Genomic DNA, 63,385 nt, shown 5'->3' on the forward strand with positions numbered 1-63,385 from the left:
TCAAAGCCAGCCTGGGCATGAAAGTCTGTGAGACTCTTATCTCCAATTAACCACCAGAAAAATTGAAGTGGTGCTATGATTCAACATGGTAGAATATTAGCCTTGAGTGAAAAGCTCAGGGATTACGCCCAGGCACTGAATTCAAGCCCCACAACCAATTCCCTCCCAATCCCCCCAAAAAAGAAGTTAGAAATTAATGCTATGTAATAAGTTCCCACTCCTAAATACCTGAAAAGTAAGAGGCGGAGGGAAAATAACAACCTTTAGGCTGGCTTGTGAAGGGTTTTGTTTGTTTAATACATCTGAAAAGAACGCATATACAAAGAATTGAAACATGAGAAAGCACTGGTTCAATACTAATGAATCTACACGAATTAGGATTTGAAGAAGGTGGAAAAGATTACCTAAACATTTTTAAAAATTGGAAACTGCAACTGAAATAGTCTGATAAAATCCCTATTAACACTTATAATAAATGAGTCTTAATAAGACTCTTGCCATTTTTATTAAACTGGAGAGCTTCAGCAGGTTGCTCAAGGGTTCCTCATATGCAAGACAGAAAAAAGGGATTACCCTGACTGGTCCCCATGTTGGCTAAGTGTTGCCCTTCTACCAGCCCCAGCTTCTCAAGAAGCAGGCCTGGCAGCCTCATCACCAGAAAGGAAGCCAGTCATCTCATAGGCGTCTGTCTTCCAGCACCCCTCTACCCCTCTCAGAGTTTTTCTCCATGGGCCAGTCATCAGCTGGCTTCCAAGAATACCACACACTACTGACTTGCAAATCAATACTAAGCATGTAAGACAATGACTGACAAGAAAAAAATATTATGTATGAAGTCAATTTGGTGTATTTCAAAAGGTGCAATACTCTTCTTCATTTATGAGTAAAAGAAGTTAGAAATCATTTCCCCCTCAAAAAAAAAAAAAAGGCAAACGAATTTCCTTGGAAGTCACAGTCACATATAGAGTGCATCCTAGAAAAGAGGAGGGCAAGACGGCTTCCACCCACGTTCATGAGCATCATCAAATACTGGATCTACTCAAGGGTGGAGGGAGGGAAAAAAAGGCAACTTTCAAAAAGGAGTATGTTATTAAATGAGGCATTTACTATACTCCTTCCTAAGAGCACCAGATGGGGAACACATTTTCTAAACTAGAGTTAGGAAGTGGAATGTGGAATTAATCCGTCCTCCTCCCTGAAGGGCTGTCACTGGTTAATGTTTAAAAAAACAAAATACTAAAAAATGAATCCCACACACACAACCCCCCCCCACCCCGGGGGGAAAAAAAAGCCTCTAAAATGTCCCAGATTACTGTCTAAAATGGAACCAGGGAGCAGCTTCAACAATTCAAAATTAGTCTGTTACAGTCGTCACAAGCATGCCTTGCTTTTAAACAAACAAACAAAAAAGGTTGGTTTTTTTTTTTTTTGAAACAACAAAAACTAGTACTGATCACTTTTTCTGACAATACACAATTATCAAAATTAACTAGTACTTGGAAGGCGAAGGGGGGGGCATACCTATGGGCCTTGTCTCACATGAGTGCATGTGGGTAGGTACAGGGCATTTGTCATTATTGCAGAAACGAATTTTAATTTTTAATTTTAGTTTGATTTAAACATTGCTTTTAGTATGATGCCGACACCAGCTGTGCAGAAAGGGCTCTGAAGAGATGTTCATAGCAGCACACACCTGCGGCTCTTCTTCGGTTCTGGAGGCTCCAGGGCAGCCAATATTGCTTCATCAAACACATTCTTTAGGCCTTTCTGAAAGGGGTAGAAAGAAGAAATGGGCAGTCTGATTTTCAATATAATACAGCTAGAGTTCAAGCTTAAAGCAGTCAAAACCCTGAGAGTGGGCAAAGGAACATTAAAAATAACCCTAAATCTTAACCTAATAATCTCAGATCACCAAGTTTTGTCTAGACAGGGTACCAGAGAAATTCAGCAATGTAGGAGCAGAGGAATAGATATTGATGAGTGAGACAATGGTTCTCTGAGATAGCTTTTTGCAGACCAATGTATATTACAAGAAGCAAATAAGCACAAATGTCACTTATTCATTCGATGTGAGTTTTGTAATGTGTTGCTGAAACCTTTTACATAGAAACAAGGGAAGCAGCTCTGCATTCAAATGAAACAGCTGGATGTCACACAGGACAGATGCATCCATATTATATGGAAGGCACAGGCAGAGGCAGCATGGGTATGGCAACTGAAAGAGATTCACTTTCAATTCTTTATCCCAACTGAGAATTCATGGAATCAAAGTAGGTACCTGATACATAATAAAGTTAGAATCAGAAAGTGCAGCAGGAATAAAGCTTCATCAGGCATTTATACAAACAATTGTATATTTTTTAATTTCAAAATTTAAAGGTGACCACAATTGTATGTTTCCCTCATAACAATAAAATCAGAAGCAGTAAAATATAAAGATGGCAACTTTACATTTCAACATTAACAAACCTTACGTCAACTGTTAAAATGGATGCTATTCTTAGAAGATAATAACAAAGAATTCATAAAGCAGTAAGCAGATACATCATTATCTTCCCCATCCCAGACTGACAAATAGTCCACTACAGCACAAACAGGCAAAGCAATAGCAACACAAAGTCTCACTGCACAAAGCAAAACCAGAAAAGAATCCTCCCCTCCCCATTACACTCTACTAGCAAGTCACCCTTTTTGTCATAGTTTGTCATGCAATTACAATTAACAATTCATCATGAGTAAAATGGTGTCTGTGTTGCTTTTTCCATCTAGAACTAATTATCTAGTGTTAAAACTTTTCTTGTTTTCTCCCAGAGGACATTTTTAATAACAAGCCATATTCCCTTTTGCAGTAGAATTCAAAACCAAAAGGCTCTGAGCATCAGGCAACTCAAGCAGCAGAAAGTTAAACAAGTCCAACTTGACTATCACAAAAAATATTCTGTAAGATATTGCATTAATAAGTTAAAAACTAATACAGAGGTTGTTCTAAGGTGGTAAGTAAAAAGACGCAGAGGCTTGCAAACAGGATTGTTTTATTCCTTTGTTTTTAAATGATCTTTCTACAGTGGTGGGACAGGAAGCAGCAGCAAAGAGGGAAAGGAGAAAACAGTTTAGAATATACAGCACTTCCTTTTGGGTTGAGTTTCCGGAGGCTCGAGGGCAGCTAGGATAGCCTCATCAAACACATTCTTCAGACCTCTCTACAAGACAGAGGGGAGGAGAGAGAATAGCAGCCAGGTTAGAGGATTAGAAGACTAGCAGATATAACAGCAGTCCGGATTAAGTGAGCTGAATTCACAGAAGCAATGTATTTTAAGAAAATTAAATGTCAAGATGCTAAGTCTAAAACTCAGTATTAGAAGAACAGCCAATTGAAGAGTTATCAACTCAAAAGAAGGTTAACTGAGAAAGCAGGTTTGGTTTGTTTTTTGTTGTTATTATTCAGTTATGCGTTTTGAACTCTGGGCCTGGGGGCTATCCCTAAGCTCTTCAGCTCAAGGCTATCACTCTACCACTTTAAGCCATAGCTCCATTTCCAATTTTCTGGGGGTTAATTGGACTTTCACAAACTTTCATGCCAGGAGAGGAAAATTTCGTATGTACAGCTGAGACCTGTGATAGACAATTAAGCCTTTCACGAGTTCTCAATATTTCTACAGATAAGAAGGGCACCATATGCTAGAAATAGATTTATTATAATTTCAGGCTTGTGTGAATTCAGCCCCTGAATAACTGAAGGACACAAATAGCAGACTAAGAGGCATGCCACATGTTTCTCAGTTCAGTGACATATCTGGATGAAATTAATCAGCGTTTCAGAGTAGAGCAGTTTCCCAAACAAAAAGGTTAAGACATTTAGGAGAATTTGCTGTACAACAGTAGCAACTGGGGAATTTAAAGAAGTGACTATAGAAACAGCATACACTTCAGTTATTCAGCAACGTTATTAGAATCAGTTACCACCACCCAAGTCATACAAAAACAAAGAATGGGGTCCTAGAATGAGTTTTTAGCAAGCAGTCCAATGCTTTAAGATGTCTGCATGATTATCAGAGCATAAAGCATGGAGTGAGAGTGAGAACAAAGAGAACTGTCACATCTACAGGCATTAAGATGGAAAAATGCACTTACACCTCAGCCAGAAACTCCAAAGTGACTGTGGCTCTGTAGCAGTGGTACCTTGGACCCAGGTCTATAGACTCACCTAAACCTGAAGCCACAGGTTTACCAACCAAAGAGGTTTCACATGTTCTTTACGTAATAATGTGATCACAAGTAAAAATGTAACCAAAGTCCCAGAACAGGTCCAAAAGTAAGTGCCAACCATGGACTACCCTAAACATTGTTCCCTCTTCACACCTTACTCCAACTGTGGCATCCCAGAGGAATGATACCCACACATTCCGTTAGATACAAAATAAATAAATAAATCAGTAATAAAGGCAAAGAAACTATGCACTGTTTGCTCACACCTGTAATCATACCAACTCAAGAAGTTGAGATCTGAAGATCACAGTTCAAAACCAGCTTGGACAGGAAAGTCCATGAGGCTCTTACCTTCAACAAAAAGCACTCAGGAGGCTGAGATCTGAGGATCGCAGTTCAAAGCCAGCCCAAGCACTAAAGTCTGTGAGACTTTTATCTCCAATCAATAATCCACCAGAAAACTGGAGGTGGAGCTGTGTCTCAAAGTGGTAGAACACTAGCCTTGAGCTAAAAGCCCAGGCCCAGAGCCCAGGCCCAGAGTTCAGGCCCCATGACCCACCAGCAAAAAAAAAAAAAAAAAAAAAAAAAAAAAATCATGCTTCACAGAAGCATCAGCTACCTAAAATAAGCTCTTTGTCAGTGACCTAAAATTAGGTCAACATAGCCTACTTGTCTCCATTTCCTCCAAAGCAGCCCTATCTCAATAACAGAGTACATTCAAAGATACATTCTTCTCCCTCCCAACATTGACACACTTTTCAGGAGGTGGTTCTAGAACATAGAGAAAAACGTCATTAAAGCATTGTTTTTTTTTGTTTTTCATCTCAATCTGTGCAATGTGAGAGAAGATGTGAACCATTCTGAATTTTTTTTTTTAATGCCAGTCCTGGGGAATAAACTTGGATCCTGGGCACTGTCCCTGAGCTGCTTCTGCTCAAAGCTAGTGCTCTACTACTTGAGCCACGCAGTACCACTTCTGGTTTTTTTCTGTCTATGTGGTACTGAGGAATCATCCCAGGGCTTCATGCAAGCTAGGCAAGCAGTTTACCAGGAAGTCACATTTCCAGAGCCCCATTCTGAACTTTTAGATATTTACTTTTACTATGAGGTAATAGGCTTTTGGGAATGTGTCTAAATATCTAAAGATTGCTGAGCACTGGTGGCTCACATCGATAATCCTAGCTATTCAGGAGGCTGAGACCTGAAGATCATGGCTCCAAGCCAGCCTAGGCAGAAGAGTCCCCAGAGACTCTTATCTCCAATTAACCACTCAAACTGTGGCTCAACTGGTAGAGCTCTATTCTTGGGCAAAAGACAGAGACAAGCTAAGCTGGTGGCTTAATCCTGTAATCCTCGCTACAGAGAAGGCTGAGATCTAGGATCTCAGTTCAAAGCCAGCCATCTGCGAGACTTATCTCCAACTAACCACCAGAAAACAGACTTATCTCCAACTAACCACCAGAAAACGCAAGTAGCACCTGGGCTCAACATGGTGGCGTACTAGTTTTGAGCTGAAGAACTCAAGAACAGTATCCAGGAAGAGTCCAAACCCCATGACTGATCAAAAAAAAAGTACTTAATCTTTGAAATTATCCTGTGGATTATCTAATTAAACACAGAAGTTTTATCTTTAATGGCCAGCCCAGTACAACTCCGTACTTACTAGGCACTGAGCCATATACAAAATACCTAGTGAAACATCAATGTATATATTTATATGTGCCACAGTATAAACAAAATCAAGAATAAAAGTGCCAGGCTGGGAGCATGGTCTAGTGGTAGAGTGCTTGCCTAGCATGCACAAACCCCTGGGTTCAATTCCTGAGTACCACATACACAGAAAAAGCCAGAGGTGATGCTATAGCTCAAGTGGTAGAGCGCTAGCCTTGAGGAAAGCCCAGTGCTCAGGCCCCAAGTTCAAGCCCCAGTACGGGCAAAAAGAAAATAAATAAAAAGTTGGTGGGCTGGGAATGTGACCTAGTGGTAAAGTGCTTGCCTAACTTGCATGAAGCCCTAGATCCGATGCCTCTGCACCACATACACAGAAAAAGCCAGAAGTGAGGCTGTGGCACAAGTGGTAGATTGCTAGCCTGGAGAAAGCTCTAGGACAGTGCCCAGACCCCGAATTCAAGCCCCAGGACTGCCCTCCTCCAAAAAAACCAGGTTGGGCTAGGCACAGTAGCTCACGCCTGTAATTCTAGCTTCTCAGGAGGCTGAGATCTGATCATCAAAGTTCAAAGCTAGCCAGGGCACAAAAGGACCTTAGACTCTTATCTCCAGTTAACCTCTACAAAACAGGAAGTGGGGCTTGGCTCAAGGATAGGGAGGTAGCCTTGAGCTGAAGAGCTCAGGGACAGTGCCCAGTCCAAGTTCAAGCCCCATGACCCACCAAAAAAAAAAAAAAGAAAGAAGTTGGAGTTATAGCTTAAGGTAGAGTACCAACCATGAACACCTAGGCCCAAGGACTGAAATAAACACAAACACATATACACTCAAAAAAAAACACCTGGAATAAAAAATGAGAACTACAGCAGAAAGAGCCAACACAGCTTTCTTTGATGCAATCTCAAGTACTGACTCATCCTGTCTCTGTTAATTACCCCAGAACAATGTAGTATTGATTGTCAAAATTGGGGGGGGGGGAGATATCTAAGAGTTGACTGGTCACTTGTCTCAAGCTTCACCCAGCAAAACTGCCAAAGTAAAGGTCCTCTACCTCTGTCTCTGAGCTCCAACTGGAATGCCCATGACATACAATCTCCTTCAAATCCACACCAGGAATGATGTTGGTGGAACTGCATTTGACAAAAATGCTTTGATGGGTGAATCTGCAGTTCCTAAAACTTATCTGGTCCCCTAAAGAGACATTTCCTTGTGTTGGTATCAGTTCTTTTCTCGGGGTTCAGTATAGCCCATCTGAACACTGCATCTTCTTTAGCCATTCCATAGACATTGTGTGACACGTTATTGTGTGAAATGTTGAATGCATGATCTGAGGGCTAATATTAGTAAAGACAGAAAAAAAGAACCTGCATTACCAAGAGCATATTACTATCAAGTGAACTTAGTGGTATCTGGCAAATTAAAGGCAATGAAATGTTAAAATAAAATAAATTTTTTAAGTCTCCGGGGCAGGGAATGTGGGGATGAGTTCATATCTTTACTTTCTAAGTCTATACACATGCCAACCTTTCATGTAAGGGTTTTGCTTTTGTTTTAAACATGGCCTTGCCCATGTCAAATCATTCAGTAAAGTACAATATGGGAGATTATCAATATAAGAGGTTTAGAAACTAACAGTGATTTCATAAATAGAGACCTCCAGCACATTTACAATGTGAAGCTGATCACATTCTTCCAGGGCAGATTTATGTACTGCTGACCACTGTAGAAATAATGTCCATATACCAATGTTCCTAGAAATATGCAGCAACCTAAAACCATTCCTTCCACACAGCTCTTACCTGCGTAAGTGCAGAACACTCCACATACTTGACAGCCTTCAAATCACGTGCCAACTTTTCAGCAGTCTCTGGAGTGATAGGCTTCTGTTTGTTCTTGGCAAGTTTCTCAATAGTGGAGGGGTCATCTCTGAGATCAATTTGGGTACCAACAAGCAGGAAAGGAGTCTTTGGACAGTGGTGAGTAATCTCAGGTACCCACTAAAGGAAAGTTATTTTAAAAATATCAGTATTAATAATAATACACAAAGGTCTAAAGCTCTATTTACAATAGGCCAAAAGAAATTCAATAACTATCTTTTATAGGGGAAGGATATATAACTAATTTACCTTTTCTTTCACATTTTCAAATGAAGACGGAGAAACCACTGAAAAACAGACTAGAAATACATCTGTTTGTGGATAACTCAGTGGTCGTAATCTGTCGTAATCTTCTTGCCCTAAGGAATAAAGTTAGAGAGAAGTCATCAACTGAATCTTACTATCTTCAGAGCACTCAAATGAAGTAAGCCAATAGATTAAACAGCTTAACAGCACACTGAGCATGAACCATAGAACAGTATTTCTAATAATATGTATGGCTTAGGGCTGGGAATGTGACTTGGTGGTAGAGTGCTTGCCTGGCTTGCATGAAGTCCTTGGTTCGATTCCTCAGTACCACATAAACAATAAAGACTGGAAGTGATGCTGTGGCTCAAAGGTACAGTGCTAGCCTTGAGCAAAAGAAGCTCAGGGACAGTGCCCAAGCCCTGAGTTCAAGGCCAAGACTGGCAAAAAAAATAATAATAATGTTTTTTTGTTTTTGTTTTTTTTGTTTGTTTTGCCAGTTCTGGACTTGAGCTCAGGGCCTGAGCATTATTCTTGGACTTTCTCAAGGCTACAGCTCTACCACTTGAGCCTCAGCACTATCTCTGGCTTTTTTCTGTTTATGTGGTACCAAGGAGTCGAACCTGGGTCTTCGTGCATGCTAGGCAAGCACTCTACCACTAGGCCAAACTCCCAGCCCCAATAATAATAAATTTTTAAAACATATGGCTTAGCTAGTAGTTATATACTATTTAGATAATATTTTCCCTCGGCTAACTTTTCTTATGTATGTCAAAAAAAAAAATTCCTTATTGAGCCAGTTGTTTACACCTGGTATCCTAGCTACTCAGAAGGCTGAATCGAAGATGGAGATTCAAAGCTGGCCAGGACAAAAAAGCCTCCAAGTCTCTTATCTCTAATTAACTACCAAAAAAGCCATAAGTGGAACTGTGGCTCAAGTGATAAAGTGCTAGCCTTAAGCAAAAAACTCAAAGACAGTGCCCCAAGTTCCAGCCCTAGGACTGGCACAAACAAAAACCTTTTGCTACTATACCTGGGCTCACAACTATAATAAATAAAAGCAAATACTTTTACTGGCACCTAAAAGACCAGGTGCCAGTGGCTCACACATGTAATCCTAGTAAGAGCTGAGGATCAAGGTTGGAAGCCAATCCAGGCAGGAAAGTCCATGCAACTCCAATTAAACATCAAAAAACTGTAAATGAAGCTGTGGCTCAAGCCATAAAACGGCTATCATTGAGCAAAACATCTTAGGGACAGAGCTTGTTCAAGCCCCAAATATACTGCTTAGCAATAAAAAGAAACAACAATTGATACACCTGACAAGGCTGGCTCCTGAAAATATTATGTATGGTACCTGAAAATAGTTAAACATAAAATATTCAGATGCAATCCTAGAACCAGCAGATCTGTAATTGGCCAGGTCATGGGAGGAAAGGACTGACTGCAAAAAAGGCACAAGAACACTTAGAAGAAAGTGGCACTGTGGCTCAAGGGGAGTGGCTTTGAGCTGAAGAGTTCAGGAGTGGGTCTTGGCTCTAGGTTAGGGCGGTAGCATTGAGCTGAAAAACTCTGGGACAGTGCCCAGTTCCAGTTCAAGCTCTATGACACACATAGAAAGAGACTCTGGCACCCAAGGCCAGAGTTTAAGTCACACAATTGGGAGGGAAATTAAGATTATAAAATATTTCTATCTTTATTATTGTAAAGGACTAAAATTATTAGTCAAGCTTAATACTTAATATAAATGAATTTTACTGTATTATTCATCAGGACAGCTTTTAAAGTATCTATTAAAAATGCAAAGACTTATAAAAATGAGCATTACAAATTCAAAAATAAAATTTTAAATCAATTTTCAACTACAAGTAGCCATACACTGGTTTTTCTTTGCATACAGATTGCCTCCAAAGGACATATAGAACAGCAGGGGGAAATATCCCTCAACTATTATAGGCTATTATTTTTTCTATTTTTTTAGGCTTCTTCTAACATACTACCTAGGATATACAAAGCCATGGGTTCAATTCTAAGTAGGGTTTGAACTTGTGTTCACCCTAACGGCACTCAACCACTTGAGCCACACCTCTAAACTTCTGGTCTTGGGCTTGAAACTCAGGGCCTGGTGTTGTCCCCGAGCTTTATGCACAAGGCTAGCACTCAACCACTCTTAATTGGAGATCAATCGAGGTCCTTAGTAAGGTAATAAAAATAAGACAGAGGGACAGGAGTGTGGCCTAGTGGTAGAGTATTTGCCTAACATGCACAAAGCTCTGGGTTTAATTCCTCGGTTTAATTCCTGGGTTTAATTCACATACACTGAAAAAAAGCCAAAAGTGGTTCTGTGGCTCAAGTGGTAGAGTTCTAGGCTTGAGGAAAGCCCAAGGACAGTGCTCAGGCCCAGAGTTCAAGCCCCAGGCCTGGCAAAAAAATAAAATAAAATAAGACAGGCATCAATGGCTCAAGCCTATAACCCTAGCTACTCAGGAGGCTGAGATCTGAGGAACATGATTCAAAGCCAGTAGCAGAAGATTCTTATATCCTATCAACTATCAAAAGAAACTGGAAAGCCGGGCATATGGTGGTTCATATTTGTAATCCTAGCTACTGGGGAGGCTGAGATCTGAGGATCCAGGTTCAAAGCCAGCCTGGGCACAAAAGGACCTGAGACTCTTATCTCCAATTATCCTCTAGAAAAGGAAAGTGGGTCTTGGCTCTAGGTTAGGGCGATAGCATTGAGCTGAAAAACTCCAGGACAGTGCCCAGTTCGAGTTCAAGCCCCATGACACACGAACGAACGAACGAACGAACGAACGAACGAAGAAAGAGAGAGAGAGAAAGAGAGAGAGAGAAAGAAAGGAAAGAGAAAAAGAGAGAAAGAAAAAGAGAGAAAGAAAGAAGAAACGAGAGAAAAAAGAAAGAAAAAGAGGAAGAAAGAGGGGGAGGGAGGGAAGGAAGGAAGGAACAACAAATTAGAAGTGGAGTTGTAACTCAACTGGTAGAGCACTAGCCTTGAGCCAAAAGCTTAGGAATAGTGCCCAGGCTCTAGGACCAGCACCAAAATTATTATTAGTAGTAGTAGTAGTAGTATTTAAGAAAAGGTAAATGAATTGCTAAAATGCTAATTTCCCAAGATGACCAAAAAGATACACAACCAGCAACTATTACAGTTACAAGTCAAATCAAAACATTACAAAAGAAATTAAGTTTTTACCTGCAGTATCAAAAAGTCCAAGAGTATAAGGCTCTCCACCAATCATAACCGTGACTGCATAGTTGTCAAAAACCTAAAAATTCAAAATTCAAAAAATAAATACATTGTTAATGTGTAAAGGGATAGCTCAGAAAGGGATGAGGCCATTTCTAAGCAATTACTTGTTTCTTAAGACTTGACCTTAGCACATCCTTCTTATATAGCCGATGCAGCCAACTAAGCCTTTTCATGAGCTGAATGGGTGCTGGGAAGAGGGACCAAGGATTTGTCCTGGGATGTCTGCCCTATGACAGCAGACTAGATAGAGCCACAAAACCATTAGAGGTATTACAACAGTGGATCTTCAAGCTACAGAAAATGATACTTAACGTACCACATACATAGAAAACAGAAATGATGCTATAGAGCTGTAGCCTTGAGAAAGCCCAAGGGCAGTACTGGTTCAAGCCCCAGGTCTGGCCAAAAAAAAGAAAAGAAAATTATATTTAAGTAAGAAACTTTTATCTCAATGTTCAATCTGTATTTCTTCATAAACCATTTCCATTTTTCTTTGTTTTGTTTTGTTTTGCCAGTATTGGGCCTTGAACTCAGAGACTTGAGCACTATCCGTGGGCTTTTCCTCAAGGCTAGTCAAGGCTAGTGCTCTACTACTTGAGCCACAACACCACTTCTGGCTTTTCTAGGTATGTGGTACCGAGGATTTGAACCTGGGTCTTCGGGCATGCAAGGCAAGCACCCTATCATTAGGCCAAACTCCCAGCCGAACCATTTCCTTTTAATCTAGAATTAAAATCTCATAGATTCTTGATGAGATTTTTCCCCCCTTCCAGGGTCCCAGAAAGAGCCTTCTTGCAAACAATCCCATATGAGAAAAAGAAGGTACTCCAGTAAAGTGTCCAAGAAAATGCTTACAGATTATCTGTTAAGAATTCTGTGATAGGGGGCCGGGAGTTTGGCCTAGTGGTAGAGTGCTTGCCTAGCATGCATGACGACCTGGGTTCAATTCCTCAGTACCACATACATAGAAAAAAGCCGGAAATGGTGCTGAGGCTCAAGCGGTAGAGCTCTAGCCTTGAGAAAGTCCAAGGACAGTGCTCAGGCCCTGAGCTCAAGCCCAGGACTGGCAAAAAAAAAAAAAAAAGAATTCTGTGATAGGGCCTGGAGTTTGGCCTAGTGGTAGAGTGCTTGCCTAGCAGGCATGAAGACCCAGGTTCAATTCCTCGGTATCACATGTTAGGTCTGCCTTGAAGAAATGACTTCTTCCCTTGGCTCTCTCCCCTTGCACCCTGGATAACCCCGCCCAGCACCTGTAACCCTGGCAACTGGCATGCCTGGGGGCAGTGGGAGGTCCTCCAGTTTGAGATATTTCCCCATCCTCTGAGATCACATCCACTTCCAGTGTGGCTATACCCCTCCCCCTATATAATTTCTCACTTCCTGCCACAAGCTCTCTTGCATGCCTGACTCCATCTTGGGTGGCAGGAGTCTGCTCTTTCCTCACACAATAAACCCTCTTTCTTTTCCTGAACTGTGTGGAGTTTCCTTTCAGCAGACCTTACACCACATACATAGAAAAAAGCCAGAAGTGGTGCTGAGGGTCAAGGACAGTGCTCAGACCCTGAGCTCAAGCCCAGGACTGGCCAAAAAAAAAAAAAATTCCATGATAGCCACGTTTGGAGGCTCAGGCCTGTAATCCTAGCTACTTAGAAAGCTGAGATCTGAGGATTTCCATTTAAAGCCAGCACGGAAACTAAAGTTCATGAGATTCTTATCTCCTATTAACCACTAGGAAACCGGAAGTGGCCCTAAGGTCAAGGGGTAATGCAGCAGCCTTGAACTGAAGAGCTCAGGGACAATGCCCAGGCCCAGTGATAGGGTGGTAGCCTAGAGCTGAAGGACTCAGGGACAGCACCCAGTCCCAGAGTTCAAGCCCCACGACCGACCCCCCCCCCCAAAAAAAGAAAAGAAATAAAACAAGAAGAAACATGCTCAAGCTCGCAAACTGCAAGGTTTTTTTGTTTGTTTGTTTTTTGATGGGTCATGGGGCTTGAACTTGGCCTAGGTGCTGTCCAGAGCTCTTCAGCTCAAGGCTACCACCCTACCCTTGAGCCAAGCCCCACTTCCAGGGGTTAATTGGAGATAAGAGTCTCAGGTCCTTCAGTGCTCCTGCACAACTATCCGAACTACTCAGGAGATTGAGATCTGAGGATCTTGGTTCAAAGCCAGCCCAGGCAAGCAAATCCATGAGACTCATCTCTAACTACTAAAAAAGCTGGAAATGGACCTGTGGCTCAAGGGGTAGAGTACTACTAGTAGTCTTGTGGGGGGAGGGGGGAGAGAAGCAGGACTAGAACTTGGAGGGGGGAAAAAAAAAGCAGAAGTAGAGCCCCAATCTAGTAGTATAATACCAGTCTTGAGTGAAAAAAGTAAGGAGGGGGGCCGGGAGTTTGGCCTAGTGGTAGAGTGCTTGCCTAGCATGCACAAAGACCCGGGTTCCATTCCTTGGTACCACATACATAGAAAAAAAGCCAAAAGTGGTGTTGAGGCTCAAGTGGTAGAGTTCTAACCTTAAGAAAGTCCAAGGACAGTGCTCAGGCCCTGAGCTCAAGCCCATGACTGGCAAAAAAAAAAAAAAGTAAGGAGGACAGTGCCAGGTTCTGAGTTCAAGCCCCAGTACTGGCATCTGGCACGCATACATGTGTATTCTTCTCTGCTTGGCCTAACCGGTTTTTTGTTGTTGTTTGTTTTTTGGTGGGTCATGGGTCTTGAACTCAGCCTGGGAGCCGTCCTTGAGCTCTTCAGCTCAAGGCTACTGATCTACCCTAGAGCCAAGCCGCACTTCCCTTTTCTAGAGGTTAATTGGAGATGAGTCTCAGGTCCTTTAGTGCCCAGGCTGGCTTTGAACCTGGATCCTCAAATCTCAGCATCCTAAACAGCTGGGATTACAGGCATGAGCCATGGAGTTCAGCTTCCTAACCTTATCTTTTAGAGATCTACGTACATACATATGTACGTACGTACACACACACACAGCACAACTTCCATAAAATATCCAATATTAAGCCATAAAATACAAAGGAGCAAATTATTTAAATACTAAAGTATACGATCTACATAACAACTAATGTTCCTTGCAACTTCAATATCTCATATGTATCATGTCCCCAAATAGGCCAACTCAACAATAATTTTTTTTTTTGTATCCAATTATACCTTTAACCCCTCCACCACCACCAGCACCACCACCAATAAATCTTCCTATATTCCTGGACTCCTGGGGCTGCCCATTGTTCCTTCCCTGGAACACTATTTTTTTTTTCCTGCCATTTCCAGGGCTTAAACTCAAGGCGTAGACCCTGTCCTTGAGCACTTTTGCTCAAGGCTAGCAGTCACCAGAGCCACAGAACCACTTCCGGCTTTTTCTGTATATGTGGTACTGAGGAATCAAAACCAGGACTTCGTGCATGATAGGCAAGCACTCTACCATTAGGCCACACTCTCGGCCCCTAGAACATACTTCCAATTGAACATAACTGTCAACCTTTATAGCCTGTGTTTACTTGCCTGATAAAACTATATTTCTCGGGGCCGGGAGTTTGGCCTAGTGGTTAAAGTGCTTGCCTAGCATGCATGAAGACCCAGCTTCGATTCCTCGGTACCACATACATAGAAAAAAGCCGGAAGTGGTGCTGGGGCTCAAGTGGTAGAGCTCTAGCCTTGAGAAAGTCCAAGGGCAGTGCTCAGGCCCTGAGCTCAAGCCCAGGACTGGCAAAAAAAAAAAAAAAAACTATATTTCTCTGGGGTAACCTAAAGTATTCATACACTTCCTTCCCCCTTCCAAAGAGCACTAGTCCCACATTAATCAAGTGGGACTACAATGGCTCACTCTCTTCAGGCCATCTCACTACTCTCAGTACTGAATAGACATGTTGTACACTTATCATAATTAATTCCATTGGGCTGATCAAGGGCTAAGACTCCCACAAGCTGTGTTCTGAAAACAAAATAGGTCTTCTCTTTACTGTTCCTGCGTCCTCTTTTGGAGCTCCATTACTGCTACAGTTTCAGATATGGCCTATCAACAAGCAAAGTATACTAGGTAAATGAGGCACACTGCTTTCTCTGAAGTTACAAAACACCTTGCATCCCAGGAGACATCAGGGGGAAAAAAAATTCTTTCATTCTAAGATGTACAGCATCATTCTCCAAACTGAGACCACCACTTTTTAGAATTTATTTACTGGAGAAGTTCTGACTTCCAGAACTTCTTACAAATCCTTGTTATCACCCCTTCCTGATTTTCCACTGATTTCTCAGCTGTTTAAAGTGAATATAATTGGTCCTTATCTTTGAACACAGGAAACAAAGGCAGACAGAAAATTTTCAGTACACACAGAGAAACTTTTCAAAGGTTATCAAATTCTACATTCACTAATAAGAGAAATATTTATACTTACAGTTGGTACATATTCAGATGGAAACTTATTTGTTGTGTAAGATATCAGGAGACATGTTTTACCAACAGCACCATCACCCACAACAACACATTTAATTGTCTGCATGGCAGAAATAGATTTGTATCCACTTTAAAATAATCCAAAGTTGATGGTGACCTACAAATGAAGATTTAAGATATTTATTTTGTGTGTGTACATACACATATATGCAGTTTCTTCTAACTAGCAAAAAGTTTCACTAACAGCTTATAACAGGATTAGAAATAACTACTTTGGCTGAAAGGGTCTAAAAGGAGAAATGCTGACACTCAAAAGTCACAAAAACAAGAATCAAATTTTCTAAGTTTCTGATTACTGGTTGTTTCAATTTCTTAAAAGCCCCAAGTGAGCCATGTGAGGTGGCTCACACCTGTAATCTTAGCTACTCAGGAGGCTGAGATCTGAGGGTCCCAGTTCAAAAAAGCCAGCCTGGGCACTAAAGTCCTTGAGACTCCAATTAACCACCAGAAAACTGGAAGTGGTACTATGGCTCAAGAGGTAGAGCAGTAGCCTTGAACTGACAAGCTCAGGGACAGGCCCAGGCCCAAAGTTCAAGTCCCATGACTGACCAAAAAAAAAAAAAAGCCTCAAGTGAGGTAGTACATTTCTTTTTGCAACAAAAGCCTATGCAGCATGGCAAGTGATATTGTGAAAATTTCTCTTCATATGTGCACAATACACACACACACACACACACACACACACACACACACACACACACACACACGCACGCACCTGTACATGAAACATCACAAAGAGCTGCTTCAGAGTTTCAGATATGGTCTATAAACAAGCAAAGTATACTACTACCACTCCATCCCAAAATATGAGCAACCTGAAGAACTGGCTTCAAAAGCTGTGGGACCATCAAGTTTCTTAGTTCACTAGTTCAATATTCCTGGTATGAAGAGTCCAAAACCTATGTTTTTATCATAAAAATGTCAAGCTAATATATAAATCATGTTGATCTCTAATAAACAAATACAATTACTTTAGTTTCACACTACAGTCCTCCATTCTAAGAAGCCAAAGCTATCAAGTACAAATGCATCTAAGATTACTGTATTTCATCAACATCGAGGCACTTCTGTCATATTGAAACATCTTTAAACTCAGAATTTCTTAGTAAGGTTATCTTGGAGTAATTATTGGCCTTTTTCTTTTGACAGCACTGGGGTGCTCAGGACCATGCTTGCTAGGCAGATATTATACCGTTTGAATCACACAGCCAGTCTTTTTATCTTTCCAAAAGGGTCTCGGGGCTTATACTTTTTTTTTTTTTTTTTGCCAGTCCTGGGCTTGCGCTCAGGGCCTGAGCACTGTCCTTGGACTTTCTCAAGGATAGAGCTCTACCCCTTGAGCCTCAGCACCACTTCCAGCTTTTTTCTATGTATATGGAACCGAGGAATCGAACCCGGGTCTTCGTGCATGCTAGGCAAGCACTCTACCACTAGGCCAAACTCCCGGCCCCGGGGCTTATACTTTTTGACCATAACAGCTTACAAGCACAATCCTCCCACCTGTGCCTTGCACAGGGCTGGGATTAGAGACATATATGATTTTATCTGGCTTATTTGTTGAGATATGATCTCACTTTTTGCCTGAGCTGGCTTTGAACTGTCAATTCCAGACCTCGTGCACCTAGATAGCTAAAATTACCAGTCTGAGTTTCTGTGCCCAACCCATTAGCAACCATTTCCCACAAAACCTTGAGACAGGCACTTTGAGGTGGCTCACACTTGTAATACTAGCTACTCAGGAGGCTGAAATCTAAGGACTGCAATTCAAAGCCAGCCCAGGCAAGAAAGTCCATGAGATTCTTCTCTCCAATAAACTACTCAGAAAAGGCTTGGCAAAGTCACTGTAGCTCAAGTGGTGGAGAACTAGCCCTGACCACAAAAAGGCTCAGGGACTGTGCCCAACCCTGAGTTCAAGTGCAGGACTGGCAGAGAGAGAGGGAGGGAAAGAGGGAAAGAAGGTATTAAGTAGAGTTGGAAGTTTGGCCTAGTGGCAGAGTGTTTGTCTAGCATGCACAAAGACACAAGTTCCATTCCTCAGTACCACATACACAGAAAAAGACGGAAGTGGTGCTATGGTTCAAGTGGTAAAACTCTTAAGTCTTGAGAAAACCCTTGGATAGTGCTCAGGCCCTGAGTTCAAGCCCAGGAAGGGCAAAAAAAAAAAAAAGGAGGAGGTAAAAGAATTAGGGTTAAAAAAAAAAAATCTTACCATCAATTATACTTCAAGAGTTAATTCTGGAAGGTGTGTTTGTGTGTGTGTATACCTATGCTTTCCTGAAAGGGTTTCAATATCTTCTACCTAGAACTGCCATTTTACGACACAAAAATAGAACTATTTAGTTCACCTAAATACAGATAATAGGTATGCTGCCATGCCTATGTGTTCTTACAGACTTCTTCACAACATTTAATCATAGTGATTTATAAATGTTCTCCAACAATTATATTCAAACCTACTGCAATTCACAAAACTCTGCATTCTATCTATTCCATCTTACATAATACTTCTTTTGCACTGAGAACAAAGACTGGTACCACTTTGTGAGCTGTTAAATGAATACAAAAATTGTATCACAATTGCTAATGCCTATCGTGGAGGCCCTAAGTTCAAACCTCAATAGTCAAGGGCAGGAGAAAAACTGTGTAACAAAAAAATGTGAAACTACATAAGGGATTAATTAGGGATGGTCAGAGGAAATATATACTAATACTCAACAAAATTATCTGAATTAGGGGTCAGGAGCTGAACCTAGCATTAACTGTTTGCCGCCTAGCATGCAGGAAGCCCTGAGTTTGATTCCTTAGTACTGCATACATAGAAAAAAAGCTGGACGTGGTGCTGTGGCTCAAGTGGTAGAGTGCTAGCCTTGAGAAAGCCAAAGGAAAGTACCCAGGCCCTGAGTTCAAGCCCCAGGACTGTCCCCCCCGCCCCCGCCCCCGCAAAAAAAAATCTGGATTAGGAATGATGAATTAATTCAATGGGAGACTTCTTGTCAAGTATATACATACCATAGGTTTGATCCCCAGTACAATAATATATAATAATATATAATTTTATCTGGGCACAGGCTCACACTTGTACTTCTAGCCGCTAAGGAGGCTGAGATATGAGGATCATGGTTCAAAGCCAACCTAGACAAGAAAGTCCATGAGACTCTCATCTGCTATTAAGGACCAGAAACCAGAAGTAACAATGTGGCTCAAAGTGGTAGAGTACTAGTTTTGAGCAAAAGAGCTCAAGATCAAACAGCACCCATGTCATAAGTTTGAACCCCATGACCAACTGAAAAAAATTTATTTTTAACTCTCTGGATATTTCTTTATACAACCTCCTCTGCTTTTTCCTTGTCTTTTCCTTAGTAAGAACTAAAAGAAACATTCATATAATATAGGGTTTGAAATTAAAAATTCTAGGCCGGGCGTGGTGACTCACACCTGTAATCCTAGCTACTCAGGAGGCTGAGATCTGAGGATTGTAGTTCAAAGCCAGCCTGGGCACTAAAGACCGTTAGACTCTTAGGTCCAATTAATCACTAAAAAACTAAAAAAGGGCAGTAGCCATCAGCTGAAGAGCTCAGGGACAGTGCCCAGGCCCAGAGGTCAAGCCCCATGACCCACAAAAAAATAAATAAAAATTCTGAACCTTGGGACCGGGAGTTTGGCCTAGTGGTAGAGTGCTTGCCTAGGATACACGAAGACCCAGGTTCGATTCCTCAGTCCCACATACATAGAAAAAAGCCAGAAGTGGTGCTGTGGCTCAAGTGGTAGAGCTCTGACTTTGAGAAAGCCCAAGGACAATGCTCATGCCCTGAGCCGAAGCCCAGGACTGGCAAAAAAAAAAAAAAAAAATCTGATCTTTATACATTGTGTTCATGTATAGAAATATCACAATGAAATCTCTTTGTACAACTAATGTACTATAAAAACAATTATAACTGAAGTAAAAAGGGCTGAAAGTCTGGCTCAAATAACAGTGTCTGAAGTTCAGTCTCTAGCACCACCACTCCCAAAAAGTAAAAAAAAAAAAAAAAAAAAAAAATTTCGGGTACTAATAGCTTTTGTCTGTAATCCTAGCCACTCAAGAAGCTGAGATCAGAGGGTAGAGGTGCAAAGACAGCCAAAATAGGAAAGTCTATGAGATTCTTATCTCCAATTAATCAACAAAAAGTTAAAAATGGAGCTGTGGCTCCAGTGGTAGAATACTAGGTTTGAGCAAAACATTATGAACAACACACATACATACATACATACATCTAAATCCCTAATCCTTAGCCTAAATCAGTTTACCCTAAAATTGTTGTCAAATAATATATGCTAAGAAACCAATCACTAGTAGCTCACATCTGTAATCCTAGATACTTAGGAGGCTGAGATACAAAGTCAAGTCTGTGAGACTGTGAGACTCTCATCTCCAATGAACCACTAGTGTGGGCTAGGAGCATGGCCCAGTGACAAAGTATTTGCCTAGCATGTAGAGCAACTAGCTTCAAGAAAGCTCAAGGCCAGTGCCCAGGCCCTGTTTGAACTCAGGGCCTGAGCACTGTCCTTGGGCTTTTTCTCAAGGCTAGCACTCTGCCACTTGAGCCACAGCATCATTTCTGGCTTTTTCTATGGATGTGGTACCAAAGAACAGAACCTGGGTCTTCACACATGCTAGGCAAGCACTCTACCACTAGGCCAAACTCTGGGCCCATAGACTGGCAAAAAAATTTAAGGGCCAGGAATGTGGCCTAGTAGTAGAGTACCTAGCATGCACGAAGCCCTAGATTCAATTCCTTGGTACCACATACATCACAAAAGCCAGAACTGGTGCTGTGGCTCAGGAGGTAGAGCACTAGCCTTGAGAAAGCTCAGATAATGCCCAGGCCCTAAGTTCAAGCTCTAAGACAAAAACAAAACAAACAAAACAAAAAACAAAAAAACAGTAGTGGTACTGTGGCTTAAAGTAGCCTTGAAAAAAAAAGCTCAGGGACAGCACCTATATGAAGGCTCCTAAGTGGCAGAATGGGAATTTAAACCCAAGTCATCTGACTCTCAAGTCTGCTCTGAACAGTTACATCATACTTCCTCTACTTAAGAAACAGCACAGTTATGCTCAGGCTGGTGGCTGACACCTATAATCCTAACTACTCAGGAGGCTGAGATCTAAGGGTCATAGTTCAATGCCAGCCTAGGCAGTAAAGAGCCTGAGACTCTTATCTCCAATTAACCACTAAAACCAGAAGTGGTGCTGTGTGTGGCTCAAGAGGCAGGGCAGTAGCCTTGAGCTGAGGAGCTCAAGGACAACACCCAGGCCCAGAGTTCAAGCCCCATGACCAACAAAAAAAACAAAAAAAAAAACAAAAAAAAAAGAAAAGAAAAAAAAGATGTTAATACAAATAAGTGTGATCATTGTATCTATAGACATGTTTTATTACATAGATTAATATGTATCTATGACATACAAACCCTCAGCCTAATTTTAATTATGTTCTAAAATCTAAGTGCCAGTGATTGTATATAGATTCCCTTCTTGAATATTTGTTTGTTAAAACACGTCATTTGAAATATGATATAAAAATATGATATAAAAATCAATGTTAATAGATTCTTTAATAAAAAAATACAAATAAGTGTGATCATTGTCATTATACTGGCAACTACAGGTGAGTTGCCAACAACCGAAAGAGGAAGTCAAGGGGGGGAAAAAGAAGCAAAAAAGAGGAGTTAAGTTCACTTCCTCTTCATCTTTCAGAAAACTATTAAATATTATTGGAAGGGAAGAGGCAAAAAGAGAAACTAAGAGTTTGTTCTTCCTTTTTCTCTTTCTCTAAAAATCTTCCCCTTCCCTTTTTTTTAAGGGGCTAAGTTGTGGGACTTCAACTAAGCATTGTCCCTGAACTCTTTTGCTCAAGGCTAGTCAGCGCTCTACCACTTTAAGCCACAGATCTATTTTCAGTTTTCTGGTAATTAGATGGAGATAAACATCTTCTTAAGACTTTCCTGCCTGGGTTTGGTCTGAACCATGAACTTCAAAACTCAAGACTCCTGTGTAGCGAGGATTACAGGTATGGGGCACTGGTGCCCAGGAAATCTTCCATTTTTTAGGCTTCCTAACCTGACAACTCAACAATTTGTTGGAAACTAATTGTGGGTACCCTGCTAGACTAGATTGTGCGGTCTCACTGGCTCTAACAATATTCCTGGTTAACTTATTTCAATCTTCATGTGGCTCTACTTTTCCTTGTCTAAATATGAAGACTGCAATAAGCAAACTTCATAAATGACTGCATGTATTACTTATTATATATAAAATGCTAACTTCAACAACTTGAAGGAAAATTATGCCAGAAATGTTAGTATATCCAATGTTCACCTCCAGTTAAAATAATATGGAACTGCTAAAGCATGAAAACAACTGTATTACACCATCCAGAATAGCAGGGGAAAGTTATTTCACACCCATAAGTAAATATTACACCCCTTTAATTGTGATCTTCATTTGCCTCACTTAGAATTTGGATTAGGCAATTTACAGATGAAAATAGATTGTTCTGCCTGCCATAAGGAAAAAGCTATGAACTACCATGTATCAGCTGGGAGTGTAGCCTACAGATAGTTTGCCCAGCATGCAAAAAGCCCTGGGTTCAATTCTTTGGTACCATATACACAGAGAAAGATGGCAAAATAATAATAATCACAATAATTATATCATTTTCTAAATCCTTGTGCCAATCTTTGAGCTTTCTGGCTTGACTATTTAAGCCACAGTTTCACTTCTGGCTTTTTTGGTAATTTATTGGAGATTAAGAATCTCACAGGTGGGGCCGGGAGTTTGGCCTAGTGGTTAAAGTGCTTGCTTAGCATGCACGAAGACCCAGGTTGAATTCCTCAGTACCACATACATAGAAAAAAGCCAGAAGTGGTGCTAATGCTCAAGTGGTAGAGCTCTAGCCTTGAGAAAGTCCAAGGACAGGGTTCATGCCCTGAGCTCAAGCCCAGGACTGGCAAAAAAAAAAAAAAAAAGAATCTCACAGGTTAGCCAGGTACTGATGGCTCAAGCCTAATCTTAGCTGCCTAGGTTTAATTCTGAGAATCACAATTCAAAGCCAGCCCAGGAAGAAAAATTGGTGAGACCTTTATCTTCAGTTAACCACCAGAAGCCCTGAAGTTGGAACTGTGGTAAAGTGCTAGCCTAGAGCACAAAAACTCAGGGACAGAGCCCAGGCCTTGAGTTCAAGCCCCATGACTGGGACAAATAAAAAGTCTCACATTCTTTCCTGCCCAGGCTGGCTTCAAATGGCAATCATCAGCCTACTTAGCCTCATGAGTAGCTAGGATTACAGATATGAGCCACAATACCAGATAGATAGATAGATAGATAGATAGCTCCACCCCCAAGTCCTAGGTCTTGAATTAAGGGTCTGAGCATTGTCCTTAAGCTTTTTCAAGGCTAGTGATCTACTACTTAAGTAACGGCACCACTTCTGGCTTTTTCTGTGTATATGGTACAAAGAAAGCAAACACAGGGGGCTTCATGCATGCTAGGTAAGCACTCTATGACCAGCCCAAACTCCCAGCCCGCCCCCCCCCCGCAGCTAATATTTTGAAGATCAAATTACCCTTTAACAATTTCAAAGTTAAAGCCCACAGAGCTTTTGACCTAGATCTAAAGAACCTATTTGAACTGCCTGTGTACTATCCTTATTATTGGCTGACTCCCAACTAAATTCTGCCACAACCAACTCCTGGGAAAAGGGCGTATACTAAGAAAGGGGAGGAACTCAACTACAGATGTGCTGTGATTCTCAAGCCCCAAGGTTCATTTCAGGCAAGTGTAGCATATGAAAAATATGAGCTGAGCACGGTAGCTAGAACCTGTAATCCTAGCTACTCAGAAAGCTGAGATTTGAGGATCTCGGTTCAAAGCCAGCCCAGGCACTAAAGTCCAGTGAGACTCTTATACCTAATTATCTAGAAAACAGGAAGTGGCACTGTGGCTCAAGGGGTAGGGTGGTAGCCTTGAGCTGAAGAGCTCAGGGACAGCATCCAGGCCCCAGAATTCAAGTCCCACTACTGACCCCAAAAAAAAGAGAGACTATGTATTCTCTAACAAATGTCTTGCAAAAAAAATTATTTCCATATTACCACACTCCTTTATGAAACTATGCTGTTAAATACTTCAGTAATGTGTTACGATAGAATACAAAAGCAAGTGCTTTGGAAGCAAGTATTTTGGAAAATTCACTGTGGTATCTAGTCTTCTCTAGTTTCTAGCACAGGGCTCAAAACAAAAAGAGTATAAGGGGGGGGGAGAGGGAGGAAGAGGGCTACATTATTTTCATGCATTTGTCCCTAAAGTAACCCATTTTCATCTTTAGGATGCAGAGAATAAGAGGCACTATACAGAAAACTAGTGACTGAATGTCAGGGTTTTTAGTCCTTGGTCCCTCCCAACCCACAGAAGGGATGGAGAGAACACGCCCCAACCAGGATGAGCTGAGAAAGGAGAGGGCCGACTGATCACCCACACCCAGCCCTCCCTCGACAGAGGACAATCAGACGCGTCAGGGAGACCTGTCAAGGCAGGAGCTCATTTATTGAGGAAGTATATTCAGCTAATATAGGATGCAGGAGCCTATCAGCACAAAGGTGGGCAGGATGGAGGAGGTCCACATGTTTACTCTCACTATAGGTCTCAGCAGAGAGTGATAAAGCAGTAACACATTTGTACCCAATGGTAATCAAGTCTCAGCAGAAAGTGATTCACAATACCAACAATATAGCTCAAAGTTAGGCATGGCGTTCATACATGACAGCTCATTTCTTTGTATGGTTATCTTACTCAGTGATGCAGATTCATGGACCAGCCTGACCCTACACTCAGCTCCCAACAAATAATGTTTGTATGTATGTAACATATTTTAACCAATTCGACAAAACTAGGTCCACTGCAAGATACTGGAAAAAAAAAAAAAAACGAGGGGGGGGGGACGTGGGGGGGAGGGGTACTGGCCCAGCTACTTGAGAGGCAGAGAGGTAAATGGATCACAATCCCAGGTTGGCCCCAGCAAAAGCTTGAGAACATATCTGAAAAAGACTAGGGTAGGGGACTATCAAGTACAAAGGCTTGACTTCAATCCCTAGTACTGTTAAACACTAATTAACTACTTAACAGATCAGTAATATTTTTCTCTTATGTGTGTGGACATGAACACCAATACAGGAATTAACTTTAGAGCCTTGCATTCTAGCTCTCCTTGCATGCTCACTGAAGGTACTGTACTACATGAGCCTCACTTCTACTGATATTTTGTTTGTTAACTGGAGGAGTATCACAGACTTTCTTGATCATCTAGGTCTCAGTCTCATTCTCAGCTAGAAATACAGGCATGAGCCTGTAAAAATCAGTGCCCAGCTTCCACTCATTTTTGAGACTATGATATATACAAACCTTTGCATTAGTACATGTAAAGTATAGCCAAAACCTATCAACTGGCTGATTCAGCAATAGAGTTTAATAATTATTATTATCATATAATTAGTTTCCTTGTTTTTATGTGTCCTGGTTTTAGAGATCAAACTTAGGGCACATACCCCACTTTGTGAAGGAACAGAGCTCATGTTCACTTGAGTGACAAGCCTAGTAGGTACATAAACAATAAACAAATAATCACTACCTCCACATATTCTTCCTTCATGACAGTACTGGCAATGAATGTCTTTATATACAATGTTTCCCATTCTGGCCTCCTAATTAAGGAATGGCATCTGGGCATGCACCTTTGGAGGCACTCAAGTTCCAAGCTAGCTTGTGCAACACTGGTCAAAGGCCAGTCTGGACTACATAGTGAGACCCTGTCTCAAAACACCAAAAAGCAAACAAATGGAGGAGGTATGGCAACATAAATATTAGACATAAAATCCATCCCTCTTAGTTTCATATAAAAAACCCAGATAAGGGGGCCAGGAGTTTGGCCTAGTGGTAGAGTGCTTGCCTAGCATGCACGAAGACCAGGGTTCAATTCCTCAGTACCATATACACATAAAAAAGCCAGAAGTGGTGCTGAGGCTCACGTGGTAGAGCTCTAGCCTTGAGAAAGTCCAAGGACAGGGTTCATGCCCTGAGCTCAAGCCCATCACTGGCAAAAAAAAAAAAAAAAAAAAACAGATAAGGAAATGGCACAGCGGCTCAAGGGTGAGCAATAGCCTTCAGCTGAAGAGCTTAGGGACTGCGCCCAGGCCCAGAGTTCAACTCGCAAGACAAGAAAAAAAAAAAAGATAACAAAAGAATATTTAGCTTCTTCCAGATCCCTCATGTGAGTTTACCACAGCTCTGAGGTCTAGACATTCTAGGGGGGAACAGTACTGAAACTATTAAGATAAGCAGCTATCCATCTTAACCAGACAATCCAATTAGCTGCTAGCTTCAGGCCACTTAAATTATCCAATAAGATTTAGTACTTAGTCAAAGTATCCTCTCTATACACATCATCTCTGAAAATAGGATTTCTGTCCTTAGAACTCATCCTACCTCTACTCTAACTTTCCACCCCAAAATTTTACCTCTTTACAGATTCTCTAACTATGGTAGCTGTCAATACCACAAGCAGGGCACTAGCAGCTCATACTTGCAATACTAGCTATTTAGGAGGCTAAGATCTGAAGATCTCAGTTGAAAGCCAGCTATGAGACTCCATTTTCACCAAAGGCTGGAACTGGAGCTACAGTCAAGTGGTAGAGCACTAGCATTGAGCACAAAGGCTCAGGGACAGTGCTCAGACCCTAAGTTCAAGCAACCAACCAACACCCTCCCTCCCCGACACACACACACACCAGCCCACAATTTTTTGAACTAATACGGTCTGAATATGTTTCTCTTCAAAATTCCTGGTAAAATCCTAATCCCTGCAGTAATCACATTAGAACGTGAGGTCTTTCCCTCACCCCATCAGTCATGGGGCTTGTACTCTGGGCCTGGGTGCTATCCCTGAACTCTTCATGCCAAGGCTAGTGTTCTACCACTTGGAGCCACAGTGCCACTTCCAGTTTTCTGGTGGTTAATTGGAGTCTCTCTGGGGCAGCACAGTGGCTCATGCCTGTAACCCTAGCTACTCAGAAGGCTGAGATCTGTGGATCAAGGTTCAAAGCCAACTCGGGCACAAAAGGACCTGAGACTTGTACCTCAATTAACCTCTAGAAAATGGGAAAAGGGGTTGGCCCAAGGGTAGGGTGGTAGCCTTGAGCTGAAGAGCTCAGGAACAGTGCCCAGGCTGAGTTCAAGCCCCATGAAAAGAATCTCTCAGCAAGGCACCAATGGCTCACACCTGTAATCATAGTTACTCAGGAGGCTGAGATCTGAGGATCACAATTCAAAGCCAGTCAGGGCACTAAAGTCTGTGAGACTCCAATTTACTGAGGCCTCAAATCTCAGCCTCTTGAGTAGCTAGGATTATAAACATAAGCCACCAGCACCCAGCTAGAAGTGAATTCTTAACAGATGGACGGGATTAGAATAGATGGCATCAGTAAGATGCATCTGGCTGGGCCACAGTAGCTCAGGTCCATAATCCTAGGAGGCTGAGATCTGAGGATCTCAGTTCAAAGCAAGCCGGGGCATTAAAGTCCCTGAGACTCTTATCTCCAATTAACCACCAGAAAACAGAAGTGGTGCTGTGGCTCAAAGGGTAGGGCAGTAGCCTTGAGCTGAAGAATTCAGGGACAATGCCCAGGCCCAGAGTTCAAGAACCATAACCAACAAACCCAAAAAGCAAGCAAAGAAGATGCTATCTAATATGAAGTCATCTCCCACCATAAAACAAATCTGTAAGAACCTTGAACATTTCAGCTTCCAGAACTATGAGAAATAAACTCCTGTAAGGAAGAGTGACAGAAAGGTAAGACTGATTGGGATACAGTTATACAAACGTTAAAATATCACATAAACCTCTCTCCTGTGCAAATTTGTTGTTCTAGTTCATGATATTTTGCTATTAGCAGCCCAAATCTATGAAGACAGCTCCCAAGACAAGGCTTTTCTTGGTTCTCAAAGTTTTTGGTTCTCATTTAGGTCTCCATGCTATAGAGCTATACAGGTCTCTCTCCAGGCCCTGCTCTGCCTTCAGGTCTTTAGCAGTTACTTTTAGTCAGGTACAATGTACTCACCAATATTTCTTGTCTGATACATACAATGTAATGTAATCCTAGCTACTCAGGTGGCTGAGACTTGAGGATCAAGTATTTTTGTTTTTTTGTGGGTCATGGGGCTTTAACTCAGCCTGGACACTGTCCCTGAGCTCTTCAGCTCAAGACTAGCACCCAACCCCTAGGGCAGTATTCTTAAGTTCTTTAGCTCAAGGCTACCACCCCCTACCCTTGAGCCAAGCCCTATTTCCCATTTTCTAGAGGTTAATTGGAGATAAAAGTTTCAGGTCCATTTGTGCCTGGGCTGGCTTTGAACCTTGATCCTCAGATCTCAGCCTCCAGAGTAGCTAGGATTACAGGCATGAGCCACCGAGCCCCACGCCCACAACCCGGTTAGATCAAGGTTTGAAGTCAGGACAGGAAAATCCATCAATTAAATAGCAAAAAAGTCAAAACTAGAAATGTGTCTCAGGTGCTAAGGCACTAGCTGTGAGCCAAAACATGCTGATGCTCAGCCGGGTGCTGGTGGCTCATATCTGTAATCCTGGCTACTCAGGAGGCTAAGATCTGAGGATCATGGTTCAAAGCCAGCCCAGGCACCAAAAAATGTAACTCTTATGTCCAATTAATCACTAAAAAACAGGAAGTGGGGCTGTGGCTCAAGGGGTAGGGTAGTAGCCTTGAGCTGAAGAGCTCAGGAACAGTTCCAAGGCCCAGAATTCAAGCCCCTCAACCAACAACAACAAAAAAAATCTGAGAAAGTTGTGGGGGAGAAAGGGAAGAGGGGGAAAGGGGGAGAGGGGGGAAGGAAGGAGGGAGGAAGGGAGGGCGGGCGGGCTATGGCTCAAAGTGATAGAACGCTATCCTCAAGCAAAAGAGGTCAGGGGCAGAGCCCAGGCCCTGGGTACAAACCCCATAACCAATGGGGGGGGGGGGGCAGAGACACAGAGGAAAATGAGAACAAAAGATACATTTGTAAGAATAAATACCAACTTTTCCTCCCAAAAAAGTAGGAGGTAAGCTGGTGGGTCAGTGGTGGCTCACGCCTGTAATCCTAGCTACTCTGGAGGCTGAGATCTGAAGATCAAAGTTCAAAGCCAGCCAGGGAATAAAAGGACCTGATACTCTCATCTCCAATTAACCTCTACAAAATGGGAAATGAGGCTTGGCTCAAGAGTAGGGTGGTAGTATTGAACTGAAGAGCTCAGGGACAATGCCCAGGCCAAGAGTTCAAGCCCCATGATCCACAAAAAAAAAAAAAAAAAAAAAAGTAGGAGGTAAAGATTTGTTTTTAGGCAAGTGAAGGTGTGGCTCAAGTGGTAGAATATCAGCCTTGAGTGAAAAAGCTAAGTAAAGACATAAAGCCTTCCATTTAAGCCCTGGAGTGAGCACAAAAAGCAAAAAGAAGAAAATAACTGGTGTCAGGGCAAAATAAACTTACAAATTATGCATTTCTCTGGGCAAACAGTCTTTATTGTACTAATAGCATATATGCAATGCCAACCAATAGGACAAGTCTTTACAGAGGTCCATATTCTTCAATGTAATAACACTTGCCTACCAGGCAAGGAAAAGGCTGAAGAAAAGCTACAGTCTGCTCAGGAAGTGAAGAATGAGATACCTGAGAAGAAAGTTACCTTTAGACAACAGTCTTTCTCCCCTGAAGAGGAACCCACAAAGCTTATACCAAGATTCTGGGATGGCAAAGAGCTGGAAGGCTGAGAAGTCCAAAGCAGTTTGTTGTTGCTTATAGTGCTTTAAATCAAACCAGACAGGGCCTTGCATTTGCTGAGCAAACACTCTACCAATCACCAGCCCCAAAATGAACTTTTGAATCTTCAATCTACTGTCACATTTTTATACTGAATTAATCTTTGACCAATAATTAAAACAGTACTGTATTTCAAGAAAAAAGAGGTCAGTCATTGGCAGAGGATGGAGTGATCGGGGTTCCAAAAAAGATGGACTCTGAGTGTGGGAACCTGAGCAAGGTGTGGCACAGGTTCCCCCTTAAAGCAGGTGTACCTTCCCCTACTACTTCAGCAAGGGCATCCCCAACATGCTGTGCCACACCACCAAGAACAGAATCCTGTGGGTACCCCCTCAATTTGTAGTAGTTTATCTTATCTACACATGGAGGAACCAGGAGTTTGAGAGGTCCAAGAGAAAAAATCCAGATACCTATGAAAAGCACAAATGAGCAGTTCGCTGGCCATAAATGTTTCCTGCCTCTGAAAACCCTTCACTGGGCAAGGAGTCTGTATTGCAGTGTCTTGAAAATACAATAAAACTCAACTCCATCCAGTTAGCCAGCAAAAAGCCAGAAGTGGGGCTGTGATTCAAATGGTAAAACCTTAGCCCTGAGAAAGAAAGTTTAAGGGACAGCACTGCAGATCCCACCTAAGACTCTTAAGATCAACCTTGCTATACAAAGTTATACCTTTCCCCAGCCCATCTCTCACAAATAACTAGTAATACTGAATTAATACACAAAATTATTTTTCTATTCATGGTTTTGACTTAAAAAGAAACAAAGACAACTTTTAAGAACTGTATACGGGGCTGAGAATGTCGCTTAGTAGTAGACTGCTTGCCTAACATGCATGAAGCTCTGGTTCAATTCCTCAGTTCCACATAAACAGAAAAGGCCAGAAGTGGCACTGTGGCTCAAGTGGTAGAGCACTAACCTTGAGCAAAAGAAGCTCAGGGCCAGCCAGGCGCTGTGGATCACACCTGTAATCCTACTCAGGAAGCTGAGATCTGAGGATTTCAGTTCAAAGCCAGCTCCTGCACTAAAGACTGAGACTCTTTATCTCTAATTAACCATTAGAAAAACAGTAGTGCTGTGGCTCAAGAGCTACAGTGGTAGCCCTGGGCTAAAGAGCTCAGGGACAAGGTCCAGGCCAGGTGCTGGGGTAGGGCAGTAGCCTTTAGCTGAAAGAGCTCAGGGACAGCAACCAGGGCCAGAGTCCAAGATAAAAAGAAAAAAATAAAAGGAAGCTCAGGGATACTGCCTAGGCACTGAATTCAACCCCAGGATGGGGGGGGGGGAAGGGGAGAGAGAGGGGGGAGAGGGAGGGAAGAAGGTGGGGGAGGGAGGGAGAGAAGGAGGGAGGGAGGGAGGGAGGGAGGGAGGGAGGGAGAGAGAGAGAGAGAGAGAGAGAGAGAGAGAGAGAGAGAGAGAGAGAGAGAGGGGGGGGGAGGGAGGGAGAGAACGAGCACTGTATACTTTCATTTCCATGTACTACAATGCAAATGGGAGTGATGGGCCTTGATGGGCCTGAAAAATGGAATCTGAGTTTTTCAGCATGGAAGAGGGGGATTGAGGATAATATGTATAACAAGGAACAAAAAGCAAAAATCATAATGAATTTATAGCTGGGCACCAGTGGGTCATGCTTATAATCCTAGACTATTGAGGCTGAGATTTGAGTACTATGTCATAGCAGGGAAGTTTGTGAGATTTTCACCTCCAATTAACCAACAAAAAGCTAGAAGTAGGGGCCGGGAGTTTGGCCTAGTGGTAGAGTGCTTGCCTAGCATGCACGAAGACCCAGGTTCGATTCCTCCGTACCACATATGTAGCAAAAAGCCAGAAGTGGTGCTGTGGCTCAAGTGGTAGAGCCATAGCCTTGAGAAAATCCAGGGACAGTGCTCAGGTCCTGAGCTCATGCCCAGGACTGGCAAAAAAAAAAAAAAAAAAAAAGCTAGAAGTAGAGCTATAGCTCAAGTGGTAGCTAGCCTTGAGGAAAAAAGAAAAAACAAACAACTAAGGGAGTTGTTTAAACTCAGGTTCTGAGTTTAAGCTCTAGGACTGGCACGGATGGGCTGGCATACTCTCTCTCTCTCTCTCTCTCTCTCTCTCTCTCTCTCTCTCTTCTCTCTCTCTGGCTAGAGATATACCTTGGTGGTATAGCCTATAATATGAAAGGTTGTGAGCTTGATTTTCAGCATAGCAAATAATAAAACTCTGTTAATCATAACTCTATAATAAAATCTGGAAAAAGTAGATGGTTTGATTCTATTTCAAAAAGGTTTTTTCAGGGGCCAGGAGTTTGGCCTAGTGGTGGAGTGGTGAATGCCTAGCATTCACAAAGAACCTGGTCAGTTCCTTGGTACCACATACACAGAAAAAGCCGGAAGTGGCACTGTGGCTCAATAGTAGAGCACTAGCCTTGAGAAAGCCCAAGACAGTGCTCAGGCCCTGAGTTCAAGCCCAGGACTGACATAAGAAGGAAAGAAAGAAGGAAGGAAGGAAGGAAGAAAGGAAGGATAGAAAGAAAGGGAAAAAGAAAAAAGAAAAGGTTTATTCAATGGCTCATACCTGTAATCCTAGCTACTCAGGAGGCTGAGACCTAAGGATCACAGTTCAAAGCCAGCCCAAGCACTAAAAAGTCTGTGAGACTCTTATCTCCAATTAGCCACCAGAAAACCGGAAGTGGTGTTGTGGCTCAAGAGATAGGGCAGTAGCCTTGAGCCGTACAGCTCAGGGACATTCATGCCCAGGCCCAGAGTTCAAGTCCCATGACCCACCAAAAAAAAAAAAAAAAAAAAAAATCTTAGTTCTTCTCAGTTAGCACTGAGTTAGTGAACCAATGATTGCTGTAGTAATAAGCCACTGGAACCTGTGAGATATTCATCATTCTAGAAGAAATTTCATTCTATTAATCTTCCCACTATCTGCTTTGAAAGAGATTTAAAAATAAACCAAAAATACTACAAATAGCATGAAATCTCCAACCAATACAACAAATGGATTATAACCGAGATCTTGCTTGTGCTTTCTTCTACTACATGTATCCTCTCATCCTATTCCTAACACTAATTCAGTATTCTTTGACTCTACCTCCACTTCTTCCTCTGGTTTCATCTGTTCTTCACTGAATTGCTCTCAGACAACTCTTCTCTTTCCACAAAGAGTAACAAATAGTGATAATGAAGGTGGCTTTGTATCCAACAATAGACATTTTCAGATTGCCACTTAGGATAGAGAATGAGTACTAGTGTGCCTGAGATATTATCTCCTCATTCTCCTGGAATCATGGGTCCGTAGAGCCTCTATACCAGCCTCTCCTCGTACTCCAGGACAGCAGACAGTATTTCTCAGTGAGTGCGTAGCTTAACCGGGTTGAAAAATCATTACCCTATATCACATACTGCAAGAAGATAGTGATGATAAAATTCTAATACATCTAACAGTTTAAAGAAAAACAGCAAGCAAGTCACAAATGATGATGTATACTTCCAATTCCCACACCCAGAGGGCTAAGGCAGAAGGATCTTGAGTTCAAGGATAGCCTAGGCTATAGACAGAGAGAAACTGGCCACAGATATTCAAGGGAGAGATCAAGAGAATATAGTTCAAGGCCACCCCAGGAAGAAAAAGTTGTTAGCCGAAATCCTATAGCAAAGAAAAAAGATTGGGGCTGGGAATGTGGCTTAGTGGTAAAGTACTTGCCTAACATGCATGAAGCCCTGGGTTTGATTCCTCAATACCACATAAACAGAAAAGGCCAGAAATGGTACTGTGGCTCAAGTGGTACAGTGTTAGTATTGAGCAAATGAAACTCATGGAGAGTGCCCAGGCCCTGAGTTCAAGCACCAGGAGAGGAAAAAGAAAAGAAAAACAAATTGGCATGGTGATTCATGCCTACCAACTCGGCTACAGAGATATAAATAGAAGGATCAAAGTACAGGACAAGCAAAGTAAAAATCACAAGACTCTACCTGAAAAATAACTAAAGCCAAATACATAGGCCATGGCCCAAGTGACATAGTGCCAGCTTAAGCAAAGCATGAAGATCTCGGTTCAAATCCCAGTACCCCCACAAAAAAGACAGGAGGTGGGGAAAAGGAGTCAGGGAGGAGGGAAAGTGGGAGAAAATGAGGGAAGGGAAGTTGGAGTGGGAGAAAATGAGATTCGGGAAGCAGGGTGCAGTGGCTCAGGCCTGTAATCATAGCTCCTCAGGAGGCTGAGATCTGAGGCTCAAGGTTCTCAGCCAGCCTGGGCACTAAAATCCTTGAGACTCTTATCTCCAATTAATCACTGAAAAACAGGAAATGGTGCTGTGGCTCAAGGGGTAGAGCAGTAGCCTTGAGCTGAGGAGTTCAGGGACAATAGCCAGGCCCAGAGTTCAAGCCCTATGACCCACCAGAAAAAGAAAAAGAAAAAAGGAAGGGGAAACACTGTTCAACAAGAAATGTACTTACTCATTGCCCTGTGCCCCATTTACATAATACATCACCTTTACAATAAAAGAAAACAGAAATTAAAAGGGAGTTTAATCCTTGAAAAATAGAATTTTCTTTCAAGATGGGAACTTGAAAAGACTAGTTTTTAGTTAATCCCCCCCACACCCACAAAAACACTGAAAATAGTTTACATTAGTAATAAAACAAGCCAGGCGTAGTGGCTGTAATGCTAACTACTCAGAAGGCTGAGATGTGAGGATCAAGGATCAAAGCCAGCCCGGGCAAGACTCTCATCTCCAATTAGCCCAAGACTAGCACTCTTAGGGGAGGAACACAAAGGCACAATGCCTACGTGTCTCTTAATATATAAAATTGTATTTATCAAAATGAACGCCAGGAAATGGAAGTATTTCTTTTCTTTTTCCCCTGCCTGGGCCTTGAGCTCAGGCTTGAGCACTGTCCTTGGGCTTTCTCAAGGCTAGAACTCTACCACATTGAGCTGCAGCACCACTTCTGGCTTTTTTCTATGTATGCGGTACCAAGAAATCAAAACTGGGTCTTCATCCATGTTAGGCAAGCATTCTACCACTAGGCCAAACTCCTGGCCCATACTTCTTTTTTTTCTTGTTGTTTCTTTATGTTTTTTTTTGGGGGGGGAGGGTACATAAATGGAAAGAAAAAGAGTGAACCAATACAGCAGTGGTACTTAGTAGACACTGTTGAAACTGAAGTATACAACCTGTGGGCAGGAGCAGGAGGGAACTGGGAAAGAGCAAAGGAAGAGGTGACATTGTCCAAAAAGAAATGTCCTCATTACCTGACTTATGAAAGAGTAACCCCACTGCATTTCACCTTTATAGTAACAATTTATTCATAAAAAAGAAACAGCTGGGCACAATGGCTCACGCCTATAATCCTCACTACTTAGGAGGCTAAGACCTGAGTATGGCAGTTCAAAGTCATTCAGGGCATTAAAGTCCATGAAACTCTTATCCCAATTAACCACCAGAAAACCAGAAGTGGTGCTGTGACTCAAGGGACAGCACCCAGGCCCAGAGTCCAAGTCCCACAATTGACAAAAAACAAAAAACAAACAAAACAAAAAGCATTGTTTCTAAAGTATCTTAAGACATTACTCTAGTAAGCCTTGAAAAACAATACTTCAAACTTTTATAGGCTGAGGATACAGCTCAGTGGCAGAATATTTGCCTCAATCTCCAGTACCATATCACTAAACAACAAAAAAAAAAGCAAACCACAACAACAAAAAATACTACCACATAAAAATAATATGGGGGCGGGGCGAGATGACTCAAGCCTATAATCCTAGCTACTCAGGAGGCTGAGATCTGAGAATTAAGGTTCAAAGCCAGCCTGGGCACAAAAGGACCTGAGACTCTTATCTCCAATTAACCTCAAAAAAATAGGAAGTAGGGCTTGGCTCAAGGGTAGGGCGGTAACCTTGAGCTGAAGAGCTCAGGGAAAGCACCCAGGCCCCACAAACCACCAAAAAAAGGTGAGGGAGAGGGGACTTGGAAAAATACAAATTCTAGTCTGGTAAGCGTGAGATACAGCCTGAAATTTCTAATGCACACCCAGGTAATATCAATGCTGTTAGGAGAAAAAAACCACACACTGCCTAATTGATGTCCATACTTTTATGAGTTTTTGCTTTCATGTGTATGCCAGTAGTGAGGCTTGAACTCAGGGCCTCATGCTCTTGCTTAGCTCTTTTGCCTCAAGCCTGGGACTCTGCCACAACAGTTCTTTGCTGGTTACTTGGAGAACAGTCTCACAGATTTTTCTGCCTTGGATAACCAAACCTTCATCCTCAGATCTCAGCCAAGAAATTAGGATTACAGGCAAGAGCCACAGCACCTGGTGATATCTTTGCATTTATGATTATGGTAAAAGTCAAAATGTAAAGGAGATAATCCCTACTATATTTAAATATTTTTATGAACTCCTAAGATTAGTTGTCAGAAGAAGTGATTCCTAAAAGGTTATCCATGGTTTAACCACAGTTTCTCAAGGGTGAGTGGTGAGTCTAAAAGGTTTGTAACAGGCAAAAACCTATACCAGACAATATAGTTAAGTACTACACATGTGTCAACTGACTTCCTTCTTCTACACAGTGAAATAGGCACCACTGCTTAGCCTTATTCTACAGGAGCTAAATGGAAATCACAAAGACACTATCTAGCTGAGCACAATCTCAGGACCCAGGTTCAAAGCCAGACCAGGCACTAAAGTCTGTGAGACTTATCTCCAATTAACCACTAGAAAACCAGAAGTGTCACTGTGGCTCCGTGATATCCTTGAGCTGAAGAGCTCAGTGACAACACCTACGCCCAGAGTCCAAGCCCCACAACCAATCAAAAAAAAAAAAATAGTTTGGACTATAGACAAAGTAGAAACTCTTAAGAGGCAAACCATAATGTGATCAAAAATATGATACTGTATAGGGAAAAAAGGGACAAAAATATGCCACTGATAGCCAGGCGCAGTGGTTCACACCTGTAATACTAGCTACTCAGGAGGCTGAGACCTGAGGATCATGGTTCAAAGCCAGCACAGGCACTAAAGAATAGGCACTAAAAAATGAGACAATTAGGGGCCGGGAGTTTGGCCTAGTGGTAGAGTGCTTGCCTAGCATGCACAAGACCTGGGTTCAATTCCTCGGTACCACATACATAGAAAAAAAAAAGCTGGAAGTGGTGCTGAGGCTCAAGTGGTAGAGCTCTAACCTTGAGAAAGTCCAAGGACAGTGCTCAGGCACTGAGCTCAAGCCCAGGACTGTCAAAAAAAAAAAAAAGAGAGAGAGAGAGAGACAATCACTAGAAAACGGGGAATGGGGCTGTGGCTCAGGGGTTAGGGACAGCACACAGGCCCAGAGTTCAAGCCTCATGACCCACCACCCCAAAAAAATGTTACTGATAAAAGAAATAAAGGAAGATAACACAGTCTGAGTACTTCTTAAGAAAGAGAGCTTGGTACCGTAGATTTTCTAAGTGATGGAAAATTGTCCAAATAGGCAGTTGTAGAAGTCACTGGACCAACAATATGGACAGAGTCAAGCAAGAGGAGATTAGTAATCATCATTTCAAAAAGTGTAAATACTGGGGCTGGGAGTATGGCCTACTGGTAGAGTACTTGCCCAGCATGCATGAAGAGCCAGGTTCAATTCCTTGGTACCACATACATAGGAAAAAAGCTGGAAACGGTGCTGTAGCTCAAGTGGTAGAGCGCTGGTCTTGAGAAAGCTCAAGTACAGTGCCCAAGCCCTGCCTGGCACAAGCCTCAGGACTGGCAAAAAAGAAAGTCAAACAGCATAAAGGCCCATGGGATATGCACAGAAGGAAAATGTTGAAATTTCAAACATCAAGTACACAAATATTTGACAAGTATTTATTAGAACCTAAGATTTGTTTGGCAGTATCCTAGGTGTTAGGGGTAAAGGGGTGACCATGCTAGGCCAAATATCTGACTTCCTGGAACCCAAAGGGGAAACTGACAACAAATATTTTACAAATAGAACACAGAACAGACATTGTACTAAAAGGTTAGACTAGATGGAGTACTTAAGAGAAGGATACATGAGAGTTATTTATGAGCCAGGTGCAGTGGCTCATGACTGTAATACTAACTACTCAGGAGGCTGAGATCTGAGAATCGTGGTTCCAAGCCAATCTGGGCACTAAAGTCTGAGACTCTTCCCTCCAATTAGCCACTAGAAAACTGGAAGTGGCACTGTGGCTCAAGAGGTAGGTAGCCTTGAGGTTTTTAAGCTCAGGAACAATGCCCAGGCCCAGCAGTAGCCTTGAGCTGAAGAGCTCAGGGACAGCTCCCAGGTCCAGAGTTCAAAGCTCCACAACTGACCCCCAAAAAACAAAAAAAAGTGCTTTATAAGACAAATGAACAAAATATTAATTTTCCCTCTCCTTCAGAGGAGGTCCTGTAGCCTAAAGTGATTTAAGTTGCGAAGGAAGGAAGGAAGGAAGGAAGGAAGGAAGGGAGGGAGGGAGGGAGGGAGGGAGGGAGGGAGGGAAGGAGGGAGGGAGGGAGGGACCCTGCAATAGAAATCATTCTAAACATACTTCTTTTTCTTTCCTTTTAGTTTATTCTCTTTCTCACTAAGCACCCAAACTGGCCTGGAACTCATTGTCCTCCTGCCTCAGCCTGCTGAGTATGCTGGGATTACTGCCATGAGCCACTGTCCCTAGCTCAAATGTATCTAAAAATAAAAGTAAAAGCCAGGCACCAGTGGCTCACTTGAAAATCTATGGGCTCAAGAGGCTGAGATCTGAGGATTGCAATTCACAGCCAGCCAGGGCACAAAAGTGTTAGAAACACTTACCTCCAATTACCACCAAAAAGCTAGAAATGGAGGCATGGAAGTGGTATACCACTAGACGAGCAAAAAAGCTCAGGGACAGCTCTCATTTCCTAAGTTTCCCTAGGAATGAGACTTTAAATAAATAAATGTAAATTTACCTCTACTTTAAAAAAATAGTTAAGGAAATAGATTATACTTGCCTTGAGCTAAAGAGCTCAAGGGCAATGCCCAGGCCCTGAGTTCAAGCCCTACGACTGACTTAAAAAAAAAATTTAAGCAGGGTAACAGTGTCTCACACCTGTAATCCTAGCTGCTCAAAGGCTGAGATCTGAGGATCACAGTTCAAAGGTAGCCCAGGCAGGAAAGTCTGTGAGACTCATCTCCAATTAACTACCAAAAAATGGAAGTAATGCTGTGGCTCAACATGATAGAGTACCAGCCTTGAGCTGAAGAGCTGAGGGATAGCACCAGGCTCAGAGTTCAAACTCCATGACAAAGTTTATTTATAGTACTCCTCAGAGAAGCAAAATAAATTATACTACAAAACTACAACGTTTTCCAAATCTGACAGCTATGGGGTCAAAAATTTTATTAGTAAACTTTTTTTTGGGGGGGTGGGGGTGGGGGTGTTGGTGCAGCAGTCCTGGGGCTTGCTTGAACTCAGGGCCTGGGTACTTTCCCTGAGCTTCTATTACTCAAAGCTAGAATTCTACCACCTGAGCCACATCATCATTTTCGGTTTTTTTCTGTTTATGTAGTACTAAAGAATCAAATGCTGGGGGAGTTGGGAATTTGACCTAGTGGTAGAGTGCTTGCCTAGCATACATGAAGACCTGGATTCAATTCCTCTTGTATCACATACATAGAAAAAGCCAGAAGTGGTGGTGTGGCTCAAGTGCTAGAGCTCTAGCCTTGAGGAAGCCCAAGGACAGTACTCAAGCCCTGAGTTCAAGCCCTGGGACTGGCCAAAAAAAAAAGAATCAAACTTAGGGCTTCATGCACCTAAGGCAAGCAATCCACCACTAAGCCACATTCCCAACCCCATTAGTAGACCTATCTTAAAAATAACTAGCAATGCTTTTCTGACCTATCATGAAATCTTAAGATTAGCAAAAACTTTAAGAGTTGGTCCTAGTGGGTCTGTTAATTACAGGTATACTACTCTATGTTGTAACTCCTGGTCAGAATTCCTAATATCAAATTTTCTAAGTACAAATATTAGTCCTAGGGGCTATGAGAATATGGCTTAGGTAAAGTGCTTAGCCTAGCATGCATGAAGTCCTGTGTTCCATTCCTACACCTTACGGAAGGCTAATTTGACTACCACAAAACATGAGCAACTGTAAAATACCTGTCCCAATATGAGCTATCTTTATGACAGTACATTCATTATATACAACTCGATCTCATCCGTTTTACAGTGTTAGTACCTTTCTTTCTAGGCTTGGACCCTAGTCAAAGACAAAATTTTGAATGCATTAGACATTCAAAGGAACAAAATGTTATCTTAAAAGCCTAAAAATATTAAGCTTTTTCGACTAAAAATCCGAAAGTAGATTTTAGTGACAAAACTGAAAACAGTACATTAGGTTGCAACTCTTACTAGCAAAGAATAAACAGAATAGCACAGCTTTGCCACGAAATCGCTTGAATCAACTTGTGCAGAATGCCTATATCAAGGAAGCCACACAGGAAAAGTCAATCAGGGAATGTCATTTGGATCAAAGAATTGCTCCCACATATAAGTTCAGTGAATATACAATCAAAGTACACCTTCAAACTGAATGCCTACATAAAGCCCTGGCAGAAACCTAACCCCGGGATTTTAAACTTTTCTATACTGGAGGTGCATCGAAGGCGGCAACATTTTTTTTTAAATCATCTCTGCAAACAATGTGTTGGGAAGTTGGCAGGCAAAGTGACCCACGAAGCCTGTATGATGCGGTCTTAGTTTGGTAAGTCTCTGACTTGTAGGAGTTAAAACTCTCACCCCTTACATTGCCATGACGTAATGCTCCACACTGCATGTCTCTCGGACTTAAAGGGGAGGGGAAAGAAAAAAGAAAAAAAGGAAACGAACAAAGAAAAATATCCTCCTAGTAAGAGAAATTACACTAGCGGCCATACCGTGGCCTCCAGGCGCAGGTTCGATAACTACCCGAGAGGGAACCGCAGCCAGGAGGCCCGGACAGTTTGGAGGGAGACGAGGGTGGCCACACTGGGAAGTCGACACCGTTCGGGGACCGGGGATCTGGAGCCGCGGAGTGCGGGCGGCCATGGGGCCGAGGTGGAGGCGCCGGGCCGGCCCCGGGCAGCGGCGCCCGCCCCCGCCCCACCGAGGCCGCAATTCCGCTCCCCTCCCCCGCCCGCCGCAAAATGTCTGCGGCGACGGCGCCGGGCGAAGCAGGAAGTTCGAGCCCAGGAGCAAGAGGCTGAAGTCAGCCTCCGAGCCCCGGGGACTCGGCCCAGCCCGCCACGGGGTCCGCCAGCTGCTCCGTGGGCTCCCGGTACCCAAGCCCCGGCCCGGCCGTCCCGGAGCCCGCGGCCGGACGGGGGGAGGGGAGCCGGCGGCGCCAGGATGGGTGTGACCCCTTCCTTCCGCTGCCGCCCGGTGACAGCCAGGCCTGGCCGCGCCCTCGGCTGGCACCCGGAGTCGCGACCGCGCTCCTCGGGCCGGCGGGCGGCCCGGCACACCCCCCCCCAACGCTGCCCCGCCGCGAGCCCGCCTCAGCCTCCTCAGAACCCGGAACGGCGCGAGCCGAGCCGCGGTCGGACGCGAGCTCGGCGTGTCCTCCGCCCGCCTCAGTGCTCTCAAGCCCTGAGACCCCGGGGACGAGAGCGCCCTCGAGGACCAAAACAAGCAGAGGACCGCGCGGCGGGAAAGGCAACCGTGAGGATAGCCGCTCCCGCGGGGAGCCTCGGGCCCCGCACTCACCTCAGCTTCTCCGCCGGGGCGTTGGCAGCACTGCGCGGGGTCTCTTCGCCTCCCGGACAGGGGCACGCACCTGACGTCAGCACGCAAGAGACGCACGGTTGGGTGCCCGCGGGAGTGGGTGGGGCCATGAAAAAGAGCAGACTGGGGTAGGGCGGAGATCAATTCTGGCTCCGCCCACAGGCCGCGCACGCGCCGAACTGCACGCCTGGCACCCTCCAGTTTGCTCTCGGCCTCAGGTTCCTGTGGCTCCATTTTAATTGACTATCGACCAGGTTATGCATAGAACTGTCATGAACTTTTATCTATTTATTATCTTAAGTAGCTGCGCAAAGGAGTTGCGGTTTAGCAATGCCGTTTATTAATAGTGTATCTTGATCAGTGTCACTGCTTTCAGGATTCTCATCTATCCCTTCCGTCCCATCCTTTCCCTCGCTTTGCTTAGCATTTTGTAGGATATACGTTGAATTCTTGACTGCATTCTCTTCTCTTCATTAGTCTGCCCATCTACCCTTGACGCCACCCCCACCCCACCAGTTTTCTGGTTGTTTTGTTTGGTTGCTTGCTTGCTTGGGTTGTTTGGTTTTGCCGGTGTTGTGCCCTGAGACGGGGGTCCCCAAAGAAAACCACTGAGATTGAGGCGTCCGAAATGCAAAAGCAAGGTTTATTGCGGGTTACAAACCAGGCAGGGAACACGGAAGGAGTTCCCAGTCAGGGTCTACACAGTCTTTTTAAAGTCTTTTTAAATCACAGATTTACAGCCATGGGGGGGTCAGGTGAAATAAGGCAGGGATTAAGGAACTCCCTGGGCTAATGGCCCATTTAACTGTCAGAGAGTAGTTTTATGTCTTAGAAAACAAATGCCATCGCTTGAATTTACCTGAGTTTTGGTTAATTTTAACACAGACAGGTCAGTTCCTGGGACTTAATGGCACCACAATTCTGTTTCTTTAATTTATGTGCGCTTTTGGGTCACTCATAGTTTATATAAATAGCAAGATGGTTACTACCTAGGAATGGGGGTGCTTTTTTTTGGCTCCTCATCAGTACTCAGGACCTGGGTAGCACTCTACCACTTGAGCCACAGTGTCACTTCCGGCTATTTTGTCTATGTGACACTGAAGAATCCGAACCCAGGGCTTCGTGCATGGTAGGCAAGCACTCTACCATTGAGCAGCTACATTCCCAGCCCCTGGTATTTTGAACTTTGACTTGCCTTTCTAAAGTATTACCTGATTTTTGCGGGGAGTGTGGCCTAGAGATAGAGTGCTTGCCTAGCATGCACAAAGCCCTGGGCTCAATTCCTTGGTACCACATACACAGAAAAAGTTGGGAATGGTGCTATGACTCAAGTGGTAGAGTACTAGCCTTAAGAGAGCTCAAGGACAGTGCCCAGGTCCTGAGTTCCAGCCTGGGACTGGCAAAAATAAAAAAAATAAAGACAAGTTTTGAGTTCTCCCTTGAATTTGCTTATCACCCATTGCATTTACTTACCTGCTTATTAAACATTTCTTTTTGTTCCTTGTGAAATGTATTGTTAAGGTTTTATTTTGTTGCTGTTTCTTTGTTGGTGGGTTCTTGTCTTTGCTTCCCAAAGACAAATCAGTTCTTACTAACGTCTCACTGCAAGAGCATACCTCCTTGATGCCCAGAGAGACCTATATTCAGCACATGGGCCCAAGAGCTAACTACCACTCTTCTCAGTGCCCCTGACCACACAGGTTTCTTTCGGAATTATAGACTTGGTTTCCTCCACAAGGACTTGTTTTGACGGACTGAACCTTTCTTTGTTGCCTCCCAGCACTCAGATGTCACTGCCTTCCCACACCATGCTAACATCTAAATTCACAACACCTGCTTATTAGCTTTTCCTCACTAATGTGCTACTTAGCTTCAGAGAACAGGGATCTTCCCTGTCTTATTCTCAGGAGTTTTTTTAATGTTGGAGCAAAGTAGCTTATTGTAAAGCACTTCACTTATGGCTTAAAGTGTGGCTCAAGGGGTAGCTTGATTACCTAGTAAGTGTGGAGACACAGTTCAGCTTCTAATAATACAAAAAAAATTAAACAATAGTTTATTTATTGATGACTGCCATTTTTTTGTGTGTGCGCTGCTCCAGAGCTTAACTTTTCATTCAAGGCAGGCAATGGAACAGCTGAGCCAAAGCTCCACTTCTGGCATTTTGCTTGTTAATTAGAGAGGAGTCAAATGGACTTTTCTGCCTAGGCTGGCTTTGAACCATGGTCCTCCAATCTCAGCCTCCTGAGTAGCTAGTCCCAGCTGTGAGACAAGCAGAGTTCATGGCCCAGAATTCAAGCCTGAAAAGGGAGAATGGAAAAGGTATGTGAAAGTAAAGGCCTTGATTTATTTATTTTTTTTGCCAGTCCCAGAGCTTGAACTCAGTGCTCAGTCCTGAGCACTGTCCTTGGACTTTCTCAAGGCTAGGGCCCTGCCACTTGAGCCACAGCATCACTTCCAGTTTTTCTATGTATGTGGTACCGAAGAATCAAATCCAGGTCTTCATGCATGCCAGGCAAGCATCTACCACTAGGTCAAACTCCCAGCCCCTAAAGTGCAAGACCTTGAATTCAAGCCCCAGTGTCAGCAGAAAAATAAATAATGCTGCTTTTTTGCCAAACCATTTTTGGGGGCTTTTTTGCTTTTTAAGGTATTTTTCAGATAGCATCTTGTTTTTTATTTGTTGTTGTTGTTGCCTACTCTCTTTTTTTCTTTTTTTGCCAGTCCTGGGCCTTGAACTCGGGGCCTGAGCACTGTCCTTGGGATTTCTCAAGGCTAGAGCTCTACCACTTGAGGCACAGCAGTATTTCTGGCTTTTTTCTATGTAAGTGGTACCAAGGAATTGAACCCAGGTCTTCGTGCATGGTAGGCAAGCACTCTACCACTAGGCCAAACTCCTGGCCCCTCATTTTATTTTTTATCATATGTAATGTTCTCAACTTTAATGTATTTTTTTGGTCAGGGTAATGCACAGAGGTTACAGTTAAATCATTACTTTCATCATTACTTTCATTTTATAGTTGCTCAGAAGTTGTAAGGGACTTGTCCCAGGCCACCAAGCCAGGTAGTGGCAAAGTTGAGATTTGTACTCAAGAAGGTGGCTATCATTGTCCACTACAATATCATATTACCTAGCGAGTTTATTTAAGAGAAATACATTTATTTAAGAGATATACATCTAGATAGAAAAAATAAGTCTATAATATACTTTTTCTATTAGAAATACACAGTGACCCAGTGTGATATGTTGAGCCTGTAATCCTAGTTATGAAAGGCAGAGATTGGAGGATCATGCTTTGAGGCTAACCCATCTCAACCAATAGCTGGGCAGTGGGGTGTTTCTCTCATCCCTAGAAACATCAGAAAGCACAAGTAGGAGGATCTCAGAAAGCAAAATTCTATCTCAAAAATAGCCAAGGTGGGCCAGCCATGGTGGCTCACACCTGTAATCCTAACTACTCAGGGAGGCTGAGATCTGAGGATCCAGGTTCAAAGCCTGCCAGGGCACAAAAGGACCTGAGAGGCCAGGAAGATGGCCTAGTGGTAGACTGCTCACCTAGCATGCACAAAGCCCTGGATTTGATTCCTCGGTGCCATGTACACAGAAAAAGCCAGAAGTGGTGCTTTGGCTCAAGTGGCAGAGTACTAGCCTTGAGCAAAAAGGAAAGTAACTAGGTCCTGAGTTCAAGCCCCAGGACTGGTTTTTTAAAAAAAAAAAAAAGGACCTGAGACTCTATCTCTAATTAATCTCTAGAAAATGGGAAGTGGGGCTTGGCTCAAGGAGTAGGGCAGTAGACTTAAGCTGAAGAGCTCAGGGACAGCGCCCAGGGCCAAGTTCAAGGCCCATGACTCGCACACATACCAAAAAAAAAAAAAAAAAAAAAAACCAAGGCAGACATGTCAGGGATGCTGAGTATAGTTAGAGTTCATGCACATGTCAACCTGGCTGCCATCATCACCCCACCACACCTATTCTGCTGCTGAGCCTGTGGAAAGGTTTCTAGATTCAGAAGGACATGGTGCAGGTTTGAAGGTGTATCACCAAGAGGGAAAAAAAAAATGACAATCTTACTCCCAGAGTGATCCTGTGGACCATCTACCTAAAGCACCTTATAAAAATCAGATCCAGGGGCCGAGAGTTTGGCCTAACGGTAGAGTGCTTGCCTAGCATGCACGACGACCCAGGTTCAATTCCTCAGTACCACATACATAGAAAAAAGCCAGAAGTGGTGCTGAGGCTCAAGTGGTAGAGCTCTAGCCTTGAGAAAGTCCAAGGACAGTGCTTAGGCCCTTAATACAAGCCCAGGACTGGCAAAAAAAAAAAAATCAGATCCAGATTTTTTTCTCACAGTTTGTCACTATTACAGGATCCACACTGTCCACAAGTAAAAGGACTGAAAATAGCAGAGGTTACTCATTTGGTGGGATTTGAATCTGTCGATGACTACCTTATTGGTAGAGTGCTTGCTTAGCATGCACGACGACTCAGGTTTGATTCCTTGGTACTACATTCATAGAAAAAGCTGGAAGGGGTACTATGGCTCAAGTAATAGAGCTCTAGCCTTGAGGAAAGCCCAAGGACAGTGCTTAGGCCCTAAGTTCAAGCCCCAGGACTGGCAAAAAAAAAAAATGGTCTATTTAAAAATAAATAAATAACCAAGGCAATAAGAGCCCAGAGGCATGGCTCATATGGTAGAGTATCTGCCTAGCAAGAGAAAAGTCCTGAGTTCAATCCCAAGTACTAAAGTTGCTGGGGAGGGATGGGAGGCGGAGGAGAGGGGCAGGGGAGTTGAGAAAACCTACATCTTTCCCAGCAAACAAAACATTGATAAAGGATGTATTCTGCTGTGTGGGCTTTACACTATTTACCCAATCTCCCACAGTTGTAATTTAGGTTGTTTTGGCTATTATAAATTCTTTTCTGTGCTAGGGATGGATCACAGGACCTTTAGGGTGCTAGGCAAGGATCCTGCCACTAAACTATAGCCCCCAGCAAAGATCACAGTAAATGTTTGACTCTGGGGAAAATGCAGAAACTGAGTTTCTTCAATCTGAGGACAAAATGCTAGCTTTCTCCCTCGCAATGACCTTTCCTTCCTCCCTTCTCACAATTCCATGTGTGTCCCCACACAATGTCTGCCCTTTCCTCCAGCAACAGTATCTTGATGGGGTGCCACCCAACTGTTTGGCCTTTCCTGCCTTTATTCAGAGGACAAGGACTCACTTAGCACTTTGTCTGCTGTGTTAAGTGGTGGTCAGAAGGTCATTCCCTGACCTTTCCCAGGCCTGAAGTAGACCCCATCTACTCTCCCCATCTACTCTGTCCTTGACTACTCACCCAGTCTCTAGCCTCCAAGTGCCCTGCCCCACTGTCCTCTGACTACAGCTGCCTTATATTAGCAGGTGGCACAGCCTGTAGGTCATCTGCTCCCTTTCACCTGCAGTTTTCTTCCCAGGGTCCTCTCCTTCTTCCCCAGTAGCATCACTTCATCTTCTCCCAGAGCAGCTTCTTCCCTATCTCTCAACAACTAGCTCTGCAAGAGATAATCCTATCCCATTTGCAAGAATGGACATGTGAGCTTGGTGCCCATGGCTCACAACTATAATTCTAGTTCCTCAGGAGACAGAGATCTGAGGATCATGATTTGAAGCCAGCCTGGACAGGAGAGTTCATGAAATTCTTATCTGCAATAACCACAATAAGGAAAAATGGAGCTGTGGCTCAAGTGTTAGAGTACCAGCCTTCAGAAGAAAAAAAAAAAAGCTTGTCAGGCACTTGTGGCTCACATCTGTAATCCTAGCTACTCAGGAGGCTAAGATCTGAGCCCAGGTAGAGACTCATCTCTTACCAGTCCAAGAGACTGTTATTGAGCTGGGTGCGGTGGCTCACGCCTATAACCCTGGCTACTCAGGAGGCTGAGATCTGAGACTCGATTCAAAGCCAGTCCAGGCACTAAAATCTGTGAGTCTTATCTTTAATTATCCACTAGAAAACTGGAAGTAATGCTATGGCTCAAGAAGTAGGGTGGTAGCCTTCAACTAAAGAGCTCAGGGACAGCACCCAAGCCCAGAGTTCAAGCCCCACAACTGACCAAAAAAAAAAAAAAGTCTCTTATCTCCAATTATATCCACCAGAAAACCAGAAGTGGTACTATGGCTAAAAGTGGTAGAGCTCTTCCCTTTAGTAAAAAAATTCAGGGGGGACCGGGAGTTTGGCCTAGTGGTTAAAGTGCTTGCCTAGCATGCACAAAGACCTGGGTTTGATTCCTTGGTACCACACACATAGACAAAAGCCGGAAATGGTGCTGAGGCTCAAGTGGTAGAGTTCTAGCCTTGAGAAAGTCCAAGGACAGTGCTCAGGCCCTGAGCTCAAGCCCAGGACTAGCAAAAAAAAAAAAAAAAAAAAAAAAAAAAAATTCAGGGATAGGGCCTGGTGTTTGGCCTAGTGGTAGAGTGCTTGTCTACCATGCACGAAAACCCAAGTTCAATCCCTCAGACCACATATAGAAAATCCAAAAGCAAGAGCTGGGAGTTTGGCCTAATGATAGAGTGCTTGCCTAGCATGCACAAAGACCCAGGTTCGATTCCTTGGTGCCACATATATAGAAAAAAGCTGGAAGTGGTGCTGTGGCTCAAGTGGTAGAGCTCTAGCCTTGAGAAAGTCCAAGGACAGTGCTCAGGCCCTGAGTTCAAGCTCAGGACTGGCAAATAAATTAATTAATTAATTTAAAAAAAAAAAAACAGAAAATCCAGAAGTAGCTGGGTGGTGGTGGCTCATGCCTGTAATTGTAGCTATTCAGGAGGATGAGATCTAAGGATCATGGGCACTAAAGAATGCCAGACTCTTATCTCCAACCAGAAGAGATGCTGTGGCTGTAGGAATGGGGCAGTAGCCTTGAGCTCAATAGCTCAAGGACAATGCTCAGGCCTAGAGTTCAAGCCTCTGGATGGACAGGACAAAAAAAAGCATCTTGGTATTTTATCCCATGTCTTCATTTCACCAGGCACATCAGGTTCTCTGTGATAGTGCCGGCATGCCATTCCAAAGTTATGCTACTTTCCCAGAGCCAACAGGATGTAAGTAGATAAATAGATGAGTTGCTGGTTCACAGTTAGTGAGTCTGGCAAGTCCCAAAATCTGCATGAATATAAATCAGAGTTAGAGATCCAGGAGACTCAATAGCATAGTCCACATTAAAGTTCTCAAGACCTGAGAACCAGGGGGAGAAGGCGACTCAGTTTTAGACCAAAGGACAGCAGGGCAGAAAGAGTCAATGTTCATTTTGAGGCTGAGACAAGAAATTGCCTTACTTGAGGAATGGTCAGCCCTTCTGGTCTTTTTGTATTCTGGGTTCTTTCCTTGAGCTTTTTACCACTGAGCTACGGCTCCACTTCCTCCTCTTCCTTTTTTTTTTTAATTCATTGTAGCTAACAGTCCCATGGACTTTCTTGCCTGGGCTGGTAATCCTCAGATCTCAGTCTTCTGAGTAGCTAAGATTACAGGCCTAGGCCACAAAAGGGCTAGCGCAGCCCTTTTGTTCCTTTTAAGAGGGCCTTCTATGGATTAGATGAGGCCCACCCACACAGGATCTTTTTCACTCCAGACCACTGAATCAAATTCTTATCTTATCCAGAAACACCCTCACAAGCACTCCCAATTTAACGTTGGATCAAACGGCTCCACATAAGTCTATATAAAATTAACCATCGCATCTTCCATAATAGTATGCATATGGTTACCTTGACTTTTTACCTCTGGTCCCCAATCAGGACATTCACCCTATCATAAACCCCTTCCAGCCAGTCAAGGTGGCTCATGCCTGCAATCCTAGCTACTCATGAGGCTGAGATCTGAGGATCATGGTTCAAAGCCAGCCTGGGCACTAAAGAACCTGAGACTCTTTATCTCCAATTAATCACTGGAAAAGGGGAAATGGAGCTGTGGCTCCCCCACCCAAAAAAGAACAAAAGAAATCCCTTCCCTGCTCATCTATCTGTCAAGTCCCCTTCTTCTCACCATGGATCGCACCTTTGATCAACACCCTGTGTCTTCTGTGTCTTTTTCTTCATCTCTACCAGTGTAGATTTTTGTGGTTCCTTATTCTTTTTTTTTCATATAATTTTTATTGTAATTAATAGAAGGGTTACATTACATTCGCCAGATGGAAGGTGCATTACTTCACATACATTGATACCCTTTCTCATGTCTTGGTCCCCATTTCCCTCCCCCCACCCCCATGTGGTTCCTTATTCTTGTCTCTTCTAAGGGCTCAACTGAGCCTCAGCTGCTCGGCCCTTTGACCCAATCCCAGACAACCAGTCTTTGCTCTGATGCTTTGTATTTTAAACAAGCTGTATGGAACCTACTTGAATCTAGACAAGGTCAATGAGCAGTGAAAAAGCAGGAATGTGATCTTACTCATCTTGTACTCTTTCACCTAAGTTCTTGGCACACTGCTGGCCCTACATTCAAAAAGGTCTGATAAATGAAACTGGAGTTGCAACTCAGTAGTAGAGTGTTTGACTAGCACATAATAGGTCCTGGGTTCCATCCTTCTCAAACCACACACTCAAAAATGAAATGAGGAAGTGGTGTATTCTAGTAGGAGAGTACTCTGACTTGAATAAAAGAAACTCAGAGTCAACATCCAGGTCCATGGTTTAAGCCCCGGAAGTGGCAAAATAAATAAATAAATAAATAAAATTGGGCAGGAAGTGTGGCCTATAGGTAGAGGGCTTACCTAGCATGCATGAAGACCCAGATTCAATTCCTCAGTGCCACATTCATAGAAAAAGCTGAATTTAAGCCCCAGGACTGGCAAAAAAAAAAAAAAGATTTTCTGTGTATCTGACAGGCAACAGAACTACAAAGGAACATACTGGGTACGGTAGCTCATGCCTGTAATCCTAGCTACTCAGAAGGCTTAGATCAGAGGATCATGTTCAAAACCAGCCCCAGCACTAAAGTCCATGAGACTCTTATCTCCAGTTATCTACCAGAAAACAGGAAAGGGCACTAAGGCACAAGGGGAAGGGGTAGCCTTGAGCTCAAGAGCTCAGGGACAGCGCCCAGGCCCAGAGTTCAAGTCCCACAAATGGGGAAAAAAAAATTACAAAGAAGTAAAGTGATTACCACAGGAACCCATTTCCTAGCTGCCTCTAAGGGGTGACAACCTGGAAGGGCTGGGAATGAGGCACTGGCAGCCATCCCACTGGGTGACCATTAGGTGAGTGATTCTACTTCATAATTATTCATTTCATACATGCTTCTCTCACATGTACTGTTTTGCTAAAATAAAGGTTACAAATAATTACATTTGCCAGGCTCTGGTGGCTCACGCATGTAATCCTAGCTACTCAGGAGGCTGAGCTGAAGAGCATGCTTCTAAGGCAGCCAGAACAAGAAAGTCAGTGAGACTCTAATCTCCAATTAACTACTAAACAGCCAGAAGGACAGGTGTGGTTCAAGTGGTAAAGTGCTAGCCTTGAATGAAAAATACCAAGCAAACAGCCTAGAGTTCAAACCCTAGCAGTAGCGCATGCACAAACACACACACACACACACACACACACACACACACACACACTTATATTAGAGTAAGATAAGGGGATCTCATTGTTTCATTGTTGTTACCAAAAAGGCTGGCATTGTTTCATTGTTTTCAGATAACTCACATTCTGACTGGCCGATGCTTTCCCCAGCCCCAGCCTAGCAAGGAGTCTCATCCAGAAGGCCACCTTTTCAGGGCTGCTCATGCATATCCACTGCCAGCTCCTGCCGCAGCCCCTCCTCCACTTGTGCCCACATTTGTGCTTGTCCTGAAACCTGGATGCCTGTGGGAGTCAGAGAAAGGAGAAGAACCTGTTTGCTGCCTGCTTTTGCCTTTAACTGGCCTAGGCTTGTCCCCTGCAATTCTGCCATACATCTCTGCTGGAAATAACCACCTTCACTGGGAGACATGCACATAAAACAGAACAGGGGAGAGAAAGAAGTCTAGAAAAACAATGGAGCATCACAATCCTCATCCTGTAGCGTTGAATTAGAACCCAGAGCCACATGGTACAATGATTGTATTTTTGTTTGTTCATGATCTCAGGGCCTTGTGCTCTTATATGGCTTTCATGCTCACTTGAGCCATGCCTCCAGTCTGGTATTTTGCTGAAGACTTGGTCTTCAATTTTCTACCTGGACTGGCTTCAAACCACAATATTCCATATATCTGCCTCCTAAACAGCTTAGAATTACAGATGCAAGGTTTCCTTAGCACCCTGGATGCCCAAAGATATCTCCCTACTTGATTCCTTTAGCAGCTTTTCCTGGCATTGGAAGGAAATCCAAACCTATAGCATACAAGGCCTTCAGCACCTGGCTTTGTCCATCTCTCTAACCCCATCTGGACCAGGAATTCATACATTAGGCCCCACCCAAGCTGCTTTCTGGTTGTTCCTACAACATACTGAGTTATGCAGCCTCAGTGTCTTTGCATGTCATTTTCTCTGCACAAGCCTGTTCCTTATCACATGCTGGTCTTTGTGGAAATGCCATCTTTTCAAGAAGATCCTTCCCACCTATTTTCTAATAGTAGCCACTATCCGTCATCACCCCACACTGTTATTGTCTTCATTGCAATTATAACAAATTATCTCACTTCGATTTCTTATTATATTCTCACTAAAGTCAACTCAGGCTGGGTGCTGGTAGCTCACCTTGTAATCCTAGCTACTAAGGAGGATGGAAGTTTGAGGCCAACTCAGATAAACTAAGTTCATGAGACCCCCGTTCTCAACAGAGAGCTGGCTCAGTGGTGCTTGCCTCTCACCTCAGCTAGAACAGGAAGCCTAAAATAGGACCCTATTTCAAAAAAACTGTGGAGTCTTTAGTTCCTATTTCCTACATGGAAAGCAGGAAATGTTTATTCTTTTTTCTATTTTCCTTTACCCTGTTAAAAATGAATCCTTGGCCAGGACTATGGCCTAGTGGTAGAGTGTTTGCCTAACATGCATGAAGGTCCAGCTTCGATTCCCCAGTACCACATACATAGAAAAGCCAGAAATGAGCTGGAGCGCAGTGGCTCAGGCCTGTAATCCTAGCTACTCTGGAAGCCGAGCTTGGAGGATCAAGGTTCAAAGCTAGCATGGGCACTAAAGACTTTGAAATATTGAGCTCAGAGACAACACCCAGGCCCAGGGGTAGGGCGGTAGCCTTGAACTGAAGAGATCAGGGACAGGCTTCAGGCCCAGAGTTCAAGCCCCTTGACCCCCCCACACACACAAAAAAAAAAGGCCAGAAGGGGTGCTGTGGCTCAAGTGATAGAGTGCCAGCCTTGAGAAAGTCCAAGGATAGTGCTCAGGCTCTGAGATCAAGTCTCTGGACTGGCAATTTAAAACAAAAAAAAAATGTAAGAAGGGCAGAGGAGTTTGGCCTAGTGGTAGAGAGTGCTTGCCTAGTATGCACAAAGACCCAGGTTCGATTCCTTGGTCCCACATACATAGAAAAAAGCTGGAGTGGTGCTGCGGCTCAGTGGTAGAGCTCTAGCCTTGAGAAAGTCCAAGGATAGTGCTTTTTTTTTGGTCAGTCATAGGGCTTGAACTCAGGGGCCTGGGCACTGTCACTGGGCTCTTCAGCTCAATGCTAGTGCTCTACCACTTGAGGAACAGCTCCACTTCTGGTTTTCTGGTGGTTAATTGGAGATAAGAGTCTCACAGTCTTGCCAGGCATGGTGGCTCATGCTCATAATCCTAGTTACTCAGGGTGAGGTGCCTCCTGTAATCCTAGCTACTCAGGGGCCGAGATCTAGGGATCATGGTTCAAAGCCAGCCCCAGGGACAGTGCCTAGGCCCATGACTGACCAAATTAAAAAAAAAAAGTGTAGAATGCTTGGGAATCTTAATAATGAGGTTTGATGATCATGGAAGAGAAATCAGGAGAGAGAAGAGGAGCATGAAGATAAAATCAGGATTTGGCATGTAGAAATTAAGAAAGAGAAGATGCTTCTGAGATTCTCAGAAGAAAAGGACAAGATCAAAGAAACTGAATCCTCAAGCAGGAGGATTCAGATACTACAGCTCAGACAGATTCTCAAGGCTAGAATGACCTTACCTGGGGAGGAAGAAGGGACAATACAGATGAGGAACTGAAGCTGAGAAGTAGCAGAACTTATCTGAGACCACACAACTCTGGAGGAGGGGAAGTGATGGTTGCTAGGAACTTCCCATTTGTGCTTCTGAGGCCAGGCTCTAAAACCCTGAGCCTTGTCTACACTAGGGGCTCAGAGGAAGTGAGGGGGAGGAGCTGAATGTTTTGGCTGGCTAGAAGCTTCCGGCCCAGTGCACACCCTGCTTCAAGATCACTGGCCTGGACTTTCCAAGTGGTAGCTAAGCACGAATAGAGCTTTCATGCAGGACAAGCCAAGGGAAGTTTATCCCACCCCACGGCAGGGTCAAGTGCTGTCCAGAGGAGAAAGCCACTGAAGGAAGCCATGCCCATTCTGTCAGTTTTATTTTTACCTCCATCCTCTCCCTTCCACAGGAAGCCGTAATCTCACCCTTCATTGATTCCTCTAGGTAACTTCAAGGGTCATCTATGACTGAAGTTAGTCTTCACTTGAAGGAAATGAAATCAGGAAACAAACATATTGTCTCACAAAAGCCAAACCACTTTGTGAGGATCAACCTTGTGTAAGGTGCTGGCTTGGATGCCAAGAACAGAGAGATTCTCTGCTTAGGAAGTTCACAGTAGGCCAAGTCAAGCCATGTCCACACTCAAGTCAAGCCGTGTCCACAGTGTCCTACTTAGAACAGTCTATGGTACCCTGCTGAAGGAAGAGGGATTGGCCGGGGACTCAAGGGAAAGTGTCACAGGAATTTTTTTTTTTGGGGGGGGGTCCACACATTGTTCAAGATGACAGATCAAGAAGTCTTTGTGAAGGCAAGTTCCATGGTATGGCACTTGCCTAGTATATGAGAAGCCCTAAGTTTGATTCCCCAATACTGCAGAAGGAAGGGAGAAAGGGGAAAAGGAAAGGAAGAAAAGGGGGAGGGGGAGGGGGAAAGAAAGAAGAAAGAAAGGAAAGAAAAAGAATCCACAGTACCAGGACTAGCTAGGGCAACATAGTGATGACAGAGGGGGGGAGAGGGAGGGTGAGGGAGAGAGGGAGAGAGAGAACACATAGGGAGGGAAAGGGAAGGGAAGGAAGAATAGAAAGAGGGAAGGAAACAGGAAATGGAAAAATAAGAATGACTAGGAATAGGGGCCAGGGGTGTGGCCTAGTAGTAGAGTGCTTTCGTAGCATTCATGAAGCTTTGGGTTTGATTCCTCAGTGCCACATGCACAGAAAAAGACAGAAGTGGTGCTGAGGCTCAAGTGGTAGAGCTCTAGCCTTGAGAAAGCTCAAGGACAGTGCCCAGGCCCTGAGTTCAAGCCCTGGGACTGGCAAAAAAAAAAAAGAATGGTGGGCTAGTGTTTGCCTAGCATGCATAAAAGCATGGGTCTGATTCCTCCGTACTACATACATAGAAAAAAGCCAGAAATGGTGCTGAGGCTCAAGTGGTAGAGCTCTAGCCTTGAGAAAGCCCAAGGACAGTCCCCAGGCCCTGAGTTCAAGGCCCAGGACTGCCAAAAAAAAAGAAGAATGGCTAGGAGTAGAGTAGTCTGGCAAAGACTGGGGGATGCCAAAGGAAAGGACATCCTGAGTCACAGGAAAATGTCCAGCAAATGTATGGCAGTGGGTGGCAAGAAAATGTTGAGAAACAGTGAAATCATTGTCCAGTGCCTATACCCAGCTGCCCTGAGGAACTGAGCATGTGTCATGCCCCTGGGAAGGCCAGCGTACTTGGGATCTCGAGCCACCATCCCAAGGACAGTGGATGCTCCTTGGCATCCTCATCGCTGGATTTGGTCTCCTCTTCAGCAGCAAGCACTTGGCACCCACTCACTGCTCAAGGAGTAGCTGCCCAACAGATGACATTTTTTTTTTCCATGGCACCAGCCAGTTCCTGGAATTCTCTGATTACCTGTGTTCTTAACCTTATTTTCACCAGGAACCATGTAGCAGGGGGAGTTTTCAATCACCCAAGATACCATGGGTAGAGCTGGCTGTCTGTATAGACAGTACAATGCCCCATCTCTGGAAGTGGCACCCATTGTGGTGATTCCTTGACTCCTAGACCCCTTAAAGCACTGGAGCTGATTGACTCTGACATTGAGGCAGTTTGACCTGTGGCAAAGGCATGGGGCTAGGACAAGATGAAATGGAAAGGGATCTCAGCTTCTCCACTTACTGGGCTTGTGTAGGGTGAGGACTCTCATCTATAAATTTACTTCCTTGAAATGAGGTGGTACCACAGGGTTGCCAAGAGACAGCTCTAGGTTCAGGAGGCTGAGCCCTGACTCTGTCACTCATGTCTCCAACTTACCTATGTTTCAGAAGTTTGACCCCAAGTCAAAATCAGCAAATCCACCCATTTTAATTTTTCTAGTGGTAATGAAGACTGAGCCCAAAGCTTTGTATGTACTTGGCAACTCTACAACTGAGCTACATCCCTACCCCTTCTTAATTTTTATTTTGAAATAGGGTCTTCATTCCCTAGATGGCTTCAAATCTCATGAGCCTTCTGTTTCAGCCTCCTGAGTGCTAAGACTAAAGGTATGCACCACTGTGCCTGCCTGGCTTGACCCTTATACTTCACTCTGGAAAGCCACATAAGGGGCTACTTTGCAAAAAAAAAAATTTTTTTTTAATCTGTGTTGATAGCAAAAGTCCTGTAAGATTACCAGGCAATCCAGGCAATGAAGAAATATTTCTTCTCCTCCTCCTTCTTCTTTACCAGTCCTGGAGCTTGAACTCAGGGCCTGGGCACTGTCCTTGGGCTTTGTAAAGGTTAGCACTCTGCCATTTGAGTCACAGTGCCACTACTGGCTTTTTCTGTTCAAGTGGTACTGAGGAATTGAACCCAGGGCTTCACACATGCTAGTCAAGCACTTTACCACTAAGCCACCCTTCCCAGGGGGCCCGCCTCTTCTGATCTACTAAATGGCCATTCAAATGTCACTTCTTCAATTTGGCTATGTTCTTTCTTCTCTGTTTTTGATATTTAAAAATAGGAAATGCTTTTTTTTCTACTGATATTTTCAGACTGAATACCAAAAGGAAGAAACATTAGTTTTACTCTGTCATTCTGAATACTTCCTCTCCTCAGAAATTCTATATTTCCTGGATTTTCTGCCTGTGTTCTAGCACCTAGAAGAGTCCTAAAGGACAGGAAGTCCTGAGCACAACAAGAGTAAAGCCTATCAGCGAGCTAAGGAGCTCCACAAAAGAGGACAATTCTGAACTGGCACCGAGCTGGTTATAGGAGCAGAATTACAAGCTCTGGTCACACAGGCTCCTGCTCAGGATTGAGGTGCGGGGGCAGCAGCTGCTGTTTATGTTGTCTGTTATAACCACTGCCAGGCTGTGTCTCAGCCAGGAGAGCAAGGCTGCCCTGTGAGTGGGCTGGGCTGGGCTGGGCAGGACAGGGCAGGGCAGGGCAGGGCAAAACAGTGTCAGCCAGCTCTGGGCGTGTGCTGTCACAGGAAGACAAGCAAAACAAAGGGGTGGGAAAGGAGAAAGCAAATGGGATAGCTCTAAGTGTTGTTTACCTCTTGTGACCTTGTTTTACCCCTTTCTCAGTTTTGTCCCACTTAAGTCTTGATCAATCTCCTGGCTTAACTGCAGTTCTCATCTCCAGCTCGCATTGACTGCTTTCTTTAAGTCTACTAAAAACACTGACCAGTCACCATAAGACAGCACTTACAGCCAGGTGCGGTGGCTCATACTTGTAATCCTAGCTACTCAGGAGGCTGAGATCTGAGGATCCAGGTTCAAAGCCAGCCTGGGCACAAAAGGACCTGAGATTCTTATCTCCAATCAACCTCTAGAAAACAGGAAGTGTGGCTTGGCTCAAGGGTAAGGGGGTAGCCTTGAGCTGAAGAGCTCTGGGACAGCACCCAGGCCACGCTCAAGCCTTATGACCTACAAAAAAAAAAAAAAAAAGACAATGCTTATGAAGCCTGGCACGGCAGCTCACGCCTATCATCCAAGCTACTCAGGAGGCTGAGAGCTAAGGATCTCGGTTCAAAGCCAACCTGGGCACTAAAGTCCATGAGACTCTTATCTCCAATTAACCACTAGAAAACAGTAAGTGGGGCTGTGACTCCAGGCGTAGGGTGGTAGCTTTGAGCTGAAGAACTCAGGGATAACACTCAGGCCCATGACCCATGGGGGGAAAAAAAATATGAGCTGTTAGTGGGGTCACGTAAGTGTCCATCCATGCCCTAAACAGAATCCTATTTTTTTTTTTTTTGCCAGTCCTGGGCTTGAGCTCAGGGCCTGAGCACTGTCCTTGGACTTTCTCAAGGCTAGAGCTCTACCACTTGAGCCTCAGCACCACTTCCAGCTTTTTTCTATGTACGTGGTACCGAGGAATTGAACTTGGGTCTTTGTGCATGCTAGGCAAGCACTGTACCACTAGGCCAAACTCCCAGCCCCAGAATCCTACTTTTGAAAGTGAAAACTGATTGACTTATTGGATACATAACAGCAATATGTTTAAGCTTGTAGCAAAATACAGAAAAGGAGACTTTAAGCAGAAAATAAATAAAGCTCTTAGGAGGAGGGTGGCAGGCATAGACCAAGGATCCTCAGAGAACAAAGAGACTCCTAGAGTTCACAGTCCCAAGAAGGAAAGCTGCCTCAGCCAAAAAGATATTGGGCTGCAAGATTCTTCTTTCAGCCAGTCAAAGGCAAGCTCAGAGGAGACACAGGGTCAGGTTTCCTGTGACTGTGGTGGAATCTCACAGCAAAGAGTGCCTTTGATTCACTGTTCACTGGGCAGAGTACGTAGCCCTGAAGGTCAGACAGCAATTCTGAATGAGACTGATATGGCATCACAGCCTGGAGAAGTCCCACTATCTGCTTATCTGTGTAAACATCAGGACTCAGCCACTGTCCACTAGAGAGATCTGAGGACATGCCCCCCCAGCCCAGCTGCATCCTCCCAGCAGAACCTTCAGAACCTATGCCTGGAAGCTCAGGACTGGGAGGATTCTGAGACCCTTATTACAGTCTTCAAAGGGGTCTGGGCCTGGGAAGCCAGTATTAGGATTTGTGTCTCCTCAGCTGTGTCCTTATTTGACCACTCTGGTCTTCTCAGTTTCTTTGCACCTTAGTGTAACTTTCAGTCTCCATTCTGGAACTTTGGGGAAAAACCACTTCAGATTTCCAGGCACAGAGAAATGTCAAGGTCAGCAACAACAGACCACAAAGACTGTGAAACCGCCCCGAGCACATGGATCTGGTCCAAACCCAGATCCGAAACTCTCTAATCTAAACAAGGGTTCTTAATAAAGCTGCTGAAACTTTATTTTTGCTCTCCTCTTGGTTGGTCAATTGACTTAATGGAGAAAATGTGTCAATGGTTTCAAAACAAGAAGTATAGATTTTAAAAGTAGGATAGAGAATACTGACCTTACTAAAGAATCTTAATACATTTTTCCCATTATGGTATACTTCACATTAAATAAAAGGAAGTATATAGCCGGGCACTGGTGGCTCACTCATATAATCCTAGCTACTTAGGAGGCTGAGATCTGAGGATCGCCTGGACAGGAAAGTCCATGAGACTCCTATCTCCAATTAATCACCAGAAAACTGGAACTGGCACTGTGGTTCAAAGTAGTACAGCACTATCATTGAGCAAAAGAGCTCAGGGATAGCATCCAGGCAGGAGTTCAAGTCCCACTGACCCTTCCCCTCCCTTCAAAAAAAAAAAAAAAAGAATTACATAAGCACAGAGAGAGAGCATTAAAGTCATGGGTATTTGTTTCTTCCAATCAATTTTCTTGGGGAATATTTGCAAGATTCCTAAAAGAATGGGTGGCTGAGCACCAGGGACTTATGCCTATAATTACAGCTTCTCAGGAGGCTGAGATTCGATGATCCAGATAGATCAGGAAAGTCTGTGAGAATCATCTCCAATTAACCACCAAAAAAAGCTTTAGTGGGAGCTGGGAGTTTGACCTAGTGGTAGAGTGCTTGCCTAACGACACTGTCTCTATTCCTCCATATCACATATACAGAAAAAGCCAGATGTGGTGTTGTGGTTGAAGTGGTAGAGCTCTAGCCTTAAGAAAGCCTAAGCACAGTGCTCAGGCCCTAAGTTCAAGCCCCAGGACTGGCCAAAAAAAAAAAAAACCAACCCACAAGTGTAGGTGGGAGGGGAGCAATTGGGAGAAAAACATGGGAAGGGGTATCAATGTTCAAGAAGTAATGTACCCACTACCTAACATATATAACTAACTCCTCTATACATCACTCTGACAATAAAATACAATTATTTTTATACTTTTTTTTTTGCCAGTCATGGGCTTGAGCTCAGGGCCTGAGCACTGTGTTTGGACTTTCTCAAGGCTAGAGCTCTACCACTTGAGCCACAGCACCACTTCCGGCTTTTTTCTATGTATGTGGTACCGAGGAATCGAACCCGGGTCTTCATGCATGCTAGGCAAGTACTTTAACCACCAGGCAAACTCCTGGCCCAATACAATTATTTTTAAAGTAGGAAGTAGAAGTATGGTTCAAGTAGTAAAGTGCCAGCCTTGAGTAGAAAAAGCCTAACCAGAGTGGAAAGCCCTGAGTTCAAGCCCCAGTAGAGTGAGGTATAGAGGTAGGGAGCATTTCACCTAAAGCAATTGATGAAGAGGTCTGAAACAGAGGAGGAAAAAAAGCCTATTATTCATCTACTGTTTTCTTTTTACCTCCTCCAAATGGTCCAGGAAAATGAAAAGATAGCAGAGTTTTACCTCCCCCACAACTGTCCCATGAAGATGGAAGGATAGCAGAATTCATAGCAGCTGTTATCAGAAGGGGCCGAAGGCAAAAATAAAGCCCTCCAGATTAAAACCAGTGGCTTCTTATCTGTGCGGGGAGTCATGTCAGAGTCTCAGGGCTGTGGATTTCCAATCCAGGCCCAGAACTATTAAAGCAGCTATAGGAAGTGGGGTTCAACGAGTTAAATACCTATGAAACACCACATTATTTGGGCTAGAGCCCCAGTGCAAAAGAAGGATTATTTATAAGAAAATTGCCCCTTTGTTATTTTTTTCTTCAAAGACAACACATATAACAGAGTAGAAATGACTAAATTCTTACAGTTTTTGTTTTTTTTTTGCCAGTCCTGGGCTTGAGCTCAGGGCCTGAGCACTGTCCTTGGACTTTCTCAAGGCTAGAGCTCTACCAATTGAGCCTCAGCACCACTTCCGGCTTTTTTCTATGTATGTGGTACCGAGGAATCGAACCCCGGTCCTCATGCATGCTAGGCAAGCACTTTACCACTAGGCCAAACTCCCGGCCCAATTCTTACAGTTTTTGAAGACTACAATTCCTCATTTGGGTGAGCAGCTCAGTGGTAGAGGACTTTTGTGGCAAGCGTGAGGAGGTCCTGCCTTAATCCCTAGGATCATAAAAAAGTAAAGAAGTAAAATCTCACTATGATCCTCCCCATCACGATTCCCAGTCCCCTGCAATGAACTACTTCCTCACTAGTCTACACAGCAGGAATGCTGACACTTAAAACCCCTCTGTCAAATCTGTGTCTGGGTAACAACCAACAAATGTCAACAATTATTCTTCTGACCACCTGTCCCACATTAACTACTTATCATCTCTATAGATTCTGATCCATGGAATACCTATGGCACACACCTGTAATCCTAGCTATTCAGAAAGCTGAGATTTGACAATCTCAGTTCAAAGTTAACCAGGACAGAAAAGTTTGTGATTCTTCTCCACCACCCCCACCCTCATCAGTTGTGGAGTTTGAAATCAGTCAGGCAGGGCCCAGGCACTGTCCCTAAGCCACTTTGTGCTCAAGGCTAATGCTCTACCACTTGAGCCACAGCACCACTTTTGGTTTTTGAGTAACTGGAGATAAGAGTCTCACAGGAACTTTTCTGCCTGAGTTGGCTTTGAACTGTGATCCTCACATCTCAGCCTCCTGCTTAGCTAGGATTACAGACATGAGTCACTGGCACCTGGCTTGTTACATGCTTATCTCCAATAAACTACTCAGAAAAATCTGGACGCAGTGCTATGGCTCAAGTTGTAGGGGGCTAGCCTTCAGAATAAGCCAACTCAGGGACAGTACCCAGGCCCTAAGTTCAAGTCTCAAGACTAACACAAACCCCCTGACCCACTTTCTAGGAGCCTTGAGTTGATTCTAGTCCCTTAGAGATTCTTAGAGCATGATAGTTCTCACACTACCTGGGCTCTTGTCCACTCAGATGGATTGTTACTAAAACTATGGTGATGAGAAGGGCAAAAGCCGAAGATTAATTCACAGGTGCTGACAGAGTTCCGAGGTACTTTATCTGGAACTCAAGAGTAGGAAATTCTGTGTGGTGCTCTGCAACATGATGCAACCTTTTAAAGGTAGGACAGTGTGCACACTGTCCTCTGCTCCTGATCTGTGTCCATGGTCACAGTGAAGCAGGAAGCCCAGTCCCGTGTCCCCAGTTCAACACATTATCACATGGATGAGAAGACTGGTGAAATTTACATGGTATGGCCAGGCTGTTTGGGGAGTTGTCCCATGAGACTGCCCAGGCTCTTCCTGTCCTTTGACTTTTTTTTTTTTTGCCAGTCCTGGAGCCAGTGGGCTTTCTTTCTCAAGGCTAGAGTTGTAGCACTTGAGCAACAGCACCACTTCAACTTTTTCTGTGTATGTGGTACAGAGGAATTGATCCCAGGACTTCATGCATGCTAGGCAAGCACTCTATCACTAGGTCAAACCCCGGGCCTCTCCTTTGACTTCTAAGAATAAAGCTGAGGCTTAAAGGAAAACATCACATAGATAAAGGTAGGCAGATAGATGGTCGTTAAGCACTAGGATAGTCTTCATCAGAGATGGATACTGATCTCTGGTTGTCCTTGAGAGTGGTTTTCAATGAGTAAGGCTGGGCATTTCCTTGCTCTCTGGTTTCCCACGTGGCCCTGTGAGCTCTTGATCCTGCACAGATGCATGTCACTGTGATGCTATGAGTCTTGAGGAGCACACCAAAGTCAAGCTGACACAGCAACATGCCCTCCAACGTCCAAAAACTGTGAAATTAATAGGCTTGTCTTCTTTATAAAGTTGCTAGTCTCTGGTATTTTGTTGTAATATATATATATATGTATATATATATATACATATATATATATATATATATATATATATATATATGTGTGTGTGTGGGCCAGGCACGGTGGCTCACACCTGTAATCCTAGCTACACAGGAGGCTGAGATCTGAGGATCAAGGTTCAAAGCCAGCCCAGCACAAAAGGACCTGAGACTCTTATCTCCAATTAACCTCTAGAAAACTGGAAGTGAGGCTTGGCTCAAGGGTAGGGTGGTAGCCTTGAGCTGAAGAGCTCAGGGACAGCACCCAGGCCCAGGGGTAGGGCGGTAGCCTTGAGCTGGAGAGCTTAGGGACAGTTCCCAGCAAACAGCTGGAAGTGGAGCTATCACTCTGGTGGTAGAATGGCAGCCTTGAGCAAAAAAGCCAAGTGAGTGCACAGGGCCTTGACTTCAAGCTCCAGAACCCAATACAAAGGGTGAGGGGGGAAGTAAGTCATTCATTACAATATGCAAACCAATAAGTAGATGATCCAACCTGAGAAAATTAAAAATACTTACACCTTGTTGGGAGCCAGAGTGGAATCAAACTGTACCTTGATTTGCATCAGACAATTGCTTTATTGTCTTATTGTTTTCTGGCCTTATTCTGTTTAAATGACCTGAGATTTACCATATGAATGTAACACCTGGAAGTTCCCTGGTTTCAAGAAGGGATATAAGCCTGGAGTTGAGAATAAATGGGGCTGCAGTCTTTACCTGGGCTTCAGACCTCCTGGACCCCATGTGTTTGTCTCTCTTCTATTTTTTTCCAGTCCCTTCCCCCTATTTCAGGAATCCCAATTTGCTGCCGGTAGGGGGGGCTTCAGACCTCCTGGACCCCATGTGTTTGTCTCTCTTCTATTT

At 43.6% G+C, this 63,385-nt stretch overlaps 1 protein-coding gene across 2 annotated transcripts; it reads right to left on the reverse strand.

The window, feature by feature from the left end:
• Positions 1-273: 273 nt before the first annotated feature.
• Cdc42 (cell division cycle 42) lies at positions 274-41,388 on the reverse strand. 2 transcript variants are annotated; one of them, XM_090335605.1, is made up of 6 exons: positions 41,311-41,388; positions 15,666-15,821; positions 11,209-11,281; positions 7,998-8,107; positions 7,671-7,868; positions 274-1,767 (listed from the first exon to the last, which is right to left on the reverse strand). In XM_090335605.1, exons 2-6 carry the CDS (start codon positions 15,768-15,770, stop codon positions 1,678-1,680), a joined length of 576 nt encoding a protein of 191 aa, XP_090191731.1. In that variant the 5' UTR covers positions 15,771-15,821; positions 41,311-41,388; the 3' UTR covers positions 274-1,677. The 2 variants fall into 2 exon arrangements, with proteins under 2 accessions (XP_090191731.1, XP_090191732.1); XM_090335606.1 differs by lacking the exon at positions 274-1,767 and adding an exon at positions 3,016-3,200.
• Positions 41,389-63,385: the final 21,997 nt, after the last annotated feature.

This window comes from Megascapheus bottae, chromosome 6 (assembly GCF_031878675.1).
Source record: "Megascapheus bottae isolate mThoBot1 chromosome 6, mThoBot2.hap1, whole genome shotgun sequence".
NCBI lineage: Eukaryota > Metazoa > Chordata > Mammalia > Rodentia > Geomyidae > Megascapheus > Megascapheus bottae.

Excerpts from the sequence above, each read along its gene's own strand:
- Cdc42 (XM_090335605.1), bottom strand. The coding sequence starts at position 15,770 with ATGCAGACAATTAAATGTGTTGTTGTGGGTGATGGTGCTGTTGGTAAA. Across the intron at positions 11,282-15,665 it reads CATCTGAATATGTACCAACT|GTTTTTGACAACTATGCAGT; the intron begins GTAAGTATAAAT and ends TTGAATTTTTAG. Across the intron at positions 1,768-7,670 it reads AGTGTTCTGCACTTACGCAG|AAAGGCCTAAAGAATGTGTT; the intron begins GTAAGAGCTGTG and ends TACCCCTTTCAG.